The sequence below is a fragment of the Cydia strobilella genome, chromosome 10 (assembly GCF_947568885.1).
Source record: "Cydia strobilella chromosome 10, ilCydStro3.1, whole genome shotgun sequence".
In the NCBI taxonomy this organism is placed as follows: Eukaryota; Metazoa; Arthropoda; class Insecta; order Lepidoptera; family Tortricidae; genus Cydia; species Cydia strobilella.
Window position 1 is genome coordinate 15,596,986 of NC_086050.1, and position 72,089 is coordinate 15,669,074.

The window sequence follows — 72,089 nt, forward strand, 5'->3', positions numbered from 1 at the left end:
CCGAATTGACAACTTTTCAGGCATTTTTGAATTTATTCCACCCGTTATAAAACACTCATTGCAAAACGTCGCTACTAGTTTTTTTAAACCAATAATACATTTTATTATTACTATCATTATGTCCACTACACTGCACTCCCAAGATCAACTTCAACACACTTCCTTCAATCCCTAAACCACTTAAAACTAAAAAACTACAACTCTCAATGCAACCGAACACGAAGCTCGCATACTCGAGTGTCGTGAAAAAAAAGCCAGGTGCCCGAATCTCATTGTTCCAGCGGAGATTAATAAATCTTTGGAAGGGCATATATCTACCGATCTCGCGGGCCTTTGGGTTATTGCAAGCCCATTCAGACGCCACAGAGGCCAAAACAGATCCTTTGTTATGACAAAGGTGTCGCGAAAGAAGGGGCCTATCGGCGTTGCCTTATCAGATGCAGTCCCCTTTCGAGGTCTCTATAGGACAGACGGCGAATGCGTCTAATTCGCAAGCCGCAAGATTTTGTTGGGATAAATGTTGCACGACATTCTTTGCATCTGTTAACTCTAATGGAATAGGGGGTTGACTTGTAGCTGTGTCAAATAAAACAAGACTCTTGTATAAGTATGTTTGTACCTACGTCAGTTATAAAGACAATTTTATTAGTTTAAACAGACGACTGAACATCGTGTAGTCAACAACAATAGATAATCATAAATAATCATTACTTAAAAAACAGCCTTAAAAATTATAATTTTACACTGTAGAGAAATAATTATTACAAAGTATAATAAATAGAGATGAAATCAAAATTTCACGCGGCACTTTTACGCGCAACAAAATAGTTTGAAATTTGAAAACACGTTTTTGTTACAATGAAAGCCCTAACGCGGGCGCCGGTTGGCACAAAAGAGAACCATTAACTTGTTGTTTGATAACAATATCACCCGGTTTTTATTGCACGAACATTCCATTTCTGTACCGATTTTGAAAGCATGCTTGGCGTTAAGATTTTTATAACGTTAGGAACACGTCATTTTTAAGGCAACCGCGGTGGCAAGTACGTTATGTATAATTTAAGTAATGTCACTCATCATTCAGTCCTTTGCCTGGTTTAGCAAATTCCTCCAGTCCGATCAATTCGTGGCTTTCCTTCTTCAACTTGTCACCCCTAAGGTCCTGGTCCTATTCAACGCCGTGCAACCATCTCAGCTGGAGCCTGCCACTACCTTTGCGGCCCTCCGGTCGTCAGTAATGTAACTGTAAACAAAAAAAAAACTCTAATCAGTTATTTGTTGATAGATATCTTTGCTTTCAATGATGACCCAAATGATATTAAAATTTTAAATATGAAACAGATAATAATTATGTATTTCTAACATACTCGAGAATGAAAAATTATCCTAAATATCTCCAAACTTAATTTAAATACACAACAGCAAAACACTTAAAGAATTAATGGCGACTGTCACATAAACGGTTATTCGATAAGGCAATAATTTCGCGTCACTTTCACAGAAACTTAATAAAAAGAAACAGCTCTAATGATTTATTAGCTCCGTTATTCGCAAGATCAAACGAATTAACCTCTACCGCTTCAAAAAAATGTATTTTTAATACGGCATGGAAAACGCTTGTCACTCAATGTTTAAAAAACACTTGTTGCAGCCAAGAGAACAAATCAGTTTGTATAGAAAATTTCTAGCTTACTCCTCTGGCGCAGCGACCCAAAGTGTGTCTTGGCTTCCAAAATTTTTAAACAAAGTTTCATTTCTCTTGGATGTAGGATTTTCAGTGCTTTTCCATCACTCTTTGCTAAATACACATTATAAACCATACAAGCCAATAGAACTATTAGAGAAAAAGCTATATTAGATAAAAAATCGTATGTAATTTGGCAGTTGTTCAATTACGTATAAAATCATTAGGCATAGTTGTTAATTTACTATTTAGTATCATTTACTTTCTTCTTCTTCTTCTTGTGCCATGTCCTCATCGGACGTCGGCGACCATCTCTCGGAACTTATTCCTATCCTGTGCCAATCTGCTCAGGTTGGCAGCGTCGTTAATATGAGTCCAGCCTTTAATATTGTCCATCCAGGCTAACTTCCTTCTTCCTCTACCTCTTTTGCCCTCTACTTTGCCCTCTATTATTTACTTTAACAATAAATTAAAAATAAAATTTATAATACTTGACCAATTATTGGTAAAGTTTTGCTTGTCCTTATTATTTTTCTTAGTGTCTATCGGTACAACATATTATTTTTGTGACCTTACTTCTTTCTTCTACACTTTATTTTCTAAATTCATAACTAATAATATGTACAAACATTATTTTTATATGTAAATAAACAGATAAATATCAATGTAAACATAACCTGGTCATTGTGCACCATACTTCAAATACAATCGAATGACATGTATTAAAATCTTTAGATTAGCCGAAAATGACGAGACAAGCTTGTGATTGATGCCTGTCCTCCAACCCTACATTCCTGACGAATGTGAATGTAAATGTCTTAAGTGACTTAAATTTTCAAAGGCGTATACGCCGTTTTAGGTAGAAATGATACGCCATACACTAACAATACGCCATGCTTATTAACAACGATTCGTGGTGTAGGGTTCCGTATACCAGTAAAAAGCAGACCATATACCTATAATCATATTGTTACTGGCTTATTTCCTATTTTAAAACATCCTATAAGATATAACAAACTAATTCGTAACAAAGGCAAGCAAATTAGCACAAACGTGAACACTAAACAATACTAATACTAGCATAATAGTTATTTTTAAACTTTTCGACAAAAGCTGTCACTCAGACGCCACGTCGCCGAAGTGTCAAAACTGAAATTGAACTTTATACATTTGCACGTAGGTCTATGTTGCTCTGTGGTCAGTGACGGGTTAATCCGTCTTCGGCGTAAGACCTACGGTGCGGATATATCCGTCATTTTAATTTCAATTATTTATTTATAAAATAAAAAATTTACACGTCACATCATCATAAATATAATTATAATTGGCATTGGTGTGAAAAAGGTTAAATAATGGTAATAAATGTTTTATTCTAGAAGATGTTTTTTGATAGGATTATTTGATTAAACAATTCGTAAATTTAAATATTATAGAAATTATTATGAATCTAGGTTTTTTGCATTTTATAGTTGATTCAGAAACAATAAATTAATTCTGATGATTACCTAGAAGTAATTTCATTGTCCACATCAAAATTCATGGGTATAAGTAATTAATTAAAAGCAGTTTATTTCTTTATTCTTTATTGTATTGCAGTCATGTTCATAATACATTAGGTGTTACAGTTTGAGGATGGTAGGTACATGACACCCTGTCAGGGCACTCAATTTTCTTAAGTCTAGGTAAAATTACATGCATCTCATACAAATAGCAATAAAATCTATATTTATAACTTTATATTTTATCGACGTTTATGCAACGTTAAATGTCAAGTTCGTTTAGAAAATTAGTAAAATAATAAAATAATGATGCTAATACATAAACGTTTTTCACCCTCAAGTCCCTACTTGAGCTTTTACCTAGGTCCCTTACCTAGGTACCAAATAACTATATTTTCTATAAGAGTTTTTCAATGATTCACGGTTAGTTTCACTAGATTTATATTACCTTTTGTATTGTTTTTGAGCTCCCGATACTTCGACGCAGTTACATGCATCTTGTTCACGGATGACTGAAGATAGCGGGTGGGTGTCAAGTGTCAATACAAAAGGTAATCACGGTCCATATCCCGGTCAATATAAGTCTATATTTTCTGTATTTTTAGCTTCTGTTTTCAAGGAACCCTCTTATACGAAGCTATCCCTCCGACTTTTTGCCTTCTACCTATACCTAAAAATAGACAGAAAATACAATACCAACAATTGGTCCGATCAAACGGAGTATTAAGTTCGCTTGTCATTTTAACGAAACTCCTCTCGGCTCATCATTTACTGCTCCTTTAATCTAAGAGTTAATACGACGATATTAGAGTTCATTCTTGATTGCGCGATTTTTTCTCTAGGAAGCGTATTGGGAGAGAGGTTATTGTCAGTCGCGTTTTATGAGCTATGATTTATGACCAATGACTCCCAACGGGTTTTACTCTCTTGATAATCTTATTCAGACGCATCTTGATGGAGGGGTACAATGCTACCTAAATTAGCTATACCCGTATCAGAAATTCGGGCGTAGTTTAAAAAAGTTTCAAGTGCCGAAGCGCCTCATAGTCCCATATTGCGTTTTAGATAAATTTTGGGTTAGAAAACCGCTATAAGCTCACGTGTGGCATCAAACGATGCGTTTGTATTCTTTATGGTAACTCGAGTCATGTTTAACTGGGAATAAAAGCGCATTTTGATAGGATTAATGATGTTTTAATGAAGTACCATGCATCGGACATAATGAGACTATAAAGTGATGTTTAACTTCATTATGTCATATCGGCGAGGCTTTGAACGAATTCACGTTGCATTTTTGGAAAATATGATTTAAATTAACCGTTATTTTGTTACACGATAGGCATATTGTAATTTTTGATAATACGAACTTGTAATTTTTGATAATCCGAAGCTTCTCTTAAAGTCCACCGTAAGAACAAATTACTTTCTTACTTACTTTCTTATGAACATATTTTAATTTCGGTTTTTTTACAAGTAGTCACACTTCGTAAGTAGTTTTTTTCGTTTAAAGTCCACCATTTGTACATTGTTGGATTTTGTGAAATACCTACAGTTTAAATAAAGAAGTTATATAATAATTGTTTCTGTAATCATTATAATACTTAGAAAAAACTTATGGCATCTACACAACGGCCCAGCGTACGCATAGGCCAAGGTACGCATTTATGCGTTAGAGGGAGCATGTGATATTGCTATCTCATTCCACCGCATAGCTTCGTCCCTTGGACTGGCCGACGCTGGGCCATCGTGTAGAGGAGCCATTAGACACAATGAGCGCTGCAACGGTAGCAAAGTAGCCATGCAGTTATAATTGCCTACTTATTACAACATATATAGCACCGTAATTATCTTTACGAACCATATAAAACTGACGTAGGTAATTATTTTCTCATGCTAGAAATAGCATGAGAAAATGTATGTAGTAATAATTTTACTGGAAGAAATTACTGTCAATTTTAAGTCGTAAATACTCAATAAAACTAAGAAGTGGGGTGATTTACAATGTTAACTATTGAACTTTCTGTTTAAAAGAAATGATATTTCTTGGAAAATATACTAGACATTCAACTAACAAATAAAAGCATGAGGTAGCACAAAAAATCAACATTTTTAACCCGCTCGTAACAGACAAGCGTAGAATCATTTGTTCCCTAAACCACACCCGACTTCAACTTTTTCACATGATCGATCTGTCACACGAGACTAGTCTTAATAAAAATAAAGTAGTATAAAAAGGTTATCCTCCCCTGCCATTGTGCGGGAGGCACAGATTAGTCGTTGTAGCTAAAGGATAGCATCTTAACGACGTTCGTAGGTACGCAACCGTGGGTCCATTCTTCATATCGAGATTTTTTGATAAGAAAACAGGAGTCATATATAAAAGTAGCTTACGCTTCTTATAGGAGCATTGTCATAGAGCTTATAGGGCGATCACTTATGAATTCGCCGATATCGGGAGAGGTTTATTACCACCATAACTCTAGCTTTAATGTATGTGACATACGGGTATCATATGTCGTATGTCATAGTTTTAAAGTCGTATGTCTGTGTTTAAATTAATACGGAGAGGTAATGTTACGTTTTAATAGGGTATTAATTATTAATTTAGAGGTGGTTCTCATAATTATGGTTTATATTGCAAGGTTTAATATTTTAATACTTTCTAAAAAAACTGTTAAATATTGTTGTTCTAATAAATAAGATAAACTCTGACAAATAGACAGCAGTAATCGTAACAAGATTTGATTTGATTTTGCTCGCTTACTCCAGAATCAACAAACAATTTTATTGCCCGCTTTTATCAGACAAAAACTTAAACCGAATTGTATTTAATATATAAAAATACTTATTCCTGTTAAGTTAATGAACCATAATAATTTTATATCCGCAACGCCGGCTTCATCAGGTGAACACAAACTCACAATCTGTAGCTGATTGTAGCTTCGTCACAAAACAATACAGCGGTAAAATCTGCAACAGGCTTCGTCAACTTACGTACTCTAAAAGTATACATAAAAAAACCCTACAAATAAAAAACACCCTCTAACTCGCCGCCCTCAGGCAGTGTGCCCAGCAGGCTGGCCGTATCTCGCCAAATCCTTATATAAGCGCCGGGCGCTTGACCCTCGTGGCCCTAACCTAAAGTTTCGACCCCATAAGGCTCAAATATGTAGCCACTGCCGAGCGTGCTATACTTGCGCCATTTGCTATTCTCGGCTGTTGAAGCCGCATGACCAGCAACAGCGCTGGTGCCCGATAAGTAGGTCTTATTAAGTATGTATTTTTAATATCACTGGGCCAAATAAAACATGACCAGCAACAGTGCTGGTGCCCGATAAGTGGGTCTAGTTAAGTATGTATTTTTAATATCACTGGGCCAAATAAAAGTTGTTTCCTATAGATAAATTATTGTTTTCCACAGCGGTTATGAAATGGAAACAGATTATACCTATACTACAAAAATGTTGATCTTGATCAAACATATTTTTTTGTAATAAACAAAAGCTCAATTAAAAGAGGGATAACCATTCTAACGTCTTAGAATGCGTTCTCATACAAAATCATTTGAAAATTTCATACATATTTGACTGGTTATTGGCAAATCAGTAGGTACTAGTAACAAACCTATTTTTATAAAATTATTAATAAGAGCTTCAAACACCAATTTTAAGATTTTTAAGTACAAACTCACTCTTTACACATAATCATCATCAAGAAAAAGTTTAACGGATGTCTTAATTTACCATAAAATGTTCTTTTATGTGACGGTTTTTTTAATGTTTACTTTAGGCGCTATGCTTAATTAGTTAGTGGATTGAGAAATAATTTCACCTTAAGTAACCACTTTATGTAAATGCTTTTATACGCTTTATTACCTTAGGTATAAAGTTTAAGTTTTCTTGGCTTATTTATAGTGTTTTGAAATCATGCACCATAGTGCCTGACAAAACGTTAAGCGGTGCGGACCAATGGTTTTGCTTCTTTAATAAGTTTTGTAGCATCTTTAATAGCCATTCTATAAAGTATGTTTTTAATTAATTACCTACTGATAGACGTCACTGATGTTATCAAAATATGTCAATTTTATAATTGCAGTTTTACAGTTATTAGGACATAAAACGAAGTTATTAGAGTTTGTGAGAAAATAATAATTCATAAAACAAATACGAAAAGGCAAAACTTGCTTCCTTAAGAAGTTGAGATCGTGAAAGATCCAACTACAGTTTTGGTGACCCGTTATAACCAGAACTACTATCAAGAATAAACTTTACGACTAAGAAAAGTAGTAGAAAATTTTACTGCATATCTATCCCGACTTGTCCAGTTTCTGTATTTCATTTCATAAACTTATTTTAGTAGATCACATTAAACCTTGTGAAATAAAAACCAGTATGCACTTATCAACTTTTACTACACATAATGCCTTTTCAACAAATAGAGAACAAATTGTAGAAGCAAATTGAGCGTAGGATGAGCGGCGCACACTGAAAATGAGCTTGCTTGAGCCTACTTAGTGGACGCTACCGGTTCTGTAGTATACTCAGGTTTATTATTAATTCAGTGGCCGAGATATTGTTACGTATGTTGAATAAAATCCAGCAGCAAGTGATAATCATAATAATGTTTACAATTAGTTTAAACTGGGTTTTCATCGTGTAAAAAAATATTAAAAGGCTCCCAGCGAATACAATAAATAGGTAGGTACGGTCCTCAAACATCTTGAAAAATTCCTTTGCCACTTTATTTCTATGAAGGAAAATATTATACCTATTGCAAATTTTCCGTAAACTGGGGCAATAATAAAATATTCTATTCAGCGTCCACTGACGACACAGTCAGCATCAATAGTAACAGATGATATTAAGCGTCAAAACAATCATAGTAGGAATCTCAATCTATATAGATAATCTATAACTTGAAATAAAACTTTGAAAAGAAGAATTTCCTCCCGCGGACGCTTCGGCTGTGGAATGAGCTCTCTCCGAGGTTTTCCCGAGGGGCTACAGTTCTTCAAAAAAGGAGTGTACAGGTTTTTAAAGGGTCGGCAACGCGCGTGTAATATCTCTGGTGTTGCAAGCGTCCATAGGCTACGGTAACTGCTTACCACCAGGCGGGCCGTATTCTTGATTGCTACCGACGTGGTATATAAATAAATTAAAAAAAAAACGGATTATATCGCGTTTATTGAATTTATAATACATCCCGACGTTTCGAACCCTTTACAGCCCTTTACCACCCTTTGTAAAGGGTTCGAAACGTCGGGATGTATTTATACTTACGCGATATAATCCGTTTTAATATAATTTTATTTCATGAGTAACTATCGCGGTAACCGAAGACAATATTATATCTGTATCTATATTATTATAGGATCAGAGCATCATACTTTTAGCGCGTTGTTCTATCCGCTAGTATTACTGACTGTACTTCCCCGCTCCCACATGCCGTCTCAGGTTCCCTCGAGATGACCACCGAGATATTGGCTTTTTATTTATTGACGTTTTCTAATGTACGCACTCGACCATTCATCAACGATACCCGATAACACGCCACATTGTTTGCCTCGCAAGTAATGGATTATTGATAGGTAAAACAGCTAATCTTTACCACGGATTTTAAGTCAATTGACCTAAACTCAACCAGTGATATAAGCCCCAATCTTTTGTACAAAATGTAAAGAGGCAGAGACGAACCTGTATTGGTTGAAGCAATGCCTCTTATAATGAATGATCGTGGTCTGATATTAAGTGGACGTATCATTTCTTCTTAATGTAGGTGGTGATAGAGTCTACACAACCGAGTTAACTGTATATTAGAAAAAGTACCTACCGCTAACCCTTAAACATAAAAATATTTTATTTTTGTGGGGAAGAAAAGATTTTATGAAAAAAGTTACAAATAATTTTTTATCAAATATTACAAATAATTTTTGTAGTATGTATTTGTATCTTCACTTCTTTAGTTCAATCGATTTGTTTTCCGATACTCGATTTTAAAGTTAAAGCAGTGAGATTACATAATTATTTTAAAATTACACGGGGCTTAATCGCGTAAAAACTTGCGTTTATTTATGGCCTGACGTTTCGAACGTGAATGAAAATCTGTCTATTACAAAAATTTGTGACTAGCATGGCTATGTTTTACGAAATAACTCTAAAATCGAGCAAAATTGTCAGTGATCCGATCAACCTGAAAAACCCGTTCTTAAATAAAAGTATTGATATGTCCCAAAAGTATACATTAAAATGTTAAACAGTAAATTCACGTTAACTTTACCTCATAATCAAATTGGACAGGGACTGTTCCTAATATACCTACGGACGTATATGAACGCATTAGTCAATGTACGGCGCCGTTTCTCCGACTAGCCTACTGATATTAAAAGCCATTTTTTATTCTTACTCACGATTTATGTAAGGTCAGAGTTGAGAATTTGTCTTTTGGCTATAAAATCTGTACTTAACGTTCCGGCGATGTAGGAAAAATGTCATTAATAATTTGGAATTAGGAAATCGGTTAGCAGTAGTTTGTTTTCTAAAAGGAGGAGTTTGTGTTAACTTTTATATAATAATTAATAAGAGAAACTGGCATTGAACCTATACGTATTTTATTTTGTAGTTTGTTACATTGTGTAGTAGGCACCTATTCATTTTGAAATTTTGAATTGTTGTTTCGCGTATAACGGTAAATTTGGTTTCAATTTTCAGCTTAACAATAATAACCCAGTATTATGTCCTAAGTGACATAACACCAGAAAAGCTAGCCAACTCTCGAGTTTTTGCAGCTTCGTCTTCGTTTTAATTAAAAATTGAATGGAGCTCTAATAGTCATATTGTTATAACTTGAATAGCTCTTAATGAATTCCCATTCTGCCGGGGTCGTAGGCTGAAACCGCTGGAATACGCGCAATTACTGGAAACTCCGTTCACAGACAAGGAACAGATTCAGCAATCCGCTCGTAAGGTTTGGTCACGAAAAAAGTATTGGGACCGAAATAAAGGGCAGGGAGTAAAAGGTATCGGTGAATAAATAAAATAAAATAAAAATAGCCTTTATTTCTGAAGTTTTGTAACAATCTACTTAAAAATATACCTTATTTTTCTCTATAATTATATATATATTACTATTTACTATTTTCTAGTTCCCATCGACAACTTCAGCTTGTCCTCCGACATAGGCCTCTTCCAAGTCCTTCCAGGTATCCCGGTCTCTTGCTTTCCTGGTCCAGTCCACTCCGCCTATCCTTTTTAAGTCATCCGACCATCTACGAGTAGGCTTTCCTCTCTTCCTTTTGTGCCCCCTTGGGTACCACTCTATAAGGTCTCTTGTCCACTTTTCTAGCCCTTCTCTGATGATGTGACCGGTCCACCGCCACTTCTGTTGCTTGACCTTTTTAACTACTCTCCCACACTGATCTGGCTCTAATTATGGACAATTTCGCTCTATCCTTAAGTTTAATGTTTAACACGCTTCTTTCCATGTTGTTTTGACATGTAGCGAGCCTTTTTTCTTGTTTTTTCGTAAGTGCCCAAGTTTGGCATCCATAGGTGAGTACAGGTACAATGCACATATTAAAAACATTAAATTTTTGGCTTGTTGGTATTTCTTTCGCCTTCATAACCTCTTTTAATGACCAAAATTTCTTCCATGCATTTGATATTCGTTTTTCAATTTCCTTGTTAGACTGATCTGACGGTGAATGGTAAACTTATAAACATTTAGATTTAAATATTCAGTGACATTATGAAAATCTTATGTGTATCAGCGTGTGTTCATGTTTACATAGTTATACGCTGACCACAATACCGAGCAGACACACTCACACTGGACTGGTACTTAGGTACCTCGATATTTTGGACAGAGAAGTTGCAAAATGTTAGAATATATTGGAAAAAATTAGAAAAATACATACATAGGTATTTAACATTTCTTACAGACGTAAAAATATATTATATCATTACTAGCGAATGAAACAACGCGCCAAAAGTATCTGCCACCCTGGAATACTTTCTAAATAGAGATTAATCTTCACAGGTTCACCTTCATTGTTCTACATATACACGGTGGACTATGGGACTAACTCCGAAAACGCGAAAAAAATTTGGCTGTTTCATACATTTTGGCTGATCCATTTTCTATGGGAGGGTAATTGTTTTTTGCGATTTCGTGGTTGGTCCCATAGTAAAAGATGCTCAGTATAATCCCAAAACCTCCCTGGCAACTGGAATACACTTAGTTTTAGCCACCCTGTATAGACTTATATATTTTTTAAGCTGTTAGAGAATGGTAGGTAGATTTTTTTGGTGCATAGTCAAATTTGCTACTTTGATTCTGACTGTACTGGCATAAAAAAAAAGGTATTATAATTATTAGTCAAATGTCCTCAGGAATAACAGCTATTCACGCGTCAAATTTTGTTCCGTGTTTAGCTACGGCTCATCTAGACCGGTGACCGCGACCCGTTAGGAGCGTTACACCAATTTTTGGTTTATTGTTTTATTAATTGCTCGAATCTTAGGCTAACTGAAAACTTATTCTTTGTCAATCATGCTTGATTGCATCAACTGAGTAGCTCAAATCTCAAACTCTTTTACTCAGGAAGATGCCTCGTTACAAATGTAGCCTAAAAATATTTGATTGCAACTCTAGTTGACCCATTTAAATAGTCTTTACTAACTTTTCCAATGTTTGTATGTATTCAGTTCCCCATTATATCTTTGAGCTGAATTTTGGTAATATTACTTAGGTTAAAAAGCGTTTTTGATAACCAACAGGCTTTAATTTTGATATTAGCAGTTAACGACTTTATATAGAAAAAATACCTACTAGAGACAAAACGGAAATTCTGTAAGATTTACCCTAAAATATATATATTTTTTTTCGTTACAGTTTACTTACATGCCAGAAAGCGGAGCGTATTTTATCCATACATACCGGTAGATGTCGAAAATACGGAGGTAATACTCATAAAATACAACATGGAAGCAATATATTTTGTATTTTCTTCCCATTTCTGCAACAAAGTCAACCATGGACAATTAAAACGAAAAAAGCCTGCATCAGCAAGCTTCGCGGTTCCTTGAACGAATCCTTTGATGTTCCCTTTATTAGGTTCGCGTACTATTTGTGTCTCATTTTACTGGAATTTATGTGCTGCGGCTTGTTACGTAAATAAAGCGAAATGTCAAAGCAGGAGTCAGAAATAATTATTATCGAACACTTTGCATAGAATGGCAGGAAGAAAACGGAATTTCTTGTAATAACTATGTGGGCAGACTAGCCTTTGGGAACGAGTTTTCGGTACTTTCACGGATTAATGCTGTAACAGTTTATGGTTATGTGTAGCTTGCATAACAAAATGAATTAAGTCATAGGTACTTTATGAATAATTTCTAATACAGTTGCTCAAAAAGTGCTACTTTACGTAGCTGTTTAGCGTGCGGAAAGTTGGTTTTCGCGAACTAGTGCTTTTTACTTTTCCAATTTTTTTAAATTTATTCTTGTTCCAATTCATGACTATACTTATTGATGAGTGTTAATATTAGTTTCCTTTAAACGTCGTAATCGTCGTCGTAAACGTATAACACGTCTATTTTTTTATATATTGAATATTGAAAAACCGTTCTTAATAAGTTGTCTGAATGGACGGAACGCCTGTCAAAAATGAGGCGTTTTTTTCTTTCTGCTTGTTAAAAAAAAAAAAAAAAATTTCTTTCTGCTTTAAGTTTCCAAAGGCAACATTCGATATTGTTTTTATAAAATGTTCGATACACAAATAATCGTAATTAACGATATTTGGGTAATAGTAGTACAATGTTTTATATTAACAATTGTTTCTGTCTTATAAAACATGCATTTAAAAAAAACTCATTGAAGTGGGTTCAATAATAATAACACCCAGCTAAAAAACACATCTTCACAATGTCAATGTCAATGATGTCACAGAATTAATAATATAAAAGTTTCGATACACGTGCGGAAATGTCATTCTTTCCGCACTAGCATCGAAATGTACTATTCCTTGAATTTTTACTTAAACTGTCATGGTTATTTTGTTGTTACTCGTATTTAAATAAAAAAGTTTCCGAAACGAATTGAATTGTAAGTAGGTATGTATATATTATAGGTATATTATTATTGTGCGGATTTAAAAAATTGGCTTAATTTGACAACATTGTTTTTTTTTTATACCACGACGGTGGCAAACAAGCATACGGCCCGCCTGATGGTAAGCAGTCACCGTAGCCTATGGACGCCTGCAACACCAGAGGTATTACATGCGCGTTGCCGACCCTTGAATATGTAATTCTATTAAGACATTGTATTCCTATTTAGCGCAGTAGCAAAGCCAAAATAAAAAGAAATGTTTTTCTATAGTTGAGCAGTCTATAGTGTTCATAGTATGGGGCTGGAGCTCCTCTCCTGCCTGTAACTGGGGGCACCCAGATCAGACCATCAACCACATCATTCTGGAATGCCCCCTTACCAGATACACAGGCCATGTAGACGACTTTATAAGATCCTGTCAGAAGAAGCAGTCGCGTACCTGGGAAGGGCGAAATTCTAAATATAAGTTTTTTATTTTCCTTTTATAATATGTAATCCAGTGACATGCCATACGATAAATAAATAAATAAAATAGTATGTATGTATGTTGGTGTTTTTTTATCCATGTGTTCTATATATCGTGAAGGCGACTACTTATGCCAATTTTGAATAATGATGTGCCAATTGATCGACCGTCGAAAAGAAGATGATAAAGATTTAATGTAAACGTCTACCTGTAAATAAATCGCCTACACAAACCATTTCAGACTTTATGATTACCCACTTATAAATTTCCAATTTCATCCCATAAGGTTACATTTCAATTCCGGGCTCCAGATGTTGCTAAGCTAACTTATGCCGACTGAAATGAACCCTAAATCTTCGCTGGGCGGATGGTTTCGCGCCAAGAATTAGAATTTGTCTAGCGCGGGCTTGAAGTGCGATTTCACTTGTAATAATCCTCCATTTGTATTAATACCTACGAAGTTGGGTACCTACGATTTAGGCAAGCCAAGTGACTTATAGATATGCGGTATGTGCTTAGTGATATGTCCTATGCGGCATATGGTTTTAAATCAGAAGATTGTGGGTTCAAATTTAAACTGGAAAATTTGAGTACGAACGCCCTGAGCCCGTTTCTACGAGATGAGATGACAATCGTAAAGTACAAATGTCTCGGGATTACATCATTTCCATTATTAGAATCGCATATTTTACCCACATTTACGTCTTTAGTGCAAAAGTATTTATTTTAGCTAGGTTTATTTTTTCACATGTGATGATAGACTATCAAAGGATTGTGATAGGTTGATAAGGTAAAGCATTATTGGTACCTATATTACTTAAGTACCTACTCAGTGTGTATTATTCATCATTACCTATATATAATTATAGGTAACTTAGAAATTTACAACATTGCGAAGTAAAAATTTCCAACCCAACTGTTGCCGTTTGTGAGAGAGCCATAATTTATTTTTATGATAAACCTATGCATGTGCTTATGTACTTTAGAAATGTTAAATATCGTTATTATTAAGTTTAAGTGTAAGTTTAAGTGTATGTCTGTGTATTTAGTTCCGATCACAATGCTATCCTAAAACTACTGTCGGACCTCCTAGTGGGAATTATCTTAGGATGTAGGCTATATGTACACTTATAACTTTGCCTGTAAATCTTATTGGCCTGTATCTGCTTTTTCCCCAATAAAGAAAATAAAATAAAATAAAATATCGCATAAACGTACGCAAAAAGTATCAAAATGGAAAAACCGCCTTTTCAGTCAATTAAAAAGACCCAAATGCATTAAACCCTTCCAGTGGATCTCACTACAGTTTAGCATTAATCACTCCGGACTCACAAAGGCAAACTGCATTTCATGCACTCTTTTCCGTGTATTTCTGAACCAATTTACTGTACCAAAAATATCCTAGCGATTCTAAAACCAAATTTACACAAGGAGAGTACTCTCGTGCATATTTAATTTACTTCCACGAATGATATTAAAACAAAATAGTTTGATTGGAGAATAAAATTAGGCAAAATGGCAGTTACACCCAGAAATAAAACATAAAAGTGTACATAGTGCATAGGTATAAAATACATAAAAATTAAACAACACTACTTTCGCAGTGTAAGTCGGGTTTAATATGGAGCCAGCTCGCTTTAAGTATTCACTGGATAGGATGTTAATTAAGCCTCTGAAAGCATTAGTAAAAAGCTGACTGCTTTTCAAAGGAGTGGAAAGCACTTTCCTAGAAAAATCACATGAGAAATGCAAAATCTAGTAACATACGCCATTTTGTAAAGTGCAGGCTTGGGTTTGGAATTGACGAAGCGCATTTAGGTATGTGAGACCAAGTTGCAGTGCAGTAAAACTTATGTTGCTTTTTTAAGTGGATGAATGGGTAATTGTTCTTTTGAATGGATTCGGGAGTATGTGTCTATATAGGGCTATTATATTATTTTGGTAGCTGGTTTGACTTTTGTATGTGGGTATTTTTGCACATTGTAGCTTTTCTTCGTCACCCGTTGACCACGAACGCTGTAAAGGGTTCGAAACGTCGTGTTCGAAATGTAGTATAAATTCAATATACGCGATATAATAAACAAACAAGTTTACACTAAATAACAACAAAATAAACTAACATTAAAACTAAACTATACCTAATAAATAACAAATCTTAAAGTAAACTTATAAATAAAAAATGCTCCCCAGGTCACCTTCATGCGTTATAGTGCCCAGAAGGCTGGCAGCGTTACCTTTTTGGATGGCCAGGCTTATCCTCTGGCCGAGGTAGCTGCCAGCCCTCCGGTCAAAAAGGCGCTGGGAAATTTCTTTGAAGAGGGTTTTTGCGCTGGGCCCTCACGGTCCCAGTTTCTACGCCAAACGGCGCAAATATGTAGCCCTCGCCGAGGACAGCATATTTGCGCCGCTTGTTCTGTTCTGCGGTTGTAGTCGCAGCTCCCGCCTTGACGGAAGTCGCCTGTATGTGGGACGGCGCGAGCGTGTCAACGCAGGTGGCGTCCCACACAAGCATCCACAAGATTACACTAAATACACCTTTCAGTTTAAGTTGCAGTAGACAGTGGAAATGACTGCTTACAATCAGGCGGTCCGTATGCTTGTTTGCCACCAACGCGGTATTTAAAAAAAATGCCGTTTAGGTGCACAGAGCGGATACTTTCAAGTAACCGCAAAACTCCACAGTAGATAAATTAGATCAAAATACTCAATACTTAAACAATCGTTTTACTTCGCGATGCCTTGATATATCAATGTAGGTAAATTATTAATTTATAATACACACATCAACCGACATTTAATTTAACACATTTAATTTGTTTAATTTGTTTGTTGTTTGTCATTTAATATGTTGGTTTGTTCCGAATTACCCTGTCTATTATAGTGCTATTTAATTAGACCTACATGACTGTAAGACCTATCACATCAAATACTAAATACTAATCTATAAGCATTAAACCTATATATTACATGCTTAATCCCTTATACCAATTAGTGTCACAATTCCAGCTAAACTCCTTTGTAACTAATCTTAATAATATATATACATACTTGTTCATAGATGGCAGCACCAGTCTCTCTCGCTACAACGTAAATCCGTAAGGAGTTCGTTTAGGAGGTGCAAGCGCGCACTGCTTGCCCTTAGAGCTGGTCAAAGAAGCCTAGTCTTACTAAGATGGCATATAGTCGAGAAATTCGGACTGGCACCGCCGTGGCGGGGTGGCCTAGGGGTTCATGGCGTTAGCCGCGATAGCTAAAGACGCCGGTTCGAATCCGGCCTTCACCACTGGAGGGCTTCGTCACTTTTTCTTTAATATATGACATCTATTACAGTTTTTAATTTATATATAGTAGTGTGACTACTTAAAAAAACACAAATCAAAATATTTAATAAAATAATTTAATTTGTTCCCAAACTTGTTAATATATATATAATTCAGTGTAGAAATCCAAATTGCTGCCCTACGTAACGTAAAGCCAATGAAAATCGCCTTTAACCCTTAACTGATTCCGTACCAAAGGTCGTTAAGGGAGTCAATGTACCGGGCATCAGTACAACCTTAAGTGACTTAACTTATTAAGGTTCAGTTAAGGTATACGTCCTTTTTTATTAGCATGGCTTCCGACTTCCGAGCGATTTATCTACCTTAGCAGCGCGCCATCTATTGAGCGTCGTTAAAAATGACAGCTTCATGTTTTTCGAAGCGTCAGCTTTAAATCACGCTCAAAAGGGCCTATGTCACATGTTTCTTTACAGCCAAGTTCATAAACAGGTACACATTTTTTCACCTTAGTCCATTGAATTAAGGTTTAAACGTGTATATAGATGAAAAGCCTTTCACCGTGCGAACAGAAAAGAACAGTCTTTTCAAGTAGGCAGCGAATAATACCGGCCTCTTTTACATATTTTTCAATTTAGGAACGAAATCGACTGGCACGGCTGCGTATAAATAAAGCCGCGTTTACTAACGAAGAACGACGTAAATACATATTTCCATATGTATTTTTTATGTTTTTACTTATTCTAACTTCGTATCACTTCGTATTTACAGATTTTTACGTTAAAGATTTTGAATCGCAATTCATATGACCTACTTGCTTATTGGATCGAGGTCTTATTGGAAATTACACTTACAAAATAAACTGTTAGCTAACTGGAGTTGATTCTGCGTGCTTTAATATAAAGCATAGGAATAAATAGATTTTTATTCTTGATATCTTTGTCAAGTCCGCACTCTCTCAGATTAGGCAATGTCAAAACTTACCATCACTGAAATATGACTTTTAAACCGGTAACTTTAGAGTTCATAATGAAATCTTACACATTGTCAGCTATTCGTGCACATGACGTACATTGAATAGAGACATTCAACTTTAGTATCCTGCAACACATTTCAGAAATTCTTAAGAACCTCACGTCACAGGATCGACAGTGCATTGTACGTTAAAGTCAGTCAATTATGACCCCTGAAACAATAGGTATAGAGTCTAAAGGGTCTTGTCAACATGGTCTTTGTGCAGCAATATTGAAGGCGTTCGCGCTATGTTATACGCGCCCGTTACATAGATTAATGTCTGTGCCATCGAATGTGAAGAAAGATCTTTGTGGGAACCGCTTTTGGAAATGGAGTGAAATGCGTGACATAGGGACGTAGAGGATAATCAAATGAACGTCGATGAAATTACGTAGTTGTAACTACTTAGGCACCTAATACTTATACTATTGTATAAGGTGGAATAAGAAAATAGAAAAATAATCTAATTGGAAAATATGACAATGAGAAAGCGCATCTGCAAATTATGTACTTAAGTTCGATAAAGTCGAATCTTATCGTTCTTCATTTGTAATTATTTCACCAAATCAGGTTTTATTGTGGTAAATAATTATAAAATAATTGTAGTGTATAACTAGCCTTATGAACCGATTTTGCATGTACAACCAGCCTTAAAGTTTATAGTCTATGATGGTTCATTATTTTTAGTATGTGGGTATTTTTGCACTTTGTAGTTTTTCCTCAGTCACCCGTTTACCACGAACGCTGTACAGAGCTCGAAACGTCGGGGTCGGGATGTATTATAAATTCAATATACGCGATATAATCCGGTTTCACAGTTTTACTTAATTTTGCATGTTTTTGTCGATTGTGTAATATATAACAACATTGAGCCTTGAAGGCTAGTTTAGAATTAGTGAATGAAAAATCATACATTTATTAATTCGGTTCCAATTAAATATTTTAACTTAGAATTACACACGCTATTAGCTCTGCTAATAATTATGTATTTGCTTGCTAATGTTAATTTTTACTTTTAAAAAAACCGGCCAAGTGCGAGTAGTATTTTTATGTGAAACGCGAGTGAAATGTCTTAAAAAAACCCCGTACAGGGTCAGATCAAAAACTAAGTAATAAAGTCCGACTCACGCTTGACTGCACATTTCTAATAGGTTTTCCTGTGATTTGTAGGTAAAGAGCTAGGTATATTGTGGATTTTTTTTTAAATTTTAGACCAGTAGTTTCAGATATATAGGGGGGGAATGGTCATTTTTTGCCTATTTTCTTGAATAACTTCTAAACTGTTTTTCCTAAAATTATAAAAAATATATATTTGAGATTTTCATAATGAGCTCTTTCATTTGATATATAACACAATATAGTTTGAAAAACTTTATTTTTTTATTTTTCTCATTTACGCCCCAAAAACGGCTCCCGTGTTTAAAACTTATTTGTTTACGTTACATGTCACAAACTTACATATGTGTACCAAATTTCAACTTAATTGGTTTAGTAGTTTCGGAGAAAATAGGCTGTGACAGACGGACAGACAGACGCACGAGTAATCCTATAAGGGTTCCGTTTTTTTCCTTTTGAGGTACGGAACCCTAAAGTCCCATAATCGAAATGCTCGCTTTAAAGGAGCCCACTGACTATCAGTCCGCCGGACGATATCGGCTGACAGTTGTTCGGAATTGTAAAATCTTTAATATCGTCAGGCGGACTGACAGTCAGTGGGCCCCTTAAGAGTTAAAAGCTCGCCAATCTCCTCGCCCGTGTGTCACGCGTTATGTTCTCGTCCTTATTGTCTCTGACACTCCCTCACTATTTGATTTATAGATTTGTACTCCGACCGTCACCGAGCCTTATTAATGATTTTATTTAAACGCTAATGAACAAGTCGCGTTCAGGACAAGTGAAACTAATTTATCTGAAATGAAGAGTTATTTCAAGTTCGTAATTAACTAAAGTTAAATTCGTCGTCGGTTCAAAATGTGATTTTTCATCATGACTTTTTTTGTTTCATATTTCATTAACTGTCATAGCGTGTAAGAGAACGTATGAAGAACATCTTACATCCTTAACTCCTCAGTTTGAGCTAGACTATAAACTTTAAGTCACAAAAATGGCAATAAAAATTGTTTTCTTAGTTTTACTCGCGGTTAAAGTGGTAACCTTCCAGCATACATACATTTTGAAAATGTTTAAGCCCGTTGTACATTAACCGCATACTTGGGGTTGGGGAGCCCGACTTTATGTGATAATGATGATGTTCAGGTTTCTGAATAAAGAGTAAATAATATCAAGAATAAAAAACAGAAAACCCCTGCAACACCACGAACTTCTGAAGCTTTGAGCTAACTTTACGTTTAAAAACCTACTTCATTGAAAAAACTGCTGCGCTGTTTGAAAAACTTCACGGGTTTTTGTTTTACTTCGTAAAGTTTGCGCCAAGTCGCTCGTTAATACTCGTGAGTTTACAAAAGTGAAACTAAGATTTCAATTATATAAATAACACAGTGATGTTTGTTATCACAAATAACAATTGTTCCGCAAACTCTTTAAAATGAGGAATTATCTAGGCTGATATTTCTCATCATTTACCGGTGCTTAACTCAATCGAACTAGTCTTAGTTGATCTCTGAATACAAATATTTATTTACGTTCCTATTACAAATGATGTAAAATTGATTCTATAGTTTCATCTGATGTGAAGAGACAAGTTGATACCGGGCGGGCCCAAAAGAAGCTTTTCTATTCTGTAATATGTACATGGTAACACCCTCACTTTGAAGACACCTAGGTCGTATTTACGAATAAGTAAATGGCATATTGAGTAACTATATTTACTGACAAAGTAAAGTATTCTGTTCCTAAAACTGGATGTCTAGTATTGTAGGGGATTGTCAGTATTTCCTGTTAACAGATACATATTTTTTACGGATCTTAAAATCGTACTTCTCACGAAGCAAATAATTCGGCAAGCAATATCAATAAATAGCTCAGCATCTTGAACGAAGTAATTGTGACGATGTTATCTAGCCTCATCTCGTCACGATATTAACAAGGTATTTATTGGCACTCTAAACTAAAAGATAAAAAAGTTGATGACTTGGCGGTTTTTTTCATCGTATCCGTTTCTTGATTCACTTTTACTTTGGCAGTAGTAAATAAGTGAATATTTTAATTATCTACAAGTAGCTTGGAGTAAATGCTGAATGTTGAATAAAAAACATGTGTAGAAAAATCTACGAACTTTACTACTCTCTGTTTAATTGACTTAATGAACTACATATTTAATTAGTGCTATCACTATTATCACAGGTGGAAAAACCAATCAACTTTTAAATCCCTATTTTGTCCGTTTTTATCCCATCAATCCCATGCCGTATCCAAAACTAGGTATACCAAATCTTATATCCGATTTTGCCACTTACTATAAATAGCAATGGAACTCGTCAAGTTCTTCAGGTTCCCAACCAGTACACCCTTCATGGGCTCATTAGGGTTCCGTACCCAAAGGGTGAAAACGGGACCCTATTACTAAGACTCCGCTGTCCGTCTGTCCCTCTGTCCGTATGTCCATCTGTCTGTCACCAGGCTGTATCTCATGAACCGTGATAGCTAGACAGTTGAAATTTTCAGAGATAATGTATTTCTCTTGCCGCTATAATAACAAATACTAAAAAGTAGGGAACCCTCGGTGGGCGAGTCCGACTCGCAATTGTCCGGTTTTTTTTACACTTGAGACATTGTCCCCAAACATCGTATTTCCGTGTACATCTGTGATTGTACAAAAAAGTCACTTGTACAAAACCGAGACGACCCGGTTTTATCCCGTCCGGTTTTGACACGACCGAATTAATGACTATAATTAAAAACACAGACAGCCATTTCAAATAAACTCAATTTATTCTAATTAATTAAAGTGTAGTTGTTAAATAAAAATATGAATGTAATCGTATAACATTTTAATAATCGAACTATTTAACATTCGTCTCAAAACTTATGAACAGACGAGGTACAATAATTCATTTGATTTTCCTGAACCTGGGTAACCTTTAAGTAGGTACCTACCCATATCAAATAAGGGATCCTCTAAGATACCTACTCCATCTCCATCGAATATAAGGTATGTCGGTACCTAAATGTGATATGAACCCGATCGTCGCTTAATCCAACTTCGGCAGTAAATGGCTGTCTCCAGAAACGTGATATAGAAAGCGAAGCGCAATCTAACGCACAATCGCACCTACAATGAAGCAAAACTTTTAATAAACGAAACTGAAAGTAAATGAAGACTCTGTTATTGGCACGTGCTGTTTGGAATGAACCGATCACGTTTGGGACGTGGCCAATGGGGCAGCGAGTAGCGGATTCGCACGCTTAGCCTTGACGTTGACGCAGTCAACCGGAAAAAAACATTCAATTTACAAATTTGGTGTTTCTAGTTTGATATAATCGGATTTTATAACAACCCTACAAGGTTAAAAACGTGTGCTTGAAATCAAATTTAAAATATTAGAATCACTATTATGAAATCACTACTCAGATAAACTTACTTATTTTAAAAATTTAATGTAGGTACTATTTTTATAAAGGCATCTGCATTAACAATCTGCAAAGTTTGGTGCCGCATGTTAGTGAGGTCAGCTTTTCACTCCACTTTGCTCTTCGTTTGACATAAGGTCAGTCAGATAGACAAACACTGGGACAAGAGTAACACTTGTAGGGAATCCTCATACTGCTACTCTTGCCCACGAGTAAAATAAACTATGTTTCTCTTACCCCACAATACCTTAATCTTTTAATGATTGACACTTAGTATAGTAGGTATTTACATATGGGTAGGATGTACTCGTACCTATGCTTTAATATAAAAAAAAAAACCAACAATGAAAAACAAATGAAAGTATGTATTCAAGATAGGCATGTCGCATTCTCGCTGTAAGTTTTGCTAAAGCCTTAAACCGTTGCAATGGGTGAAAGTAGATTATTTTTATTTTGCACTATCGGAAAACGTGACGATATGCAGTGTTGATAATTGATTCTAATTTGTTTGAAACGTGTTATAGATATTGTACAAATTCACTTTTTTTATAACAAATAGTTAGTGGATTGTTTAGCAGTATTTACTTTTCTTCAATAAACTCTTTTGAAAAATGTTGATAGTAATTTATATATGAAGTCAACAGCAGCATCAAGGAATGTAGGTTTTAAGTCTAATGTCTTTTGTGTTCCCAAAAATTAAAGTAAAGTGATATTTCTACGGGTCAAAACTACGTCGAGGGTAGACTGACACCACATAAAATCCGAATAATAGACTCCTTTGCCTTTAACTTTCCAGAGAAGAAGTTACCTACAGCTTTTGTTTTTAGGATTCCGTACCCAAAGGGTAAAAACGGGACCCTATTACTAAGACTCCGCTGTCCGTCTGTCTGTCACCAGGCTGTATCTCATGAACCGTGATAGCTAGACAGTTGAAATTTTTACAGATGATGTATTTCTGTTACCGCTATAACAACAAATACTAAAAACAGAATAATATAAATATTTAAATGGGGCTCCCATACAACAAACGTGATTTTTTTGCTGTTTTTTTCCGTAATGGTACGGAACCCTTCGTGCGCGAGTCCAACTCGCACTTGGCCGGTTTTTCTGTGTCTGTATGGCCCAATATATTTTCACGACCAAGTTATGACCAGAAATAAAGCATAATTTTATCCGAGGTTTTGAAGTACCTGTTCCTTATAATAATGATTTTGTGTAGTTAACGACGATAAACAATCATACGTCCCGCTTGATAGAAAAACGGTTACCATAGTCTATGGACGTGTGCAACAGTAGGAATTGCGACGGCGATGATTTAAAAACCTGAACACTCCTGTACCTAATAACCAAATGGCAAATATTTTATTCCAAGTAGTACATACTAACGTCTATTAACCACCAAAGTATCACGTTCCGAACGATAAACGTACCTACATAAACTAAGTGCGATAACCCTTCCCTAATAATTTATGTACACAGCACTTTTGTTTTTTTTATTGCATGCGTACGATTTATGTCCCCTGCACATTCGTAAGGTCCTATTGGTACCAAGGTTCTTACGCCTCTATGATTTATACTGTGAACTCGAAAGAGGTTCCGCCATCCAGTTTAATATCTTTGATTTACGGTAGAAACTACGCGCATAAGTGCCAGTTCGCCCGATGATATGTGGCGAGTGTGTTACGATTCACTTTTTTTTGTTGTTCAGAATAATGACATAGTGTGGCGGTTTTAATAACTGGCCAGTACACCCGCCTTGGGCGACGCTTTTACAATTTATTTAGTGCATTTTTAAGCGAGAGATCTTTGAGATTGCGCGATGATAATCCTAAATGTTGGGCTTCGTTGTTATTTAGCACTTTATTGCTTGAAATGACCCAGTTAGATGTAGATTTTGGATGGCGATAATTTAAAATGAATTCAATGTAATATGGGCTTCGTATCCGATTGTTATCCTGTTTTTGGGTACAAGGTTGGTTATTTCGCTATTTATATCGATCGGTAATGATAAGGTTTACTGTATTTGCAGAACCGGCCAAGTATAATACTTAAGTGAGTCAAGTTAAATCACGTTGAGGTAATATTTTCTTGTTTCTGTAGAATTTTTACATTTTTCATAATTTCTCATATTTTACAACAACAAACCAATCCACAATCGATAAAAAAAACTGTTGTGTTTTAATTGCGACTATCTTTTAAAGTCGCGTTGAGACGTTTCCGGCAAAACAGTTTACAATAAACATTCGCCTTTAATAACACTGGGCTAGAAAGTTGAATTACCTAGAAACTTCCGTCCACAAAAGATCGTATGTGATTTTGAAACAACTACGTACGCGACATTTTACTTCTAGATCACAGATCACTAACCCTCCGCGTGGAAACAAGCCATTATAATTATACCTATTTGTTAAGGAAACGTGTAGCAATGGAATTACCACTGTCGTCTCGATGTTGGACTTTCTATATGCCATGTTAATTCATGCAATTATCTTACAACAATCGACTTACATGGGTCTGAGTGTTTCATTGGTTGACTTTAGGAAATCGTAGCTTTCTGCTATGATATTGTTAGTGCATGAGCCTTTGTTATGTTGACGATGAAATGTCATTTATCTAAGGGATTACCTTCCACTGACTCCGTATTATGAAGAATTATGATGAAGGGTCTGTAAAGAATTATTTAAACTGCCCCAACCTTTCCCCATTAGTACTCATTGCAAACCCCGTAGAACCTATCTAGGGGATGAATGCCGGTATACAAATATGAATCTTATGTTCTTTTCTATGTTAGAAAATACCTGTTTGCCAAATTTCATCGAAATCCGTTAGCAGTTTTGGCGTGATCGCGGAACAAACATCTAAACATACCGACTTTCCCATTAAACAAATTAGTATAGTAGGTATTTACATATGTGTGGTATTTTCTATAAAAAGGGACCTTATTGTCGATGGCGCTTACGCCATTATAAACGATGCTCCGATATAAACAATGCCGCGCGACGCTGTGCGGCATAAGCGCCATCGACAATAAGGTCCCTTTTCATCGAAAATGCCCCATGTAGAGTCACGCTCACTATCTCACACAGGGGTTCTTAATAAAAACGATTTTAAGTCGAACATAGCTTGTTTAAGTAGAACTTCTTATACATGTAGGCACCGTTTAGTGCACCATTTTATACTTAAACAAGCTATGTTCGACTTAAAATCGTTTTTATTAACATCAGTTAAGTAATGGCATATTTATGTAAAGTGATACACTCGATTTTTTTAAGGTAAGTAAATTTGATGTTATTTCTACTCAAATCCATGAGCTGCTCCGACCTCCTAGGAGAAAAAAAATGTCCCAAAATTGTCATACATTTTACGTACTCTCCATTCCGTTACAGTACACAGTGTTTGAAAAATGGTAACGGAATGGAAAAATAAAACTTGGGACGCTTTTTTTATCCTAGTAGGATCTAAAGAGCTCGTGATTCTCAGTAGGAAAAACATTAAATTTACCTACTTTAGAAAAAAAATCGAGTGTATCAGTTTACAGAAAAATGCCCATATTCCAACATACAGGCCGTATGGTGCATTGAGGTAACTTCGAAAGTGGGATAATTTTGTAAAATTGCAAACATCTATTAAACTAGGCACTGTCTACTGTAGAAACAATAAGTAAGGTGCCTAAGGTAAGCGTTGCAGTAGTAAGTGTTGCTAAAGTATAAAGTGGTTCTGGCTTAGTTATTAATTATTATACAAGATAGTAACGATTATCAAAATAATAACCACTTTACATACTTAAACTTAAACTAGCACTGTTGTGCTCTCATCCTAACTCGCCATCACACACAATATCTGAACACGCACTCTAACGCCCAGACAATAGAGGCGTATTCAGATATTTATGATCGCCTTAGCCGCTCCGATATATAGCGACTGTACTTATAGGAGTGCCGATGTATAGTAACCGTCGTCGTCGTATGTGGTCCATCTATAAGCTAAGTAATCGATGGTTTAAAGGTAACCCTTTAAGTGTTATGCGTAAAGGTTACCACGATAGCCCATGAAAACATGTTCAAAGAGACTTACAAATGTAAGATACGTTCTCAAAGGTGAGACAAGAACATGATTTGCAAAATCAAGCGAGCTAGAACTTGTTAAATGATTACAAAATGACGGTATAACGTAACATCACGGCATCTTTTTTTAACGCCCAAAACAATGGCTAATTGACACTGGTTCATAAAAATAAAATCAGACCGCCAAATGTCCCACAGTCCTTATTTCAGATTCAGATGAGCAGTGGCGAATGTTTGAACTCGTAATAAACATTAATCAATGTGTAAACAGGCCCCAATGTGAAGGCCAGTCACACCTTTTCCGCAGCCACACTTATCCGGCGTGACCTTCCCTTTATGTGCGTATATTCAAGGGACAGACGTGACAAGAATTTGTAATCTTGTGATATATCTTTCATAACAAGATAAGGATAATTATAAATCCAATTAATATAATCAAGTCATTTGTTTACTCATAAAAGTAAGCAAACAAGATCCGATACAGAGAAAATACACAGTTCATAATTGCTTTGAGAAAGTCTCCAAGTTATTAAGACAAATAATTGTTTTCTGTTACAATGAGAGCCATCGATTTGAGGGTTCGCTGTGCATGCCTGTTTGAAATCTCCTTCAAACTCAAACAAGAAAAACATTGTTATTACCAAATACCAACTTATGATGCAGCCCGTCAACTAAAAACTACGCGATTATCAGCTATAAGCCCTGGAAATAAGGTTGAAAGAACTTTTGCGCAAGTGTGATATCTAAATCTTTAAACCAAAGAGCTCTTTGCTACATGACAGTTAGATTCTACAGCTTCACTATATTTTTCCTACGATGTAAACAGAGAAATGTGAAGTTGTTTTAAAGAATGATTTACACTTTTCAAACTCCTACAGCTCGGATTGAAATCTTTATAAAATGCAGATGTCAACGTTTACTCTGATAACAATCATTGTTATCACAGCAGATTTAATTTGTAAGAATTTTGGGATGTTTACACAAATCAACTATGTGCAAAATCTTTCCGGGGATTAAATTTGGTTTTAAAAACCGAGATCAACAAAAGCGGAATTGTTTATTCAGAAATGGCAAGGTACGATCGAAAATGGCGAGACTAAAATAAACAAAACACAAGTGTAACTTATACTAAACCTAAAGATAGAAGGAATTCAGTTCATATTCGATTATATGGTTTATGAGAAATGGTACGTTTAAAATTGTGTATCTCTACGTAATCCTTTTTGTCATTTCGTGACGGCTGTCACTGTCAAAGTTGCCAATAATTGTTTACGTTCCCTCGAATGAAGACCGTAAATGGTGCTTTTGTCTGAGCGTCTTTGTACTGAGTAAACATCGTAAATTATTGTCAATCTTAGTTTGGTCTAGGACGAATTCCACACATAGTTTCTTTGTATTTTAAGATAGTGAGACATTACGATTATATTATATATTATATAAATAAATAAATATTTTTTTATTATATATTAATATGAGGTTTTAAGGTTGTATTCTTAGATTTCTTAGTTGATGCCGGCTCTTTCCTAAAGAAATATTGTCTCAAATCTGCGAAATAGGCTCCATGTTTTAGGTTGTGCTTTAAGAATTAAGAAACTGTGCTGTTGGAATAATATCATACACATTGATGTTTCATATTTATATTTTTCTTTTTCCTACAAGTATTCATTCTAAACCAAACTACAAGTATACTTCATCAAAATACGTATACCTGCTGGGCATTCATAAATATGTGAACCGCTTACGAGACGTGGTAAAAAACCACTAGACTCCACGCAACTGAACAATATGTACCAATATAAATGAGTTGCAAGTGTTGTAATTATTCCAGTAACTTTGATACTTATTTAAGCTTTCACGATTTTTACTCATTATTATTCACAACGACGGGACTTAATCGCGTAAAATAAGTTTTAAATTTACCTCCGACGTTTCGAGGACGGCGTTGTCCCCGTGGTCTCGGAGAAGACTGGCTAAAGTTGACATCAACATCTTCTAGGCGCGCGAGTTTTTCGAACTGCCCGCACTTGGTCTTATTTATTAACTTGAACGTTTTACGAACAAGACATGTCACCGGATCGACACACTGAACACACGATATTCGATTTTTCAACTTTACATTTACTAATGTTAAATTATATTATACATATTTAATCAACATTTAATAATCCATGTGGATGAGATCTTAAAACCTTCGTCTCGATTGAAATTTCTGTTTTTTGATTTAAAACTTACTTTACGCGATTAAGTCCCGTCGTTGTAAATAATAATGAGTAACCTTGATACCTCGCCTCATAGTAACCCTTAATATACTCTGTCATATCAAAAGGCTAACCATATGCTTAGTATAATGACAGCTTTTTATAACAAAACCAAGGCCACCACTTCCCATTTGACAACTGTCACAATCACACGTATCAATTTGAGTTCAATATGACTATAATTTCGAACCATTAACATTGTCACACTCACCGTGTCAGGCATGTCATCTGTAATTCCTGTAATTTATGTCAGTTTTGTCACCCAACAAGAACATATGGCTAAAAGATAGCAACTAGTAATTTGGTTGTGATGAACGAACGAAGTATGACGAGGTACTTAGAGAGACTGATATTTAAAACTACGAAAAGTTTTGTTTTTTTAGTGAATAACGTTTTATGTGATTTCCGGATGACAACTGAAGCTGCTTTACTATTTATTCCGCCGCTGTTTTCCTCAATTCTTCCGCGATCACATTAATTTCTTCAATCATTTTCTTTTTTTTTAATGATATAGGAGGCAAACGAGCAGACAAATCGCCTGATGGTAAGCGATTACCATCTCCCATAGACACGCGGAACAACAGAGGGGTTGTAAGTGCGTTGCCTGCCTTTAAGATAGTACGCTCTTTTCTCAAGGAAATTGACAGATACAGCGGTGGCAATAACGACGCTGCAACAGTAATGCAGCTCCAGTGAACATCCAAACATCACCTGAACTCTGTCTGTTTGTCTATTACCTCTTCAACCACTAAACCGATTTAGATGAAATTTGGTATGGAGATTGTTTCAGGCCTGGGAAAAGACAGGATAATTTTTAGGGTTCCCTACCCAAAGGGTAAAAACGGGACCCTATTAATTTACTAAGACTCCGCTGTCCGTCCGTCTGTCTGTCTGTCCGTCTGTCACCAGGTTGTATCTCATGAACCGTGATAGCTAGACAGTTGAAATTTTCACAGATGATATAATTCTATTGCCGCTATAACAACAAACACTAAAATCAGAATAAAATAAAAAAATAGTGGGGCTCCCATACAACAAACGTGATTTTTTTGCCGTTTACGCGTAATGGTACGGAATCCTTCGTTTGCGAGTCCGACTCACACTTGGCCGGTTTTTTTATAAATCATTACCATCTTTCAAACCAGGAGAAATTGCGGGTAGTAGCTAGTTATGATATTTGTCAGTATTCGAATTTACGCATCTTATTTAAGTCCTGGGCTATAACCGCGAAAACCGAAGTTCGCAAATTGCGGGCACCTTTCTCTGTCACTCTAATTACGCGTTCATTGGAGTAAAAGAAAAAGATCCCCGCAATTTGCGAATTTAGGTTTTCGCGGTAGCCCCTCTGCACACAACGAAGATTACGTAGCCTAAGAGAGGACTTGAATGATAATGATTGTTTCAAGCCTGGCCCAACCAATAAACATATCCGTATTAGATAACACGTAATATTTGTGTCGTTTTCAAGCAAAAGGTACCACATTGTCGCTTGCCATAAGGACGCTCTGACAGGTTTTTCGTATAAAGATACAAGCAATTTTCGTCCTTATAGTAAGCGACAATGTGGTACCTTTTGATTGAAAATGTCACATTTTATTTCACCTATTTGGAATCGCGTTTCCTAAAAAAAGTTTTTATTTCATTTATTCAGTAAACAAAATTTCATGTTTTTTGTGTTTTATTACCTTTTTAGTGCACACAGAGTTCATTACATTTTTATCACCCTAGACCACTCAAGTGTAAAAAATTGTTGACAAAAACAACAGATTACTTATCCGTTGTATCATGCGACACTTTCAATCGTAAATCAAAAAGCCGTGAAAGGTCGGGCACTGAGCTTCGGTCAATAAAGATAAAAAAATATATGGACAAAAAACTGAATGATATCATGGAAAACATTGTACATATGTTGAGACTATTTAAATAATTATGTAAGTACAACTAACTTTAAAATTATTTCACACGAGGATCTTCTTCTCGGAGCACCGACTTCGAAACATGTTGAAAATTGGACTGTTGTTAATTGGATCGAAACATGCCCAGCGTTTATTCGACTTGATAATACATGAGTAACCCGTTTAAGATAATTTAAATATAATCTAAAATTACTTATGTAATAAAACGCAACTAGACAAAACACTATTCGATACCAGTACCTACCTACCTACTAATGAACAGATTTTTTTTATTTTACCAGTTTACATTTAATTTACTATATTAAAACGGCCATCATATTCAGATACAAATACCTACTTAAACTGCAATTGTAAAAGATTTTAAAAAGTATAAATTGCGAATATATTTAATAAGACATTCAGAGAAACTCGTCATATTTTTAAAAACCATTCGGAAGATGTTAAGCGTTGCTTAGCTGCTGCTTGCTGGTCTTGGTAATGCAGACAGATTTCCACTTAAAAATTATATTTGATGACGTCGTATTGCTGATTGTTGGACTATTCGATCTCACTACAGACAATCTACACACTCGATTAATCACATCTTACAAATTGCTTCAGATCAAGCTCCCTAACGCGGAGGTCGGCGGTAGGCCAGAAACCACCGAGACAGCCACGCCAACATCTATTCTTAGCTAGCCACGAAATGTACGTTACTGTCTCAAAAGATTTATACCCAAACACGCCGTAATCTCGTCTCGTGGGCGGGGACGCATTTGTTCCAAAGACTCACCCTTGTTGTGTTGAGTATATTCGGTTAAAACATCCTTGATAAGCAAGGGTCCGACCTCCATATTCGACGATAAGAGAAAAATATGTTAATACACTCGCTCCAAAACCCGCTATGGATATGACCTACTAAGTGATTGGGTTGCTTATGCTTATAGTATGCGCGTGTAGAATAGAAACCTGCCTCAACACTCCAAATTGGACCAATGTTTACAAATTACTTAAAGCAAGCGATAATTTAGCCTGCCCGACGCATCCTAAAATAATAGTTTCAAATATATTCCAATTACCAAAAGTTCCGCTGGCAATAAAAAAGCGGTATAAAAACTAAAATTAATGACGAAAACAGGCATCGGGTTCATTTATTCCACAAATAAAGATTTATAACAAGGATTTAGTTATCAGGAATAATATGATGTTCCTAGCTAAATTAAATAACCAAATGGACGCCACAAAGAAAGTGGGTCAAATTGTTCGCGAAATAAATCCACTTAGGGATGCAAAATATTGCCGAAATGGATGCCTTTTCTCACAATATGGCGCCACTAGAATTTCCATCTTTTATGAAATATTACGGATTACGTCGACGGCCGTTTCATAAAATCTAATTTTAATTAAAAAATAAGCAAACTGTAATTAATTTCGCCGGTCTCTTCGCGGATACAATGGTGCACAAATTAAACACTTACAGCCGGAACGGCCGGATAAATTTGGTCGACTGTACGTCTTTAGTATTCGTATTTTTCCCTTTGAAAATTACACTGAAAAAAATTAATTTTCCGTTACAATTTCCGTTGCTTTTTAATTATTGCTTTTTCTCCGTTGAATAAATTAAGAATTATTATTTGTAGGCGTATTTTTTGTGTGAGGCGTTGTCGACCACTGAATCCGAGTATCGCGCCATCGTGTCGGATAAACTCATTCCGAGCTTAATAAACTTAAAACGAGTCAATTCCGATAGGCTCGCGGCGATGTTATTTTATTTGTTGGTCGTATCGCTCTAAAATAATTAGAATGGGAATTTATAGATGTCATCGGCGACTTCGGCGAGGCGTGATTTAGGTACGGGCTACGGGCGGGGTTCCGCATTGTTTAAATAGAATGATTCGATCGCGTCGCCTCTTATCTACTCAAGCGATATCTCCGATACAGTTAACTTAAGATTTTCACATTAAATAGATTAGTGGATAATGAAGTCACGTTTAAAACTGTTTTCGACGTTGGTGAAATATTTTATATTTGCAAGTTACTGTTCTTTTTATCGTTAAGTTTTGATGTCGTGATGTGCTTTTTCAACTAGTTTTTAATATGTTAGGAACTTTCAAATCAATGTAAATGGTAGAGTTCCTAATGCTTTCATAGCTATTAATATACCAAGAATCTCATAGGAAATATGTTGTTATTAGATTTCTAATTCTTCTGTTTTAAAAGAAGCTGTTTCACATCCACGTTTTCATAATAACAAGAGTGGCCTCGACTTCAATCAGAAATATGTTATTATGTTACCGTGACACTATTTTCGCTTAGCCAATTATACACGTCAGTTGCAACGTATTGATTGCAGGTTCTTTATACTTCTAATAACCGCTACAAACGGTTCAAACAAAGCACTATTGTTATGATTGCTTGCTGAACGCGGACGATTTGATTACGAAGCGGAACCAGTAATAAGCGCCTTCTTTGTTTCGTTGTTTTTATTCCGATCTTAAGGTCATGTTACTTTGGTTTACCAGAAACTCGACTCACCCGTATTAATTTAAGCAATGGGAATACAAGGCATTCTCGATAATAACACGCCCTACCGACACTGCCCGAAACAAGCAGTGAATATTTTATAGAATCGATAGGCGATGTGGGCCCAAATAGTAAATTGATGGAATAAAAATACAACCTACTTTTACAGGTATTCGGAACTATTTCTGCACGTAAACAGTAATCGATAGAAAAAAGGGCTTATTGGAAAAATTGTTTTATTATTAAATGAGATAGAAATAAATGCCAAGTAGAACTCCTAGTAGTTAGGTTTTAGAATCAAGTTGTTAAGTACTATTACTGATCTTGCGAATAGTGTTTAATAATTTCGGGCAAATATTACAATGAAAACGCTTTTTAAAAACAGGTTTAAAAATAAGTTTCAATAAAGTTTTCGTTAAGAGGTCAAATTACCTATGGTAAGTTTGGTTAGACTTCAAAATTTGGGATTTACGTTCTAATTTGTGTACCTTACCTGTTTTTAGTCAGCTGTAAGTTTTTAATTTAGATTAACTGGTAATCGTTAAGTAGGCCTGCTTAGGTAAGTTAGGCGACAACAATCAATTAATTTTGATTTGATTGTTCAATTGGCGTCATATAAATTCATCAAAAAGAGAAAATTTAAGCCGTTTAATGAATGAACCGGGCATACTTTTAGAATAATAATTATGAATGACATGGACCTAAGTAAATTGAAGTTAGGTGTATTGGGGTCATTTTGAAAACAAGATGCCTTGGTAAGCGATGTAGTAGAGTAGTAAGTGTTGCCGAAATATAAAGTGTTTTTGGGTTAGTATATTAGTGATTTTCTAAATTACATCTGTTTTCGAAGTACCTTATGTACCTTAATTTTAATTCATTAAAAGTTTCATTTACTTATATTATTATGTGAAATATACGGGAGACATTCAAGATACGGGAGAAATTGAAACCTAAAGGACAATTTAGACTAGTATTTTTTATACATTTTTTTATATATTTGACGATCTTTTTGTGAAATTCTTAGTGTTAAATTTGATCTGTATAATAATGCAATACTATTTTACATCAATAATTACACCTATAATTAGCTGCTATAATTATATGTATTACCTACTTACGATTCATGTTGCTAAGCCTACATGAATAAAATATATTTGAACTGAACTGAACTGAAAGCAGTTTCATCTGCTTCTCGTATATTCTACAAACGCGTCGACTCCGGAACTACTGAATCAGATAGCAATCTTTCAAAATGACAAATGTCTCTCACAGTCCCTTATTTATCGGCCGTGTTCCTTGTAAAATTAACTGGATTGGAATAAAGTAAGATGGTGTATTAATCAATCCCTTTCTAACAAATTGTTGGTGTGTGCCGATGATTTTCAGAGAGGAATCCGTTTTTCTCGGGAATAATTTTAGTTCCAGCTGCTCTTAAAGATTTGTGTGCTTTGTGAGTTAAATCTGTTGAAATGTTGCTTATATTTTCGTCGAGAGACTTTTTCTAATTAGGGGTATTTATTAAACCTCCACAAACCGTTTAAAACAAAATCAATGTTTGCCTTTAACGGGATGTGAACCATGGATTGGCAACTTTATCATTGCGTAGCCATACATCGTCAATATACTCGTCCTCGCTATGCTAACTATCCCGCTTTAAAACCTTAAATATTATTATAATACGAAATAAAGCTCTTACAAATATGATATTTTACAGTCTCTTTCCGTTTTACGACAAGCATCAACTGATTACAAACAAACAACATATCAGAAACGTTTTTATTCTGGCGTATTTACTTGTCCGTCCATAACAAACGTAAAAGTTATAGGTTGCGAGAGACCTTAGCTTTAGGCGCGCCGCAAGCGGATTACTGACATTACTCATGACTACCGTCGCGTCGGCCGGGCCGAGAATCGAACGCGCAATGGAAATGTGTACATATTTATGCGCAGCTGTCTTTTTATCGTTTAAGCCTCGATCTACATATAAGGGTCCTGCTGTAAACTTGAACAACCTTGCCTACTATTCGTCGTCGCTCGTCGCCTTTCTCTATTAGAAATGAGATAAAGACAGCTGTTTGGTAGGAAATAAATGTTTATGCTAGCTATGTTTCGCATGGTAGGCAACGTTGAACAAGCATATGGTAGGTAAAGGGGCCCACTGATTATCAGTCCGCTGGACGATATCAGCCTCAGTTAGAACAAAAATTTGACAGTTCCAAACAACCAACTGACAGGCCGATATCGTCCGGCGGACTGGTAATCAGTGGGCCCCTTAACATAAAAAGCTGCTGTGCAGAATACAATTTCTTAAGTAGGTACCTCTACCTAGTGCAATTCGAGACTAAACATATTTGTTGTGCGATCCTCGCTCCGGATTGTATCTGGTCCAACATATCTCCTTGGCAATTCAACGGGGCAACGTTGCCAGTGTCATGGGGACTTTTGGGCCGGCTACGGACCGAAGTGGGAACTTGGCCTAGTTTAATTTAGTGTTTAAGATTGACAAATCCTGTTGCGGATTATATCATTTGTTAGTAGGTGACGAAGCCTGTAGCTGATTTGTTTTTGTCTGCACTTGACGAAGTCAGCGTTGCTATTAGTATATAAATGAATAATGAATTAACAAATGAATAAATATTAGAGCTATTGGTAAGCTAGGTGTTTAAATCGATGTAAAAACATCATGTTTCATGTGACCCCAAACACTCACTCCAAAACCTTACACTCAATAAAAGTGAGCAACATACTCAGCTTTATTGATTGCATCCACATGGTCCCACTTTCCCGGGGAATAAACGAAATGTGTGAGCAAAGAGGTTTGCCTGACCTTTGATTGTTTGCGATACGTTACAGTAAAACATTTGCGGGAAAACCCTGTGATTTCTTATGATTTATTTACTCCCATCGCAATACAATCCGTTGCGTATTTGGTACTTTGTGTGATATAGGAACTGACGCAATTCACACACAATATACTTATATTGTTTGTGGCACAAACTTTGTGCGATAAACGTGTCTTGAGCTTCAACCGATTCAGTAGGAAAATTAAAAAAGATTAGTCTTTTAGGTCATTAAACAAAGTTCTTAAATGTACACAGTACCTAGATACGCCCTTTTCTTTGCCTTGATTCCACCAAATACCAGGAGGTCCTCCAAAAATGAATACTGTACAGGTTTTAGGGTTGGCAACGCGTAGGTACTTTATAATCCTGGAGTTAATAATGAGTCTCAATATATTACACAATATTACTGCTAAATTGGAATTGTAGTGTCAGATGGGGTAAATATAAGACACGGGTAAAAATAAGACTAAGTTTTTACCACTCATAAACTTGTAAATTGTGATAGATATCATACACTAAAGAAAAAATGAAGTGAGTGAGTTAGTGAAGTGAGTGAGTGAGTGAATTTATATATAGTAGAGTGACTACTTAAAAAAACATATACATAATATATTTCATAAAATAATTTGATTTGTTCCCTAGTTGGACTCAAAAACTTATTATATTTCATTCCTATTCCATTTAAAAAGAAGTACACGCAAAGCTTTTTTTTAAATGAAATAGGAATGAACTAGAATACGTTTTTAGTGTTAAAAACTTGGTCTTATTTTTACCCGTGTCTTATTTACCCCATCTGACCTTAGGTATGTGAAAGCGAAATAGTATTTGAAATGTGCTAAATAGTACATGAACCGAAATGTCATCCAACGAAGCGAAACGTAGATATCAAACAATACACAACACCGCTTTGTGTCGACGTTCTGTCGATAGCATAGATTACCTCAAATAGACTCTTCATTATGAAAAATACACAGGAACCCGCGCTCATAAAACAAATACCTAACTATTACACACTTAAACATAAAATAGATTAACTTCATGCAGCCAAGCCTGACCAGTCTGTAGCTGACCATAATAACTTCTTAGCCAAGATGACAAATACATATCGCTAAACGCCAAACGAAACGAAAAAACGTATCAGAGGGCCTACCGCGAAACACGTTCGACGTGTTGCATCTCTGTCGCACTTGTAAATTCGTACGCAACTCTCTCACGAGGCCCTCAGGGTGACAGATAATACGGAAAGAGCGCGGTCTAGACAACTTTGACAGTTTTGACACTCACCCGCTATCTTCAGTTAGGTACCCGTGAACAAGATGCATGTAACTGCGTCGAAATATCGGAAGCTCAAAAACAATACAAAAGGTAATCACGGTCGATATCCCGGTCAATATAAGTCTATATCCATACATTCGATTGGCCTTTTCTATAAATGATTAACCATGTTCATTAGGCCCCCAGTATAGTCAGGACCTATAGTATAATATACTAAATGCTCCATCTAGTTGGTAAACTATCAATTTTGGCACTCAAATAGTGTGTTTCTCTTCTAGTGAAAATTTCTATTTTGGTGACTAGAAAGGTTCAGGCAGGCGTACTATGGATAGCTTTATCCCCGTGATAAAATAAGTGTCATTTTATTACACCGCGCAACTGAAAGCGATAGATTATGTCAGACATAGACAATTACAAGTATTACAACCATCATATCCGTACAGTACCTACAGGTCAACTGTAGCTAAAAAAAATATTTAATTTCTCTTGTTATATTAGTTGGAAGGGTTATATGTCAAATCTATTACAATGACTCATAAGCCAAGGCACAGAATAAATAAAATGTACTAGGTACAGAAAATTCACTCTCTAGTAAAACGCGTCTATTACCACAGATATGACCGCTGGGTGGGACAAGCGCGAATAGGCATCCGTTCTGTAGCGGTGCGCGGCAACTACTATGGCTAGACACCACAATTGGTGGCCGCATGTAGTACTTGTAGCGACGCGACGAAATCGCAGAGTGAGCCACGCCTGGCCAAGATTTACTCTATTCAAATCGACTTTCTGTGACGTGACTGATGTTTTAATAATATTATTATTTTTATTTCTTCTTCTTCTGCTACCATGCCCTAGCGAGCGTCAGTGGCCACCTTTGCAAAGTCTTTTCTACTCTTGGCCAGTCTTGTTAGCGTGGCCGCGTCCTTGATGTGTGTCCATTGTTTGATGTTATCGAGCCAGTTCATCCTCCTTCTTCCCCTTCCCCGTTTTCCTTCTATTTTTACTTCTATTATAACTTTCAACAGATTATACTTTTCAATTTTATTTAAAGGTCCAAATTAGCGGTTAGTGATTAAGTACACAAGTTGAATATGGCGCGATAAAAAATCGTATTGAATCGTACCTAACAGCAATATTTGTACTTGACAATTAAAAGTGCTTGTTGCTGGGTCTATTTGAAATTTGAATAAATAATATTTTGACTCTTTGACTCTATAATAAAAACCAGACAAGTGCGAGTCGGACTCGCCCACCGAGGGTTCCATGCTTTTTAGTATTTGTTGTAATAACGGCAACAGAAATACATCATCTGTGAAAATTTCAACTGTCTATCACAGTTCATGAGATACAGCCTGGCGAAAGACAGACGGACAGACGGACAGTGGAGTCTTAGTAATAGGGTTCCGTTTTTACCCTTTGGGTACGGAACCCTAAAAAGCTTGTATGCTTTGCCTTTAGGTAACGCCCGTAATTGACTTTAAAACAGTCATTTTTATCAACAAATTCCTATATCCAAATCACTGTAATTATTCCTTCCTACGTGTAAACAAACTCATAATTAAAACGACATTAGCGTCCACGGCGGGGTTATAAACCATGTTTTCACAACAAATGATTCACTAAAAAAATACAAAAACGAATTTATGTGTCTTCGGGGACATTGCGGTGTCCATTACACGTTATCCTACTTGATTTATTAACAGCGATACGACGCGAATAAATATATAAAATAATGCGGGCCAGTAGGGTTGGGACTTCGGGAATGAAAACTCATTTTTTTTCTAGAATGATATGTATAAACATTATCGATATTTTTCAAAAAAAATCGATATTTTATTCTCAATATTGCAAATTAATTGACTATAAAATTTAATGTCGGCTAGGTTACTGATTCGGTCTATTTTAGCATGATTGAGTTACAAAAATCTTTGTTTAAAAAAAATAGTTCTTCTACCGTGGTTATAAATGGGCCGCCCATCCTTGGTCACAATTCAGTTTTTCGATTCATCGTCAGTAAAAAAATGGATTTTCAATTACTCGATTTATTAAGAGACTAAGGAGAGTTGTGACACTTTTCACTTTAACCAACATATCTCAGCAACAAAGCATACCATCACTATGAAGTTTGTACTAATGTGTAGCTTAATTCACACTTTTCCAAAACCTGTTACGAACATGAATAAAAGTATTATAGTTTTTGAGAAAATCTACGAAAACAAGAGCAACTCCCCGTGTCACAACTCTCCTAACACCGAGGTAAGTTGTGACAGTTTTCGAGGTCAGTTGTGACACCCCTTTATTTTGACTATTTGATAAATAAAAACTACCATTTTTACCAATTTTTTACAAATTAATGTTTATTAATCCAAAGAAGTGCTACTTACAATCATTTTATAGGTAGCAGATTTGTATCATTTGTAGCAACCAAAATACTAGCGGATAATACAATTAGTATTTAAAAACGAAATTGTGGCATTTTTAGGACCAGCCGTAATAAAAATAGTTTAAATTCTAAATCTAATAAAAAAAATATTAAAGGCCAATTTTAGCATGCCTTAGGTACAAGTTTCGTGAGACTGGCCTTGGAGAGGTGAGTTCATGAAATTGAACTCATTTCTCTCCATTCAAGGCAACAGATGCAAAACTGATATTTTCTGCTTTGTTTTCGTCGCTACCTATCTACTTTTCTTAGCTTAAAACTACCTTTACGATTGGCTCATAGGGCCGCAAATTTTTCTGTGATAGGTCTTTCTGTGGCCATTGCGTCAATTTCAACAATTTGGCTATTGAGTTGGCTATTTTGTCTCTTTTATTTAGGTAGTTGTTAACTATTTGAAATAAGAAATAACGTTTTAGAATTTAACAGCACACCAAAAAACCACATGATCAGCAAAATAAACTTAAATAGGAGAGTTGTGACAAGCTGTCACACAACAACTCGCCTAGGTACAGAAACACTAACTCGTAATAATGATACTTAATACATAATTGCCAAACAAATTGCGAACTATAAAACAAAGTCACATCTTGAAACTCGGGAAACCATAGAAAAGAATATCACAACAACGTAAACGTAACAGCTTATGATATTGATACACTCAAAATTTTTGGGGAAATGCTTTACGCGTTTTTTTGTACGTAAATGTTGTACACCCAAAGAGGTAAAGAGATAAAGTAAGTTTTTTTTTCAAGTAGGCATATTATAAAACCACCTTATATGCGCCGTTGGCAGGTACTACGTCAAAATGCGCATTTCTAAAGGGAATAAGAGCGCTGATTCCAGCTCGCTAACAAACATAGTTTTCGAAAAATCTTCATTGTCACAACTACCCTCTGTCGCCACTCCTTAGTCTCCCCTACTAAACGAAAATCGATATATAAAATATTTTTTTTTATTTTTGGAAATCTTATCAATTTCTGCATGATCGATTATTTTTCTCATCCCTAAGGGCCAGTAATGAAATGTGGGTGGTGTGCCTTAACCAATGAGGTCAGGTATCTTGGATCAAGCTCCCTTAGGCATCCTGCCGATGTATGTGCAATTACGATTTAAAAATATTGCACTGTAATCCGGATCAGTTAAAATGTACTTAATTTAATTCTCGTCTATAAGCTAAAATTGTCAGGCTTCATATAATTGTGATAGGTATTTTTGTGTTTTTATTAGGCATCTGCATAGGTATGTAGGTAGGTTTATTTTTTTTACAAAACATAATACTTACATGTATAACACAGACCCAGTGTGTACTATTTTTTGTAAAAAATAATACATTGCTGATACGGGATTAAAACGTTGGTAAACGCCCTAGTTACTAGTGTGTAAAGGCTAATTTCAGTAATCAACACCCCGTTGATAGATATAAGATGTAGAATCTTATAGTGTAACATGTGAGCGCTTTGGTATGTAAACTGTCAGCTTGTGTATTGTATGAATAAACAATAAAACAAAACAATAAAGATCGAAGGTAATATTTATTTCAATGCATGTGCTCGAAAAGTGCGTTTCCTACGGAGCCATATCATGCGGAAAGTACTACTTTTCCGCACTAGTGCTTTTTGTTTTCAATTTTTTTTTACAGTACATATGGTGCTACTTTCTCGCACTAGTGCGGAAAAGAGCACTTTTGCGCACTAGTGCTTTTTGTTTTATTTTTTTTAATAATTAAACTTATTTGCCATGATATGTTTTTTTATTTACTCGCACAATGCATAGTAAAACATTGTATGATACACGTGCGTAAAGATGATTTCCGCACTTGTTGCATAAATAGCTATTATATTGGGTCAGCCGCATTCGAGGGAAGCCAGTGCTGTCAAACTGGTTTAACTTGGCAGATATTCTGTATCATCAATTTATTAAAAATACAATAACTTCAACACAATTATATTGAATTTTAAGGTTCGGTATTTAGACATCGAACAATAATTATGCTAATAAAATAATAAAAGTTGTTAGTTAAATAAAACGGCAAGTACTGCGCCGGTCGCGTTCAACATATAGTTAGGTTTTTTTATGTTCAAGATATAAACTTACAAGAGCAAACGGATAAAATAAGCACAAACAAAATAAGCACTTCACCTGCGGTCCTCTGTAAGCCATACGTCATTTGAAATGTGATCTAAAATTTTAATTCCCCAAGTATAGACTTACCAAGACATTATTAATGAGCCCGTCTTATTAAGATATTAATGTAGAGATATAAACGCCTTTAGTTATTCAACTTTACCAGCCAAATAAATTAAGCATCAAAGCCCGTAACTTAATCGTAAATACTTTAAAAAGTTAAGTGAGTCAGCCGTGACCTTACATGAACTTGCCATAACAATACGCCACAGTATTTCTAAGCTAAGAACACTTGGCTTTCATATCATTCATCATTCACTTGCTAAACGAGAAGCGCGGATAACTTCAGTCTTCAACAAAACAAGTTTATTGTCTGAAAACAAAGGCACTGTTTCAACAATAGATCAGCCTTAGTGACAGCGCTGTGCCAGTGCTAAGGCTTGCCAATTACCAAGCTAACGTAGCTGGAACACGCGAGCTAGAGTCAATTTCCAACCTTGAGCCCGAGCTTCCTCTATTTATGAGCGCAGTTTATCTATGCAACTTACTACTTCCTCCATGCACGTTTTATTTGATCATGTTTATTGTAGGATCCTCGGCCATTACTTAGCGGGCTTACTCGCAGTCTCATTAGGGACAACGTAGGATCCCTTGATACATTGTCGTGGTGACGCCATTCCTCATCCGATTAGCTCTCGAGATATCTTTGAGATCTGGTTCCTTCGGCCGCTTTGTGCTCAGCTTACGTTACGAATCATTGATTGTCTATTGGAATTAAATGAGGCTGATTATGCTTATAAATTAAAAACCGGCCAAGTGCGAGTCGGACTCGCGCACCGAGGGTTCCGTGCTTTTTAGTATTTTTATTTCAACATCATTACGGGATGAACCCAATGCGATAATTTAGCAAAAAATTATTTGTTGTTATAGCGGCAAGAGAAATACATCATCTGTGAAAATTTCAACTGTCTAGCTATCACGGTTCATGAGTTATAGCCTGGTGACAGACAGACAGACGGACAGACGGACAGCGGAGTCTTAGTAATAGGGTCCCGTTTTTACTTTTTGGGTACGGAAACCTAAAATTAACTCTTTAACGGACTAAAAATAAATCCACAATAGGGAATTTGACTGTATTTAAAATAAAATATTTTACACCAAGCATGAAATAAAACACCAGAAGATTAATAGAGAAACATAAACAGCAGTTATTTTTAATCACAATTTCTGTTTTAAAATCCGTATAAAACGGTATGATTGTGACGTCACATGCTAGTGTTTCATATAAATTCCAAAGTAGCAAAATCGTTTTGGCAGTTCGAAAAAAGAAACTGATTTAACTAGTAGTAGTCAAATATCCAAATCAAGCCTAATTGCCATTTCCTAGTGCTAAACATTTTATGTATGAAAAATACAAGATGTTATAGGGTTGTCATATTTGCCTTACGAGTATAATACAGATTGCGCCCTATAAAGGGTTAGACTATTTGAGACCAATATAGCTTAATAAGATAAGAATCAGCTTGTAAATGTCAATGCTACAAGCAAAAACTCCTCTAGTAGTGTAACCCGACCAACAGATTCCTACTATCCTCAAATTAGTGACACAACGTGGACATAAAAAGAAACAAAAGATAAAATGTCTTCCTAGAGCTTTTTAATGTCTTTATAAGTGCTACCCAACGTAAAGTTAATGAAACGGCCATTTTTATTGATCTACCTGCGGGGTGATACAAATTCTGTCCGCTCCTAACCCTACATTATGTTTTTCTTCAAATTATTTTCTATCTTCCTCTACCCCTTCATTAGCTATAAGTAAGAGAAAGACGGAGCAATTTAAAGACGAGCATTAACGACAAGACATTTCATTTCGGGAAGCGACCCCCGTCATTTGATAAGCCGATGAGGCATTTTTAGCATTAATCCATTAGGACATGGAAAATATTTGGTTTTTTTAACAAACGACATTTTTTTTTACCGGTAAGTTGAACACGTTTTTTACAGTTAAGAAAAAGTTTTGTTTTTGAACAAAGGCAGTCGTGCGTTAAAAGATTAAGATTAAAAAATGCTGATTTGTAACTTTTAAGCAGAATTTGTAAACGCAAGATACCAAATAGAGTCAAAAAGCAATCCATCAATTCCTAAGCCCTCACACGTTTCGTTTTGTGAGGCTGATAACATCGTCGAATTTATGGCGGTGCCCTCACAATAAATACCTATCAAGTTGAAGTGACAGTTGGTGTGAATATTAACACATCATCCATAAATATTTCCATAATTTTATTACAATCTACGGATAGCACGCTGTCGGCACCCGCATTCCACACAATTGGTGCAATCATGGACAATGAGATTTTGGGGTGTGTAAAACGGGGGCACAGTCGCGTATAGCACAGTATTACAACATGTTTGACCTTGAACTTGAAAGCCGAGCTGTTTTAACAAGCTGTTGGCATTAATGCCAACTATTATATATTGCTGTCAACTTCAGAGTAATGGATACAGGTTTAGGTGTATTATAGTGTAGTAAAGTAGGCATGCACTTTGTGTTAATGTTGATTAGGTATTATTTATTTAAAATTAAGTAAACATTTGATTCTTTATTATTTGATTTATTGATTTTAAACTTGTTTTATTTTACGATCACAGTATATTATTTTTTACCAGTACCATTATATTGCCAGTGTTCTATGAAGAGAAGACCTTTATTCAGCAGTGGACATTTTTTTTCACATATTAATTAGGTTATGATGATAATGATAATTTAATTTTTAACAAGCAGAAACGTCTGCGATCGATGCTATTAAGCTTAGAATATGATGATAATTGTTATTATTTTATTTTTAAATATGTTAATTACCTATATTACAAATAAATGAAATATTTTATTAATTGTAATTCCCCTCTTTTCGCGTCAGGGGTTTAAGAAGTGAATAATTCATGCCAAATACCACCAACCGCAACATTACATTAATTTTTTTTCTTTGTATGGCTTTGCTTAACCCTACTGTTCTAACATGTACTATGCCGGAACTATAATTGCATTAGCCACAACTGAACCGTTGTTATGGTAACTATTCAATAAATGTACGGGCAAAGGCCATTATAATTTTCTATTGTGAATTAACTAGGATATCCTAGACTGGATTCTAGGTAATCAATTGATATTGTTCACTACATTTCTGATTAGTTCCACTAATTAGCTTTACTGGTAGTGATTTGTGATTGTGTGATTTGAATTGAATTTTGTAATGTGATTGTTAGTCTGTGCGGAAAGAGAAGAGTCTTGAAATGTATGGGAATCAATACAATACATTCCATGACCAGATCCAGCGGAAACAACTTAGTTTTATTTTCTAAAATTATATGGTGGCGGTGGGGATGGTGCAAGTGGCCCTAAGAATACATGTGCATGTTTTTCTATGAATTCAATTTATAAAACTTTAATGTGTTTTACATTTTATTCAAAATTTGCCCCCCTTGCTTTTGTTTTTTATTTACAGTCTTAGCACTTTTCATTTTGTACTAAGAAGAGTAGAGTTTGAATAAGGCTTGACCCGATTCGAACTATAAGATACGTCAAATATTAGGTCTAGAAAGGATATGGATTAGATGTCAGTGTCAAAAATGACGTTTTTGTTTGAATAAAATGTCACTTTTGACACTGACATATCTAATCCATATCGTTTCTAGACATAATATCTGACGTATTTTAAAGTTCGAATCGGGCCGATTGTTGTTTATTTTGTAAATCTTAAAAATTAATGAAATCTAGAGAAAAATATCTCGCTTTCTGTTATCAAAATAAAGAACTACGTTGGAATTAAATCCAAATACGAATCTACTAGTATCTGCTGGTCTAATTTGTACATAATCCTTTATACGAGATTTATCTACTTACTGTTAAATACAATTTGTTACAAGTGTTCATGCCATATACTAAAGGGCGTAACTGACACCAAATTTCTTTTAAATTTGTCCTTTATCAAAATCAGCAGCACAGCCACATGTTTAGTGTCCGTTTGACTGACGCGCCGTCTGGTTTCTTGGGAACGAGATGAAAGACGGTGTGATATAATTGCCTCTATTACTACGCCTGTTAAAGGCAATTAATTATTTATGGGCGTTTTATCTTCACTTGATTTTAAAACGTGAAAGTGACTTCAATGCTTAACAAACTTTTAAAACCACTTATTTGTATTGTGTATTTTTCTATCTTCGGTTGTTAATAAGTTTTTAAAGGAAATAAGTTTCCTCTACAAATTATATATTATGGAGTTTCTAGTTTTATTTTTGTCCAATAGTGTTTCGCTACTACATATATATTTTTATCGTTTAGATATTAATATCATTCTAAATCAATATTGATATATATAAGTACAAGTTTTTTTACAGTTCTTACAAAGAAAATCAATCTTGAGACGTATTTAATTCACATCTTCACTTACAATTTTAAACCTACAAAAACATCAATAGTAGCTACCTTATTGTGAAATCATAATATTGTTAGTATGAGCCCAATTCTTTTCAAAAGATTCCAAATAGAAATGGCAAACGTGTTTAAGTCATTTCAAAAGCAAAATCACCCCTTTCTCAATAAAACTACTATTATCATATTTAACACAAAAGTACGTAACGCCTTTTTAATAAAACTCAAGTATCAACAATCGTGGGTGGTCCGCACAACGGCGTACTCATCTGTAATGTAATGATAACCTATTTCTTTATCCCACACGTAACGCCAATGAGCGATTATGTCGAGTGCTAATTATATGCGTTTTGAATGGGCTTCTGTGGGAAGAATGTTCACTGACAGAAACTGTATATTACAATCAATCTGGACTCCTGAGGATCAATAACAGCGGATGTAGGTAAGTACAGTCAGCAATGCTCAGCATCAATATCAGCGGGCGAAACAATTTGATAAAAGTATATGTCAGTGTCACCGTCGAATATTTTTTAAGACATATCTTTTAAGCTGTTAGAGAATGAGATACTTCAAAAATCTGTGATATGAGCTATGCAAATCACCCTCCAGAACCACTTGTCTACCACATATTGTCCATTTATTGGTTCATACGATTACGAATAGGCCTAAAAAAATGTCTATGATTGAATCACAAAATCGATCCTTTGCCTCTGTTCATTTGTTAAGATGTCTTTTCAGGTTAATCCGCTAGAATGCATTCCAAATTTTGTCAATGGTAACCTTACCTATTACGCCACTGAAGATGGAATTTATGTTCAATTTGCCGTGATTTCATTTAGTTTCAACAAAAACCAAAAATTTAAACCGGTTCTCATATTTCAAATGTATTACAATGATTATCTTGAATTTAAAAAAATAATAAATGTCAATCTGAGGTATCTAACAGGATAGGCGAAAATTGATTTTAGTTTACTTTAAATAAATCACATTATTATTGTTTAAAAACCGGCCAAGTGCGAGTCGGACTCGGAACCCTTCCCGTAACATTACGGAAAAAAACAGCAAAAAAATCACGTTTGTTGTATGGGAGCCCCATTTAAATATTTATATTATTCTGTTTTTAGTATTTGTTGTTATAGCGGCAACAGAAATACATCATCTGTGAAAATTTCAACTGTCTAGCTATCACGGTTCATGAGATACAGCCTGGTGACAGACAGACAGACGGACAGACGGACAGACGGACAGACGGACGGACAGACGGACAGCGGAGTCTTAGTAATAGGGTCCCGTTTTTACCCTTTGGGTACGGAACCCTAAAAAAAACCAAACTCCAGTACGTCACCGGTGGCAGATACATTTTATTTTACGATAATATAGTTCAGATGTCGTGTGAAAGTTCCGAGTTGCCACGAACAAAAACAATGTGTATTCGACCCGTTGAATTCATAATGTGAAATCTAATGGGTGTTGTCAATACAGATGATTGTTTATAGATGCCTTTTGATTAACAGATTAACATCTACCTGCTTCTCAAACAAAACAGGGTACGACTTCCGGTAACGTTGTGTTGTGCATATCCCACAACCATTTTTTTCACTCTTTTGTTTTAAATAGTGCGTTAAGATCATTTCCAAAGATAACATTGTACATCGTTAATGCACGAAGTTGCATTTTTCTTTAGATTTTTCTATACGTGCTATCTTCGTGCTGTGCAAGAAAAATACAACCTGCAACAAGCCATTCGAGATAAGAGGCGAGAACGGGCATTTTTTGCTCTTTTTATTGTAGAAATGCAACGCTTATGACGCATTTAAAACTAAGCTCAGCTTTTTAAATACAGAACCGGAATAATCTCGTGCAGGAAGTATTAGGATCAACGCTCTTTGTCTATGTATTCAAATGTATTTTTTGTCGCTCGGATCGCCGTTCGACCCTTAATACAATTCAAAATGCGTCTGCTGTAAATTTCGGTTGGCACCCGAATGCATTATGCTAATCCTATGATTTCCTGTTAACGTTAAAGCTTCGGGCCAAATTCCTTGCGTGTTGATAGGCGATTGTCTTTCGATCTCGCTTTTTCTGAGAACACAATATCTCTAAACGAAATAGCGTTGAATTTGCATAGTGAATTTATCGCTGTTACGCTCGATATGGAATATTTTCGCTCTTCTGTCATATTAATTTAGGGCCCGTATTTTATGGAGACATTAAAATTATTTAGACAGGATCCTAAGAATGTCGGGTATGTCGGTGTATTAAAAATTCAAATTCCGTTATAGTAAAAATCGTTCAGCCGGCCACTAGTCATCGGTTTTTAATGTATTTCTTTGTCCGGACGGCGTATAAATTGACCAGGCCATATATCACCTGATATTTATTGCCATATTTGTAATTACAATGAATTCTTAATTTAAACTTTACTCATAAAATAAAACTACTTTTGTTAGAAAAGTAAATTAACTCAGATATTGAAGTCATAATAAGGTAAAGGATAAAAAAGACACCCGAGGCATAAACGTTATCCTAGTTTCGTCCAAGAGCTTAAAAGTACATAAACGAATGCAATAATCTTTTTACTTCTCAGTTAAATAACTTAAACACTACCCTACGCACTAGCCTTTAATATTTTTCTCTTCATCGGTTTTGACTTTAGTAGGTACCTACACTTAAATTTTATGCAATTATCGTAAATCTTATAGAAATGCTACCGATCTATTGAAAGTAAACCCATGCGGTCATGTAAGTAACTACGCTAGGTTTTCAAAATAATGTAAGAATTTTATGACCATTATGCAACATGCAACTTACATTAAAATCACTAGCCAACCGTTAATGACCGTATTAAGTAAACCAGTCCACATAGAGCATGTTAGACTATAATCTTTATCATTTTCTGCACGCATTTCCGCGCAACCTGTTCTAGCAAAAGAGATCCGCTATCATCAATACCTATATATGTAACCTTTTTTTATTAATAAAGACTTTATAAATTGTTAACCATTCGTTTACAGTAAGCCCAAGGCATTACTCATAAATTATCTTAAATTAAAGATAATGGTCATTTGCTTTATTATATTTCTTTATTCAAATAATTTTCTTGAGATGATTAAACATTGGCTACAAGGTAGCTTTAAGCCTTTAATAAGATTATAGGGAATTTGCATGACACAAGGCGATTGCTTGTGAATTAATGGTCTTTACAGTTTTACATACATTAACTACGCGGCACTAGTTATAAATCGATTCCTTGATTTACTTTCTTAACATTTAATCATTTATTAAACCTACGAAAAAATCGCTCTATAAACAATATAAAAATACTTACCTTTTTAAAGATTTTTCGAATCAAAAAAAGCATTTCAATGATAGGCGTGTAACTTTAACAAATGACTACAATGCCGTCCAGCTCCAAATCCATTTTGTTTTTGTTAACTAAACTGCGAGAAAAATCACGTTTCAATGTCTTGTCATACGCACCACGCGACCTATTCATCACTACGTTTTTACAAAACTCAACAAAGCACTGACGTTAAACATGCCCATTATTACTTTTATAATAGACAAAGCAACTTTGTTCTAAACAATACCGTCCATTGGAGTTTTTCGGCCATTAATTTCTATACTTTTGACATTTAGTAACGGAACCTTTTATGTCTAAAGTGAACATGTTAACCCCATGGAGGCGAAAAATTAGCGCGCTGCGTGCGAGAAGCGGACCTTAAGATCTTTAGTACTACAAAAGAATGTTACGCTGTTTTCCCGTTAACGTTTAATTTCCCTTTCTGTATAGTTTTTTTTGTCGGATCGAAGGGCCGATTAGTAACGCAGCGATGTCACCTGAGCCAAGACCTCACAGGCAACAAAGATGCGTATTTTGGTTCAGAGCAACCATTCACTACTTATAATGAAATATTATTCGGCCGGACCCCACGGGAACGACCCACCGAAGGATGTTTTTTATGTTCATGTTCACATCTTGTTTTCATATGATTATTTACGAGTGTGTCTCTAATTCTCGAGTACTGCATCGTCGTGTAGTTGCTTACCTTTAATTTATTTAGGTAACGAAGACGACATCTGAATATAACATGCTTGGAGTGCGTTTAATTAAATTCGAAGTGGTTTGAAACTGAAATGTAATATACGAGTAGGTAGTACAATGCCGAAGTAACGAAGCGTGCTATTAGATGTTTACTTGTAAACGTGTGCTCATCTCAGAGAGTTACCTATATGACAGCATAGAGAATATAATTACTATTTTGCTCATATTTGAATACAAAATTCTTGTAGCATAATTTCTCAGGTTAGTTCAATAAAGATATAAAAAGATGTAAAGCGTACATAATGTTTTGTGTAAAACACAGTTAAGCTCTTTGGCTAAGTTGTTAATGTCAAAAGAGCACACTTTAAGACCAACATTTTTAGACTTGCCAACAAAGGTTTTTACTTAATCCAATACAAAATGTATCAAATTACAGCTTAAACCTTTAAGCCGCATTTACATATAAACAGACTTGTTGTCCAGAATCGCGAACTAATGGGTCCTACAGTTTATGAGGTGCTATGCTTCCCCACGCTAACGCCGAGCTTCGCGAGGCCATTTACTACGGACTTGATGAGTTCTTCGCACGTAGCACACTGAATTACATGTTCCACTTTTAAATAAAAACCTCAAGTCAAAAGGTCTGTGCCAAAGGGTAATGAACTCCGTAATGGATCCTAGAGTTTATGACGTGCTAAACTCCGACTGTGAATGAAGTAATACTTGTAACGCTCTGACGCTTCAAGGGTCTCTAATGCTCTCCACGCGTCTCGTTTTCATCTGAGATAAGATACGTGCCGCTTTTATATTTTAGCATGAAAATTTTCAAGTAACACACTTATGATTACTTGCTCAGCTTTAAGTAATCGATTATAGACTTAAGTATAATGATAAGGAAATTCTGGAATCTTTTTCCAATTTGAGCATTCAAAAAAGAAAATCATAGCGAGTCACTCCTGCTTTATTTTACCATCCCGCTGGGGGCCGTCGGTACAGACACAGCGCACAAAGCGAAGGAAACGCTAACGCACACATTCTGGAGATCAAAGAACGGCGCAATCTGTGTGAAAAAAATAACGTTTTGGTCCCGAAAGGGCGGAGCCGTTTACGCGACCCAATTCACGAGAACGATTCGGACGACGAAGAAATTGAATTGAAGCCGAACAACAAATTCAAACGCGTATCGAATTGTTTTACGTTTGACGAATTCGCTTTTCGAAAATTTTAAATTCGCAACAATAGGCTATAATGATGTGGGGCTCTTTCTTTGTCCGATCAGAATGCCAGGTATGGTCGTTACGGAGATTCGCTCGTCGAAATGTTGTCGATAGCGATCGTGTGGCGATAGTGCAAATAAAACATCTCCATTGTTTTTATTAGGGCTGTGTTACTAAATTCCGAACCGGTCTGTGTTCGCTTTAACAATAGCCACACGTTCCTAACCTAACTGTAATAATCTTGATTATAAAATGAAGACATACCCTATTACGCGACTTCATTCATCATGTGGTCACGAGAAAATAGCGTTCCAAGCTCACCGCACATTTTCTCGCCTCCATAAAGCATTATCGCGATACCATTTGTTAGTGTCTTGTTTAGAAAATCACATCTGCTGAACTTTATTAGCTCGCCTTTTGACAAACTTGATGGAGGCCCGTATCTAATCACACGAAGCCCGCTCCTTAGCGCAGCTGGTTGGGGCGAAACGAATCATTTTATTTATTGTTCAGATCTTATGCGTTATTTATGAAAATCCGTCATTTACCATTTTGCCACGGTACCCGGAGTCTTTGAGAAAAGTGTGTCACCTTGCCTAGAATTAGATACGCGTTCACTGATGATGCATGGGTTTCTATCATGATTTCAAATCATAGGTTCGGTTCGCAATTCCTGCCTTTATCCATTCGTGATTGAACATCCACGCTACTTAGCGTAGTTATGTACACGAACAACGTTATTGGCAATTACTGGCACAAGCAATCCCTGTATGTACAATGCATACGATTATTGATGCTAATGGAGTAAATTAATGCTATTTGCAGCAGCTCTGCGAAAAATTGGACGCACAAAAAGTGTCACTTAAGGTTTTTGCTGAGCTGAAGTTCGAACATTTAAGTGAAAGCCGCTTCGTCAGTGGAAATGACCTGTCGGATAGATCGGCTACCTTATTACGCGGGCCGCTACATCGAGCGCTGCCGAAGCCAAAGTTTTTTGCTGCACGTTCCTGCACCGATTTTGTTGTTCCGCTTTTTGCTCCCTTTTTCAAATAAACCAGAGTAATTGTTTGTTTTAAGACCCGTAGATTGCGTCCGCGTCCGCCAAACGGATTTGTTACAGACATTTTCGGTGTTAGAAAATAGAGACTTCAAAACGGTTGAACGCACAGCATTCGAACTTAATCTTCTTTGGAGGGGTTTAACAACGTAATGAATTCTCGCTTCACCTTAATTCACATTATTTCGAAGTTAACGTGCGCTGCCAGTGCTTTGATTTCTAAATGTGAAATTAATTCTAAATTACTGACAGAGAAGCGTCTGCTTTTTGCTCTAGAGCAGGTAACAGGAAACGGGTTGTCTGACGTTAATCCCACAGGCGGTGTGTGTGTGCATGTCATGTTGTGTAATAGCGGCGCGGTGCGTGCGTGTTGACGTCGCCTGGTTTTTACAAGCGGAGCCAGCTCTCGATCAGAGAGTACGTGTCCTCTAATAACACCACAATCTATCTCCCTCTTTCTTCTACGACAATTCGCGATAGCCTACCAATAACTAGTTACAATCGAAACGACCAGCGGCGCACTAGTTATTTTCTGCGAGCAAACTCGTTCATCAGTCCTTAGCAATGTTCAGAATGAATCTTTATGATTTAGATGCTTGCAGCTAAGATGATTTTCTCAGGCTACTAGTAACTGGTTTATTTCCGACATGACTAAATAAGGTGTTGTTATTTGCACCTTATATTTCTAGCATGTTCGCGATAACCCTGTATTAAATTGGATTTATTTTCATTGAGCAAGAACCAGCTATGAAATGATGGAAGCTCGCAGCGCATATCTGGCGCATACTGATCCGAGTTTTATCGAAGTCTTAACATGTTTCGCTGGTGCAGATTAAAGGATATTTCCACAGGCGCAGGTGATTAAATATATGAGCGTGCTATCAATTTTCACATCAATGAAGCAGTAATCTCGCATACGAGTATTAAGGCGTCTGCGGTATGAACGAAAGCTGTCAAGGGGCGATTAAAGGAGCCTCAGTCAGGGTTAATCCTAGTCCTATGTTATCACAGCCGACATTCGTGTGGGCTTTGTTTAGCCACCATAGATATAATCTTGGGTTAAAAATGCGAACGATCTACTCTGTCACAACTTTATCTCTGTGCGTACGTAGCTATACCTACGTGTATACTGTCCATTTGGTATCTTTTTATTTCCATGACATTTACCTTGGCAGCGACATTTTTAGACAATGGACATTTCAACATATCCAACACGGCTTTTGCTCTATGAATAGAAAATGACACCGTTAACAAATGAACTTTTACTCCATGAATAGACAAGCGGTCTTCGTCACTCCGCTTTTAATTTGTGTCGACATTACACCAATTTAAATGTATAGTTTCTACCAGCGTCATGGGAATTTAAAAGCGATCAATAAGTTCACAAATTTCGTTTGAATGTTTGCTCTATAATTAATTTAATGATACTAATTTTCGGCCGTTTCAAATTTACCTGCGTTGTGGTGATTTGCTAATCACTCCGCTTTAATTTGGGTTCTTTTTTTAAATAAACAGGACCTTTAGAGATATCTCCGGTTTGTTTTTATAACGATTAGGGTCTGATTAGCATTCTTGCGAGAAATAAATAAAGATAAGGGCTGAACTGAATACGGGTAAATTTATTCAGTCATTCTTATGTTAAGCCGTACGACAAATTTTTATTTGACTTACTAATTCCTTTGCCGTATGTGTCACACGAGACTATTTTGAAATTTAAATAGGCTGTGAATAAACTTATTATTTATACGTCGAATTTAAAATTGAAAGGGTTACCGCCCTAATTCAATAAAGTAGAACTTAATACATAAATAATAAGAGTAATGAATCAAATTACAAAATATTTTGGAGGTATATTTTAGTCTGAATGCAAAATTAATTCCAATGGATTTACATAAAACATTCAACATTTTCTACACGTATGACAATAGTAATCCTATTTCAATATCTTCGTATAACTTACTTAAAACTGCAAAACCAAAAGAATTTCAAACGCAACATTCTTATTTACGCACAAGGAAAAACATAAAGGGTAATCTAATGACGACCCCAAAATTACTGAAGACAAAAACGACAAACGAATAGCTAGAATTCCTTCGGAATAATCCCCTTTTTGACTAAAACGACATTTAATTTACCTAGGCCGACATTCCGAGAGGCCCTCTTTAAAACTGGGCTACATAATGAGTGTAGGGGGAAGTCCCCCAGTGGCGGACATCTAAGACTTTTTGAAGAAAATATAAAAGTATTCGAAGAAATATATGTTTATTTATGAATTACTTTAGTCAACAAATTTCAGAATCAATATAAAATAACACAAATGCAACTTCTACATAAACTTATTTAAAAAAAACTCATTCTTTACAAGAGGCATCTAGTACCGGACGGACTACATTTCGAACCCCTAGCACCGGACGGTTTAAAAACATTTGACACCGATCACAAACATAATCTTCTGAACATTCTGGAATGTCAAGCACAGGCTTCCTGCGCCCACTCTTGGCAACTGGAGTATTGTATCCAGTCTTTGTCATAGCCTAAACATACTACGGGCTGCTGCAACCAATGGCTGCTGTTTTTCCTCCTTTTATAACTTCGCTCTTCACTTGGTTATTTCGTTTCCCCTCAGCTTCATCTTTTTCTTTTTTCTCTACTTTTTATATTGTTAGCTTGCTTTCCTATATATATCAAATTTTTACTTTTCAGACCTTTCTTTTCCGAACATTTTTTTTCTTCATTTCCATTTTTCCTTGCCTGAAATACAATAGAAAAAAAAAAACATATTCACCGTCCGGCGTTACGGGACTACTACTGTGTCCGATACTGAGGGATAGTAAATCATGGCAATTATTTATTGTGTACCTCAACTATATTAATTATGTAAAAAAACTTTTATAGAGTACGAAATTTAAGTGATTAGTGAGTTTATTAAAAATAAACATATCCAGCTGAACACATAAAATAGGACGAACACTCACCCGAAACTTAATGCTACGCAGCGCATTCCCTATAAAAACACAAAAAATGCTCTCACAGTCACTGCGCGCGCCACATGCAATGTGGATCCCATTTCTCGACATTGGTACTGTCCCCCCGAGCCACTTTTACTTATCCTTGAACTGCTCGTGTTGTTAGTTGCCGAGATAGTACGTGTGTCCGGCACTATATGCCGCCGTGGTTACGGGACTTCCCCCTAATGTAACGTCTTTAAAACTGGGGTCTGTTCTGAAGGCCGGATTAATGTCGAGGTAATTAAACGTGTATAATTTTGTTGGGTTTTACATACATTCTTTTACCTCTCAAACACTGACACTTTAATAGGAATTTCTTCTTGTCATCTATAATTTTTTTACTTGGGGCATGAGTCTAATTGAGAATTGAGATAGGCCTTCCTATGAGCGGTTTTTTTAATTTACAAGTGAATGTAAAATTTAAACATAAATTTTAACTAAATTACAAATTTTATTTGTTTTGGATGGAAGTGGTCTGAATGTTTTTGCACCAAATTACATTTATTTTGTTATTTTGAAATAAATTTTGCATGGAAACTACGTCATTTAGCCATTGTTCTAGTTATGGACTATACCTTTTCCATGCTGTTAAATAAATCGAGTATATACCCTTGTTATAAAAATAACTTAGGAACTCTGCCTTGATAATTTCAAACTTGCCTATAAATGGCATGTTTTAGGAAGTTCCACCGCAGATTGCTCCTAAATCCTAATTCCCAAACCTCATTGGCATCCGATCATTACTGCCAAACTGATGGATCAACCTCAACATATATTTACCCTTCAGACCTCCACGGCTAGATTAAAGGTTGCCCACGCACCCTCAAAGAAAAGGTCCGTGTCGTGGGCGGGGCGACTTTATCAAATTACAACCTGTGCCGTTTCAACTTAACTTAAACTGAAAAGGCTAAAACGAGTTAAACCCCCAGTAAACATAAGCTCTTTAAGAACTAGGTGGTTTTGTGCGCCGACAAAGGCGATACTTTGGCCCACGTTCGGAGACGTCTTTTGAGTCGCAAGACGCCACGTTGAACGGTTTTGGGTCATTTCATTAAGCTTAGTTTGCGCAATAGGTCATTAAAGACTATTTAAAGCTATCCCAGGGTTTTTTTGTGACGTTTTTTGCGTTTAAATTGGTCCCATAGTTAAAAACATAAGAACTGGTCAAACATTATGACGGCAAGTATGTTTGAACCTGTGGTGGGGTGAAAGAAACTCTTAACTTGCTTGCAAATAGGAGTTATAATTATAAGTAAATAAAAATACAAAACCGGCCAAGTGCGAGTCGGACTCACTCCGAGGGTTCCGTATTTTTAGTATTTGTTGTTATAGCGGCAACAGAAATACATCATCTGTGAAAATTTCAACTGTCTAGCTATCACGGTTTATGAGATACAGCCTGGTGACGGACAGACGGACAGACGACGGACAGCGGAGTCTTAGGTCCCGTTTTTACCCTTTGGGTACGGAACCCTAATAAATGGCCATGCCTGCATGAGAATGTTAAAAACCTGTAAGAAGAAGAATGTAAAATAGGAGAGAAATAAATAAAACGAGTACCTATTAACAATGATTCCGTATTAGGTACGATAAAAATAAATATTGTTTTAGGTAGTTTTTTTAAATTACTACTTCGGTGCCAAACAAGCATACGAACCCGCCTGATGGTAAGCAGGTTTAGATGTAATAAGGTGAACCTGTAAAGTAGGTTATCAAATATTTGAATAACATAGGTACTTTTACACAATACCTACACGGTTTATTATTAGGATAAAGTAAACTAAAGAAAGGTCGAAAATAATGCGTTCACGTAGTAATTATTTAAATAAAAATTTCTGAACAATATGTTAAAATAGTTGGCTTATAAAATATTACTGTGGGGATCGTCACCTGTTCCCCTTTTCAAGAAACCGTATTTGACAAGCCAGTGGGTGGTTTTAAACTTCCATAAGTCGGTTGCTAATTTAAGTCAAACACAGCCAAACTTTGTAAACAACGCAAAAAAGTTCACACCCCATCCAAAGTTTTATTAGAGCATAAAGGATCTAAATTTCTTATTAAAACAGAACCCGCCTTTATTGACTCCCATCCGACCACAAGCAATAAAACAAAAAAAAATCTTGCTCTACTACAAACTCAATAAGGTAGAAAATCGTACAAGTTTATACAATGGTCGAACACGTTGTTGGCCCACGTTTCATCTCGAATTTACCGTGAAGAATTAATTTAAGTGTGAATGGGCATTTATTAATAAACAAACAGTATACAATTTGAGGCGCTTCGAGGAACACACGCTCCGGCTAATCGAATTTCGAATTCTAATCGGAATTTTCAATTTAACGGAAAATTTGAAATGAATCACACGAATGTTTTGTTAATAGTAGACTAATGGCTTTAATGAGCGTGAATCTTGAATGCTTAGCGATCACGTCGTCAATTATTCAAACACATTTGTGTGTCGATTTGTAGAATTTATTTAAACTAAAGACACTAATTCGTTCGATTGTCTCACCTCCCCCTCATTTCAACTCAGTCATAAGACGTCCAGTGCTGGGCACAAACGTTCTTCAAGGATACTCACAACGACTATCCGTACGTAACCTTGAAATATATAAAGATAAAAGATATTTACAGGCTGCGCCTAGTTCGGGGCCGATGGATATTAGCTTAATTGTAAAATCTATTTTTTTTTGTTAAGTTCAACCTGTGATGTCAATTTGTAAAATGTTTGGTAAATAAACGATTTGTATTTATTCGTGACGATCACAACATTCACAACACAAGTACGAACATGTACAGTCGCCATAAGATATATCGGAGCGGCCAAGGTGCTCACAAATATCTGAACACGCCTCTATTGTCAAGGCGTTAGTGCGTGTTCAGATATTTTTGAGTACTTCGGCCGCTCCGATATATCTGATGTCGACTGTACAGACAACAACAGCAAGAAAAGAAGAAATCACCAAGTGTCCATCATATAGGTGGGGATATCAACAGATTACTTACAGTTAAAAACATTTTTTATCCGAATAGTTTTCGCTGTCAACGTTGAAAATACTTAGGTTTTTTTTAAATTTATTTATTTATTAATTTTAAATATTAATACAAAATTTAGCCAGCATGCCACTATTGTAACTAGAGGTTTACAATAGTGGCATGCTAGCAAAATGTATGTAATAGTTCGCGAGATCGCGCGGTTCGATCCGCGTTTGCTTAATACACAGGTGATATGCCCATGATATGATATGATCTTTTTAATCAAGATCCCTGGGTTTGTCATGTCCTGTCAGTAACAACAGTTACAAAATTTATGAGAGACATTGACATATCGTGGCCACGTTACGACCTGTCACTGATGGGTCGAACATGCCCTCCATTTGCATATATTCAATGCAATCACCCCGAATTTTACACGAGACGTGAAGACCTACCATCAAGATATGAAATGAGACACAAACAGAGACTAATACTCCCAGCCTCTCGTCTAAAACTCTATTCCTCCGGTCCCTTAGTAATGTCCATAAAAATATATAATAACTTGCTAGAAAATTTAAAAAGCGAAACCAAAGAAAGTCATTTTACTAGTAAACTGAAACAAATTTTAATAAATAAAGCCTATTATTCTATATCGGAATACTTAGACGATAAAACACTGACATAAAATAAAACACATATTTTCACTAACACAGAATACACACGCACACACATTAAATGTACCTAACAATATTGGTGTTAGCTATAGCTTTAGTTTTAGTTTTTAAGTTTAGGAAATAAGAATTGTTTGCGATGCCCTCACAGGGTTCATGTTTGAAGCATCTATTGTAAACATTATCATCTGTATAAGAACATGAGTGCAATAAATTACTTGATTACTTGTTACTTGATATTATCTAAACAAGTAGGTAAACATGACTCGCAACGCTTTACTTTGCACTCAGTGTTCTCCATCACTCAACTAAGAAAACGGCAAAAATGGAAATTGACGCAATTAGGTACAGTCGCCATCAGATATATCAGAGCGCCCGAGGTGCTCAAAATATCTGAACACGCACTCTAACGCCTTGACAATAGAGGCGTGTTCAGATATTTGTGAGCACCTCGGGCGCTCCGATATATCAGATGGCGACTGTACCGTGAAACCACCCAACTATATTTCAATACTAAAACTATGCTTTGGTATATATGAGTTAGTTTTGGATTGGTAGATTTTTGGACAATAGTTAGGTGGTGTTTACACAGTACTTTTCAATCTCTCGTTTCTCATATACTTTTGCTGATATAACAAAGAAATTAATAAAAAATAATTCTAAACTAACACCCTCAGCAAATTTACTGATTTCTCATTAGCACAGGTTAATTCTTGTAAATATGTATGATTTTTGCATGAGAACTTTCGGTAATTCCCAAGTTGGATATACTGTAACGTCTATGGCAGACAATTCGTTGCAATGAATGTCGCGTTAAGGGACTTAGCAATATATTATGTATTTTTGCCAATGTAATAAAATAAATACAGTTTGTCAAAGGACTGTCTCATTTCAAACATAGACAGAGAGAATCATACTATCTTTGTCTTACACTAGTACTAGCACCCAAAAGAAAAGGATGAGTATAGTTTTTTTTTGTTCTTATTTACTGCCAATTTGGTTTGACCAACTGTAATTCCGATCTAAAATTGTACCCGAAAATATACTCATCAGCTCTAAATAAAGCCATTAAAAACCTAACTCCACATTCAAATATCGAATATCGACCAGCAGAAACAAAATTCAAACATTCGAAACAAAAACCCATCAGGCTCCATTATGTCTTATCTGACAACCCACATGATACGGTATTAATTAAGCGCGGAGCACGAATTACCATGAGGTTAATAGTCACCAATGAGCATGGAGTAATTATGTAGATGGACTTGCGCGGGAGTGGGGGTAGCGCGGCCGTCGGCGGGCAGCGGTCAGCGGTACAGACGGTAAAGTAGGTAGAATTGTAAAACTTGGAAGGCCTTTGGTTATGAAAGTTTTATAACTAAGGAGAAGCAAAAAAAAGCCAAGAATGTCTGTTACTCCACCAATACCTAAGATCTTAGCAGTTAAAAGGCTAATAAGCTTGGAGTAATTATGTATATCGACACGTACGAGTAGATGGAATATTTATTTATTTATTTAAACTTTATTGGACAGTAAAAGTTGTACAAAAGGCGAACTTAATGCCAGAAGGCATTCTCTACCATTTAACCTTTGGACCAAACAGAGATCAAATAGTAATAGGAATATCATGGTCGATGGTTATTAAAAATAGCAAAGACTACAAATAGACACTCTTTCTTAAACCCAGCCAGATAGATTGACCCCCTAACTCATAAAACTTTACAAGCCACAATTAGTTATGTTTTATCCCTTTCTTACCAATACATAAGTCAAAATAACAGACAAACAATGAATAGATAATTAAGGCTAGCACTGCGTTTATGAACGCAAAAACGTTAACGCAAAAAAATATTTAGAATATCCTGTGTAGTCTAAGGGGCATAGATGGGCGAAATTGAAATTGAGTGACAGAACATACTGCAGATGGTCTAGAAGGCTTTATTAAAACCACGAAGGTCTTCCCCCAAGCACATTGTCGTCTCTCAATTCTCTCATCAACTACTCTTTGCCACCGCCCGCGCAGTAGGCGTGCCTCTCGGCTCGCGCACATCGCTCGCGTGCCGGCGCCTGCGCCACCCAAGCGCGCTACCGACACCGTCCGACCAATTTGTGTCCAAATACCTCTTAAACGCATGTTCTTAAGTACTTACTCTTTAAAAATTCTGTACACTTCAGTTCTTGACTGGCACAGGCACTTGTTTGATTTGTTTGGAAACGGCATTTCTGTTCAAAAAATGGCCAAGTGGAGCCAAACGGTCAATTAAAGCATATTAATGCATGGTTCTGTATTTGAATTAGAATTAGCCTATACCACCTAATTTTTAAAAAATAACTATAAACTGGCTATTATTCCCAATGCTGCAAGAGATTTATAAATACTCAATGGCTTCAATATAGTATCTTACTCCATTCACTTAACTTCAACTTCAAAAATAGAACATGAATGCCTGCTCCATTAACCGTTGTTATTTCCCACACATTGTAATATTCAGGCTTAATCAATTACATTCATTGAATATACTCGTATCCAATGGAATTCCTTTCGTCCCTAATGCCCGTATTAGCGTTGAAATTTTTGATCCAATCAGTTTTATGCGGCTTCTTTCGCGCTAACGTTAATAAAATTCTTTATTACTCATCTCCATTCCGTATCGAACGAAATATTCTTGGACGATCTTTTCGACATATACTATCTCTTTCTCAATGCATACGTGTAAGTAAGACGGAAATTCGGAAATGGGATAATAACGAGAAGGTATCCCATGTCGTATCGAGATACTCGAAAGTTGTCATTAATTTCTAAGAACATTAAGCAAGGAATCGTTCTGCGACGGATAAACAAAACAGGTGACATATTTTACTGACTTGATAACATTGTTAACTTTAGATTCTTCCTTTGTTTCTCTAAGGAGATGAATGAATGAATTAATTAATGTTTATTTGCATCAAACATGCGTATGTTTTTTTTTACCGATCCTTGTTTTGCCATGACTTATGATGATGAGATAGTTTAACACTTTTAACTAACTGACACTGATATTTTTGTCTACCTAGACAAGTAAGTTCCTATTTATCTTAATGAATTATACTAGTAAAATCCCCTACATACCTAGTAGCTATGAATTTTCCACATTTCAGAACCATATATAATTTTTGGGTTTTAAAAGAAAGCCCTTTCGACTCTTTCGAGTCGAGTCTTTAAGCAGGGGATTCAAATCCGTTCGAAACCAATACCACCCAATACTAGTACGAGTTAAGACCACCGTGCCTCAGGTGTGCAATGAAGGCATTAAACTGAATCGGCCATTATGATTAAACTAGTCCGTGCAATCAGCCAAAGTAGTATATTACCGTTCAGAAGAACTGCGCAGCAAACTACCCATTACCCGTACATTGTTAGTACATTTTTCTTCTAAACGCTATGAGTCCTCCGGCTCTTGATAAGGAAAACATACAGCCATTTTTAGTTATCTTTTTTGTGTATCGGTATAATGTTTACAGTTCAGTTAGTGAGCACTTTGTGCTGCTGGTTAAATAATTCTTGTATCGGGAGTTTACATAGCGTCGATGAGATTGCCAATTCCGCTTTGTGCATTTTAGCAACTTTTCAGGAGACAAAAAATCGATTTATTAAATAGCTGGGCAAAAACATGACTTAAATCTACGTCCAAAGAGTGTCAAAAATAACCAGAAACATGTTGTATGAGAAAAAATGGGGATTAAATCATTACAAATAAAGATATATATTTTTTTATAAATTTTGTGCACATACGGGTATTAGTTTTGAGCTTACTAAACACGTATGTGTAAGTGATGCACATAGGGATTTTAACTCATATTAATTTAAGGTTTATCACAGTAAGTTATGTGTGTCTATAAATAAAAACACAATGATATCTGAGAACAATCACTTGTATTATAAAGAAATGAAATGATCACAAGGAACATTTTAGCATCTAACAAAATTACTGTATGCGCACCTACCTAATCAATACCTAAAAAAGTATCTTCGCTAGTTATAAAAAATATAATCAGTATTTGATTCCTAACCAAACTAATCAACTAATCAGACTTCAAATGATATCAATATGTCAGTCGTGATGAAGACTATCATAAAAATGATGGTGATCTCTATGCATGTATTTTTTCAAAGATTGCAAGCTATCAAACTTTGGCTTGTCAATTTTTCGTGGTGCGTCGTATAACTTCTCGCTGTTTTAACTATAGACCTGTACCGCTGGCTATATTTTGACCCCTAGGTTATAAAAATATTAAAGACAATTCTGTTTTCGCTTATGAATACTTTGTTAAGATGTAAATCTTACATTTTGTTTTGTGTCATATATATAATTTGCTTTTCTAGTAATTTGTTATTTTGTGGTAATTATTTTTTATTTTGAATTATTTTGGAGAAAAAAATATTCGAGAGAAAACATGTAACTGTGTTGCATTTAGGATAGTGTTTTTAGTGTGAAAACATAGTTTGTGTCAATTACGTCCACTGCAATCTGATACTATGTCATAATATTCTAAATGACACAAAAAAAAATTAGAGTTAAAAAAAATTACTTAGGTCGAATTTAATCGTTTAAATAGGTCCATTAAATGATTTTGTGTCTTATTAAGGCATAGCTTCATGAGATATTTGATGATTTTGTTGTAACAGGCTGTCACCGTTACAAAAGAATATTAAAGATATTAGAGTTTACATCTTATTAATTTGAAATGCGGGATAAATAAGATGTATAAATTTGTGTCACTTGCATCCACTGCATAAACAAATATTACAAAAATATTATTTGCGTTCAAACGAAGCTAGCGGGCGGTCTGAATGGGCAACGGAGGCCGTGCAGGGTGGGGCCGCGGCGTGACGTTGCCGTACGCAACGCATGTTTACTTCACCTGTGCGCCAAATTAACGCAACTTAATCAAAGAAGTTACGCAAACAACACAACAACAAGCAACAAGCAAGCAAAGAATGCGTCGAATTATCTTTTACCTATTTAAAACTCATAGATATTGTACAATGTCACCATTATGCAAAAGAACTGTAAGTACATGTTTGATTTGCGAGCGAGCTGGCAACATTGCGCAGGGAAATCTTAAAAATATCGCGTTTACGTGAACGCCACATAATATAAAGTAAAATTTGGTTATTAATACCGTGACTTTCTTTCATTCTTTGATAAAAAAAATTGCTATTTATGCAACAAGTGCGGAAATCATCTTTACGCACGTGTATCATACAATGTTTTACTATGCATTGTGCGAGTAAATAAAAAAACATATCATGGCAAATAAGTTTAATTATTAAAAGGAGTGTTTTAAATCGACACGAGTTGCGAATTACCTATTCGCACGTGTATCGTACGTTTTACAGTACATATGGCCCTTTAAACTTTCGACATATGCACGGTAAGTGCTCTTTTCCGCACTAGTGCGAGAAAGTAGCACCATATGTTCTGTAAAAAAAAAATTGAAAACAAAAAGCACTAGTACGGAAAAGCAGTACTTTCCGCACGATATGGCTCCGTAGGAAACGCACTTTTCGAGCACATGCATTGTAAAAAAATATATAGGACTGTATCTCCTAAACCATGCGTCGTAGCGCAAAAATAATAAAATTTTCGTTCCCCTTTATGTAACCCAAAAGTAATACATGAAAAATACAATGAAAAAAAATAAACAAAATCTTTATAGGGCTGTATTAGCTGTATCTCCTATATCGTGTATCGTAGCGCAAAAATAATCAAATTTTCGCTTCCCTTTAAGAAGCCCCTAATTAAGATTTAAAAACGCAAAAAAGAAAAAAAAGAGGAAAAAATCTTTATAGGACTGTATCTCCTAAACCGTGCGTCGTAGCGCAAAAATAAACGTTTCGGTCCCGTTTATGTAACCATTAATTTATATTTAAAAAAAAACGCAATAAAAAAACAAAAAAAAACCTTTATAGGGCTGTATCTCCTAAACCGTCGTAGCGCAAAAATAATCAAATTTTCGTTCCCCTTTATGGAACCCCAAACTAATATACAAAAAACACAATGAAAAAAAAAGACAAAAAAATATTTATAGGGCTGCATCTCCTAAACCGTGCATTGTAGCACAAAAATAATCAAATTTTCGTTCTCCTTAAGAAACCCTTAATTAAAACTTAAAAAAAAACCAGGAAAAAAACTTTATAGAGCTATTATAGCTATATATAGAGATATAATATCTCCTAAACCGTGCGTGGTGGCGCAAAAATAATAAAAGTTTCGTTCCTCTTTATGCAACCCATAATTTATATTTAAAAAAAAAACGCAATTTAAAAAAAAAAACATTATAGGGCTGTATCTCTTAAACCATGCGTCGTAGCGCAAAAATAATAAAAAATTCGTTCCCCTTTATGAAGCCCCAAAGTAATATACTAAAAACACAATGAAAAAAAAGAAAACAAAATAACAAAAAAACTTTATATGGCTGTATCTCCTACACCGTGCATCGTAGCGCAAAAATAATAAAAAAAAAACCCTTTAAGAAACCCCTAATTAAGATTGAAAAACGCAAAAAAGAAAAAGAGGAAAAAAAATCATTTTAGGGCTGTATCTCCTAAACCGTGCATCGTAGCGCAAAAATAATAAAATTTTCGTCCCCCTTTACGGAACCCCAAAGTAATATACAAAAAACACAATGAAAAAAAAAACAAAAAAAACTTTATAGGGCTGTATCTCCTAAACCGTCGTAGCGCAAAAATAATCAAATTTTCGTTCCCCTTTGTGGAACCCCAAACTAATATACAAAAAACACAATGAAAAAAAAAACAACAAAAAAAATCTTTATAGGGCTGCATCTCCTAAACCGTGCATCGTAGCACAAAAATAATCAAATTTTCGTTCCCCTTTAAGAAACCCTTAATTAAAACTTAAAAAAAAACCAGGAAAAAAAACTTTATAGAGCTATTATAGCTATATATAGGTATATAGATATAATATCTCCTAAACCGTGCGTGGTGGCGCAAAAACAATAAAATTTTCGTTCCCCTTTATGCAACCCATAATTTATATTTAAAAAAACGCAAAATTTAAAAAAAAAACATTATAGGGCTGTATCTCTTAAACCTTGCGTCGTAGCGCTAAAATAATTTAAAAACCCCTTTAAGTTACCCGTAATTAATACTTAAAAAAAAAAACCAGGAAAAAAAACTTTATAGAGCTGTATCTCCTAAACCGTGCGTGGTACCGCAAAAACAATAAAATTTACGTTCCCCTTTATGCAACCCATAATTTATATTTAAAAAAAACGCAAAATTTAAAAAAAAAAATCTTTATAGGGCTGTATCTCCTAAACCATGCGTCGTAGCGCAAAAATAATAAAATTTTCGTTCCCCTTTATGAAACCCCAAAGTAATATACAAAAAACACAATGTAAAAAAGAAAAAAAGAAAAAAACAATAAAAAAATCTTTATAGGGCTGTATCTCCTAAACCATGCGTCGTAGCGCAAAAATAATAAAATTTTCGTTCCCCTTTATGCAACCCATAATTTATATTTTAAAAAAAAACGCAAAATTAAAAAAAAAATAATTATAGGGCTGTATCTCTTAAACCATGCGTCGTAGCGCAAAAATAATTTAAAAAACCCCTTTAAGAAACCCGTAATTAATACTTTAAAAAAAAAACAAAAAAAAACCAGGAAAAAAAACTTTATAGAGCTGTATCTCCTAAACCGTGCGTGGTACCGCAAAAACAATAAAATTTTCGTTCCCCTTTATGCAACCCATAATTTATATTTAAAAAAACGCAAAATTAAAAAAAAAAACTTTATAAGGCTGTATCTCCTAACTAAACCATGCGTCGTAGCGCAAAAATAATAAAATTTTCGTTCCCTTTTATGAAACCCCAAAGTAATAACAAAAAACGCAATGACAAAAAAAAAAAAACAAAAAAAACTTTAGGGATGTATCTCCTAAACCGTGCATGGTAGCGAAAAATAATCAAATTTACGTTCCCCTTTATGCAACCCATAATTTATATTTAAAAAAACGCAAAATTTAAAAAAAAATCTAACTAAAAACAATAAAATTTTCGTTCCCCTTTATGCAACCCATAATTTATATTAAAAAAAACGCAAAATTGAAAAAAAAACTTTATAGGGCTGTATCTCCTAACTAAACCATGCGTCGTAGCGCAAAAATAATAAAATTTTCGTTCCCCTTTATGAAGCCCCAAAATAATATACAAAAACACAAGAAAAAGAAATAAAAAAATAATAACAAAAAAACTTTATAGGGCTGTATCTCCTAAACCGTGCATCGTAGCGCAAAAATAATCAATATCCGTTCCCCTTTAAGAAGCCCCTAATTAAGATTTAAAAACGCAAAAAAGAAAAAGAGAAAAAAATCATTTTAGGGCTGTATCTCCTAAACCGTGCGTCGTAGCGCAAAAATAATAAAATTTTCGTTCCCTTTTATGAAACCCCAAAGTAATAACAAAAAACGCAATGACAAAAAAAAGAAAAAAAAAACAACAAAAAAAACTTTAGGGATGTATCTCCTAAACCGTGCGTCTTAGCGCAAAAATAATCAAATTTTCTTTTCTCTTTATTCAACCCTTAATTTATATTTAAAAAAAAACGCTTTCACTAAACTGCTGTAACTCGGAAACTTAGAATCCACAAAGGGGACTTTACTAAATTATGACACATATTAAAGCCTGACCAGTAATATATGATCATTGTCAAGAGGGCGCTGTTCATTCTCATGTATAGGGTGACAGTTCAGTATAGTATGAAAAAATATTGTATTTAATGAACATCATCATCAATGTAATTAATGTTGCTTGCCACGCTTAAACATAACAAAAACCACAATAAATTGCGTCTTAAAATAAACTTAAAAAGTCTACTAAAAATTGAAACAAAAGTAATTTTTAAGTCGCTGATGTGACATTCTCAATCAAAAGGTACCACTGTCGTTTACCATAAAGACGAAATTTGATTATATCTTTATACAAATAATCTGTCAGAGAAAGTGGTACCTTTTGATTAGGAACGTCACAAATGTTGGTCAGTATGAGGAGTGCAGCCTACAGTTTATTTTTAATTATATTTATATACCTACTACGGTAAGATTGATAAGACAATGTAATTATGCCTCCGAATGAAATAAATACACTGTATCGCAAAACTAAGTGGCGAGACAGCTCATAATGCCATCTCTTGGTTGGTCTTAACAAGGGTAAAGGAGATAGATAGTATTAAGATCTCAGTCGCCAGCTGATATTGCGGCAAGTATAATAAGCACCCCACCCGCGTAGGTACCCTTCCCCGCGCACGCCCTTCTTGCTCAATTGAGTTTTATTTTGCCAGATAGTAAAAAAACCGTGGATCAAAATGACCCAAATTATGAATGATGTCTCAATGTGGTATTATAATATTGTAGACGTAAACTTAATAATATGAATTTTTTTTTGTGGCAGATACAGGGTGTTAATTAGAAAAAAATTTTTTTTTAATTAAAGCGGTGGATGAATTTGACACAGATTTGTTTGAATAACATATAACAATGTTCTGTAAAGTACAACACTTCACTTACCGACTCTAATATTTTTTTAGGCGTTTTAGGATCAATATTAGGTATTTATTAAATGCCATTATAGCCGTGGATGAAAATGACACAAAATGCGTGTGTACGTCGGAAGCCACTTTGCCTTTACAGGGAAACAAATAATTTCGTCTCTAATATTTTTTTTACAGAATGCTGATTGAAAAAAGAAATACCTAAATTTCTACCTAAGCAAATACCTAGGATGACACAAAATATTATTTTTAGGTTTAGTATATGGTCTGGAAACTATATATAAAAAATAAGCAACATTAATATTCTTATAACCTCAGAAGTTATTGGTACAGGTCTACTATGTCACCGTGGGGACAAGGCTTATCTTTTTTTAATTTCTTCGTTTATTGAACAAATTCATAACTGCAATTTCCATCTTCATCAGTTAAACGTTTCCTACCAGTTTTTCCCATTTAGTCTCCGATTTTTATTAAAACCCCTACTTTTTCATTTACTTTAAACCTCGACAGAGTCATCTTCATCGTCACTAGTACGACTTGCTATTCTATTACTCGTAGTTCACCTGTATTTCATCAAGAAAAGCTGTGGTTGCTGTATTTCCGGTTCCAGTGCCAATACTCGATTCAGATTGATTGGAAGGTACAAACACTCCGGTTTGTTCATCAAGCACCAAATTACAATTTGAGGGAGGAGTACTTGGTGATGACACTGATAACGATCTCAAATCATTAGACGGTATTTTAATCATCTCACTCTGGTTATTCACCTCATCTACAGCTTGGGGTCACTTCAGACAAATTAGCTGCTTGAGGTGACTGCGAATATTCTATCATACTAGAAGAAAAAATGTGATCGAATGTTTCGTTGCAAACGTTTTCAATGCCACATTAAATGACCGACATAAGACTGTCGTTATTATTTGAGGGAGCAGTCGTGTTTTGATAATCATTTGCATTACTGTTTGTTGAATCAGGTATGAATCTGTGAGAAGAAAAAGTAGGGTCAGGTTCATGGCTACTTATTTGTCATGTGCTAAGATCAATCAACAATTTAGATCGCCAGTGTTTGCCTCTTTTAGACATGTCTCCGATTAAGTTTACTCTTGTGACCAATCTGTCAACAAACAGGCTATAATACGTTACCATCTCTCTCTCTGGTCGCATCCTCATGACTGAGGATCGTGGTCATCAACATCTGACCTACATCTGGAGTGTATGATTTGCCTCCATCGGCTTCTGTCCATCGCATCCTTCACTACAGAGCAAAACTTAGAGGAAGATGAGTTCTTTAGCTGGTCTGCCCAGCCAGGTGGGAGACCGGCCTTTGGCACGTTTGCCATCCGTGTTCCCGACCTCTATTAACTTCTCCAGGCTATCCTCTCCCCTTCGCACTATGTGGCCGAAATATGCCAGTAACTATTCGCTGCAGGCATATCGTGGACAAACGGGTCTTAATTTTAAGCTGATCGAGGATTGAATGATTGGTGCGTTTGGCGGTCCAGGATATTCTCAGCATACGCCTCCAGCACCACATCTCCAGAGCGTCAATCCTTCGCCTTTCCCGAGCCCGTATTGTCCATGTCAGAGACATTGACAATACGTTAATATACATAATCGAATAATAAAATATAACAAAAAACGTTGAAAGCATTTTACTATGTTTGTGTTAAGAGGTACTTTCTTTATTGGCACATTTAAAACAACAAGTTGTTTGTGGATGTACCTAGGTAGGTATCAGGCATTTATTCAGCAGCATTTACTTGCTATACTTACGAACAAATTAAAAACAAAGAAAAGTAATTGTTGTATGAAATGTATTTTGATAGGTAACTAGATTTAATAGACCAAATAGAGCAGAAGTAGGCATTCCTTGTCTTTTAAATGAAAATAGGTTGACACCTAACTGCACAAACATATATTTTTATAATAGGAAATAGCTAAGTTCATTTACCAGTGTTACGTTTACGTTAAGACTAAGTGTAGCTACCCACTTACTGTGTTGCAAAGTAGTTTGCTATAAATAAGGAAGACTTACCTGTCCTATGAACGATAAACAGATAGTTCACAATATCAACACTTTATGAAAACATTCCGGTTAAAATAAAATATCTTGGGAACCAAAAACCAAAAAACTTTGCGAGATTATGTTTTCTGACCAAAGTTTATAGAGACACTAAGCAAGTAAACAACTGTCACTCGATACTAAATTCACATATATTGCTGCACAATGGTTATCAATTTCTTCGATTTTATTTGGTTACCAAAACCCGTATGTGTTCAGGAGCACATGTGTAATTATTTTTAGGGGTAAAATCACAAATGTGTTTTGTTAAAACCTTATCCAAGTAAAATTTGCGTTTACTGGTTTTTGCATTAGATGCGGAATTTATTTTTAAAGTCAAATCTGCAAAAAGCAGAATATCGAAAAAATGCACATAACGGAATTGGCAATCTCACCGACGATAGATTACTTTGTGTTTTATTGGCTATAGTTGGTCAAGCAAATCTTGTCAGTAGAAAAAGGCGCGAAATTCAAATTTTCTATGGGACGATATCCCTTTGCGCCTTAAATCGCCGCCTGTATAGACTGCTACGTAAGTTATTTTATTTCACTTTTAAGAGACCGGAGAGACAGAAAAAGATAGCATACACTAGAAAACCCTACGCCGATAGAGGCAGAATATGCCGCACTTATTGTAATTTGACCATCTTTGTACCATATTCTATGAAATAAAAATTCAAATTTTCTATGGGACGATATCCCTTTGCGCCTTAAATCGCCGCCTGTATAGACTGCTACGTAAGTTATTTTATTTCACTTTTAAAAGACCGGAGAGAGAGAAAAAGATAGCATACACCAGAAAACCCTACGCCGATAGAGGCAGAATATGCCGCACTTATTGTAATTTGACCATCTTTGTACCATATTCTATGAAATAAATATTTGTATTTGTATTTGTAAAATTTGGGACGGGTACCGCCGTGGCCGGGTGGTCTAGTGGTCACAGTGGTCAGGGCGTAAGCTCTGCGGGTTTGATTCCCGCCTCGGCCACCGGTGGACTTGGTCACTTTTTTTAATGTATGATATATTTCAGTTTATAGGAAAATATTTTTCTATTTTGCAGCACTTAA